Source organism: Apodemus sylvaticus, chromosome 4 (assembly GCF_947179515.1).
Source record: "Apodemus sylvaticus chromosome 4, mApoSyl1.1, whole genome shotgun sequence".
Classification (NCBI taxonomy): Eukaryota; Metazoa; Chordata; class Mammalia; order Rodentia; family Muridae; genus Apodemus; species Apodemus sylvaticus.
In genome coordinates this window covers 80,085,615-80,156,035 of record NC_067475.1, presented here as the reverse complement: position 1 = coordinate 80,156,035, position 70,421 = coordinate 80,085,615, and the positions used below count along the sequence as shown (strand labels likewise).

Below are 70,421 nucleotides of genomic sequence, written 5' to 3'. Positions count from 1 at the left end.
ACCACTCACGACAGCTTCAAAACTGCCTTACAGTAAATCTAACCAAAGAAACAAAAGACCTCTATAATGACAGCTTTAACACTCTGAAGAAAAAGATAAGCAAACACTAGACTAAGAGGAAGCTCTTCCATGCTCATGAACTGGTAGAATTGATAATATGAAAATGACCATTCTTCAAAAGCAACATACAGACTCAATATAATCCTAATCAAGATCCTAATTTCATTCCTAACAAAACTAGAAAAAAGCAAATTTAAAATTAATATAGATGCTCAAAAGATCCAGGATACATAGATAGATAGATAGATAGATAGATAGATAGATAGATAGATAGATAGATAGATAGATAGATGATAGATAAATATATATTATATACATATATAATGTGTGTATATTTAATAATGGTACCTACAATGATGCAGTGATCACCTTAAATGATTTCAAATTATATTACAAGGTCATCTTAACAAAACCTGTGTGGTGCTGGCACAAGACCAGACATGTGTATCAATGAAACAGAGACAATCCAGTTATAAACCCACACAGCTATAGCCATCTAATTCTTGACAAAAGTGTCAAAAATACACAGCAAAGAAAACATAACCTCTTTGAGAAATAGTGCTGGAAAGGGGGCTACCTACACATAGGAAAACAAAATCAGTTCCGGTATCTCAATGACTCTAAATGGATCAAAGACCTCAATGTGAGAGCAGAAAGACTGAAACTTTTGGATGTGAAAGGAAGATAGAGGTATAGACATGGCTTTCTCAGAACTCCTTATATAAGAAGCAAGAACAACATCTGACAAGTCGGCGGTGGAGGGGGAAGGGGGTAAGGGGGGCTCATGAAACTTAAAAGCTTTTCTGCAGTAAAGGAAATACTCGGACGACTAGCAATACATGTCCCAAGGGAAAAAGTCACTAAAAAATAAATCCTATTTGTGTTCCTCAACTGCTCCTTGATCTACCTAGTGTCACTCCATTGAAGAAGGCTGACTCTTCCCTCTCCCTGTAGCTGTTATTTGTGAATAACTACTTGGCCATTTATGCCCACGTGCTATCCTCTCTGCTGGGATCTCGTCTGGCTTGAGAGTGTATAGTATGCTGTTACAGTGTCTGTGGTATCTGGAAAATGCAGTTTTCTTAAAAGAGTCAACCACCTCTGGCTCTTACAGTCTTCCTTCTTTCTCTTCTTCCCAGATCCAAGCCTTATGGAAGGGAGGCAGATAAGGTCCATTTAGACCTGAGTGCTCCAAAGGTTCTCACTTTCTGCATCCTGTTTAGATATGGGTGTCTGGGTTAATCATCATCTGTAAGAAGCTTCCCTGATAAGCAGGGCATGAACCTAGGGTATAGCAATGTGTAATCTGGGTCATTTCATAGCTCCATTCATTTAGCAGAATGATAATATCAAGTTCTTGGCCTCATTAACAGTATCAGGTCTGGCTTCCATCTCAAGGAGTAGACCTTAAACCCACTCAAAAAGTTGTTGGTTACTCCCATTTGTGTCTAATAAATAAAATAATTATTATTTTATAGTATTAATATCATTATCCCCAAGACTGGATATCCTTTTTTTAAAAACCTGAAAATAAAATAAGACCCTAAATCAAAATAACCTAAACCTCAGGTTCCTTATTCTTGATGAATCTCAGATCAGAAGTGTTCAGGGTATGGATGGCACTAAAGCTGTATGAGCAATCGGGTCTCCACACACCACCAAAGAAATAGACTCACCCTCGAAGGAAATGTAGCTACATTTTTCTGTCTAGTGGCAGCAGGGCCCAGTTGGTACCAGTTGACTTGAACCTTTTTCAAGTCAGTTGTGGGATACTTTACAGCACAAGGTTAGTGTTGACAATGGGGGTTCATTGACATGGAGGCTGGTGAGAACTACTGACTTTGTGGCTTTCTTTACTAAGTTTATTCAAAGCTTCTTTGATTTCACTTCTTCTTTAAGGGAAGTGCTTTCCACATCTGGTGAGAGAGCTCCCACTTGATACTGAGCAGACAGAGCAGCAGTGTAGCCTTCTAGCTGGGCATGCTTTGGCCTCACTGACTTGTCTCTTAGCGGGACATTTTCATTGTGATCGCACATTAGTTCCAGTTAGGAAATCTATCCCATCACTGAAATGAGACTGGGGTGTATGTTTCTGAAATCGGTGCCCAAAGAAGCTAGTGAGGGTCAGTTCCTCCCAAGGTGCTCCTCCACAATTACCTGATGCTCATGCCCTTTGGACACCCACAGATTCATTAGGCACAATTTCTGTAGGACAGAGACGGGGCCTGCTTGACCATCTGAAGTGTCGCTAGTCTTCAACGTCTCTTAGTAATTCCTTATATATTTTTCAGGTGTCACCCCTCTGGTTCATTCCCTGGACATGAATGCAGGATGTGATCTGGGGTGGCTGGTGCAGGGGACATCTGAAACATCAACAGGGTGGGACTAGATCCTATCTGATGCTTTGTGGCACACAATAAATTTTATTGTTCTCAAATATTATCCGGATCACCAGTTCTTCAAAAATGAAGAGACTGTGTGTGGGGGGGGGGACGTTATGCTTCAACTGTTTCAACCATGACTGCCTGGGAATAGTGGCTCTGGCCCCTGGGCCTTTGTTGAGCGGCTCCACACCCTCAGAGATGATTGCAGTCATTCCTGAGCAATGGGTCAGGGGTGAGCTTCACTCCGTTTCTCCGCATTCATCATAATCTCCATGGACATTTAGTGGCCTTCATAATACTTCTTATTACTCATTTCTATCAATGAGTGTGGTCCTGCTTTTGTAGAGACAGCTTCTTCCATCCTTTGAGCAAAAACATCACAACTTTGTATCATCCTCTAAAATCATAAACTGTATCCCTTAAGGCTGCAAGTCCTTGGTACAAACTCAGAAGTTAAGTTTAAAAAGTTTTAAAAGCCCAATATCAACTGCTCAATCTAGAAAATGTCACACTGTGTGACTAAAACCTAAGGCTGAGAGCACATTCACTCATTTACTTGTATTTATTGTGCGTGTGAACCTATGTGGCACACGCTTGGTTCTCAGAGAATTTGCTAGATCTAGACTCCTCCCAGGTCCAGGGAAATACAGCCTGAAGATCCCAGCTTGTATCAGGAGGTAAGAGCTAAGTTGAGCCTGCTTCATTTTTTCTCTCTCTCTCCAATTTTAAAAATCAGAAAAGTCACTTTGCATATCTCAGTATGAAATGAGTTCAAGCAGAAGTGAAAGAGGGCAGGAAAGGCAGACAGGGAGCCTTGACCTTTTGCACCATAAAGACAGGTGTACTCTTCACTGTGGGAAGGAATCTGCTCAGCATACACTGTTAACAGTTTCTTCAGTCTGAGTTAACCCTGCCTCCAGATCCCACCCCAGAGTGGGCTTGAAGAATGTAAGCTCCAAAATCCTCGATAGGCATTCAAACTCAGCTAGACAGAGAGACACTAACAGGGAGGGAGACACGTGAGACAAGGGCCCCAACACCACGGCTCTCAGGTGCAAGGCACTTGACTGAGCTGGGAAAGGGTTGGCTGCCCTTACTTCCTTCCCTTCTGCTGGCCACAGATGAAATACATTTTTCATGTATTTAACAGATAAAGTACTTTTAGGGCGTAGTCCTCACCTTCTTGTATCACCAGCTCTCAAAACACAACCTAAAGATTTGATTCCTTCTCTGCCCATGGAAGTATATGGTGACAGGCGGTATACAGTCTGGTGTTTCAAATGCAGAAGAAAATCCAGTCTGGAGCACTAGCAACCATTTAACATACATCCTCCACTAATTTAGTTATGCAAATTAAAAGTGAAAATTCTCATATTTAACAAACAAATTCACCACTTCTGTTTACATTTGAATTTCAGTAACCAATGACTTTTTTTTAACATGAGTATATTTCCTGTTACTACATGGCATGTTGTTGTGGTAAGAGTTATTCATTACATAAAATCAAAACCTAACTAAACACTCACCATTCTCGTTAGAGGACTGATTTTCCACGCAAAGCCCTCTGCTGGGTGCTAGGTCTGCCTAAGCAAGGCACAGACTGTGTTTAACCAGAGCAGGAATAGATGTGATAACAAGGCACAGGTAGACAATAGATTCAGAGCTCTTGTCTTCTAAGTATCTCTTCCAACAGCCAGCGATGATCAGCGTGTTCACTGCTGACCATGGAGTGAGCTTGCATTGATTTATGTGCAGAATTAGTCTGACTTTGGCACCCTGCTCACCAAAGCTATGTGCATCGGCATCTTCCTTGTGTTGACGGCCACGCTATCTTCCAAGCAGTCAGCTGTGAACCTCCATTCTAGAAAGGTATCCTTGAACAGCCACTACTTCCTTTTCAGCATTCAGATTGCTGAGGAGTGTCTGTCTTCATCAACAAGGGTGATGCCTCTCTCAAAGAGGCAGCGTTGACTCTTGGGAAGGTAAAAATCCTATTACTCTTTTTTTTAATAAGTCAAAGATGCTTTGGGATGCATGCAAGCACGTGGCATTAAATTTGCATAGAGGACGGGGTCAGATCTTTTAGAAAATGATGTCTGAGAAGAATGACCATGTGGGACAGTGGATAGTGCCACCTGAGAACAGGTCAGAGTTTAAATTAGCTCCTGACCAGATTCCTGTCCTGGAGCATGTGACTACAACATCCCACAAAGAGGACCACGATAGCTGGTCAGTCACATAGCATAGAACTTAGAGTTCTCCATGCTAATGAGGGCTCTAAATGGGCCTGGAGTGCTTAGCCAATGAGCTTCTGTCCCTGGGTATCCCTTCCTGCAGAAGTATTTAATCTCTGGTTCACCCTGAGTAAGTTGTGTGCATCTTCCTCCACCATGAATAAAGCAGTTTTGGACAAGCGAGGAGGACTGTCTCCTTCATCAAAGACCGCCATGGGGTGAGGGAGGCCTTTGTCACACAGAGCCATGCCTAAGTCTCCTGCAGAAGGGCCTCCACATTCCTGGCACTCACACTCCCACCTCCATCTAGGCCCTCAGGCCTTGCTCTCTACAGTCCCCAGCATGGGTACACAGAAGGATGGGAACCCCATTCTCAACAACCTGGGGTTCTCAGCGGCTTCTGGGTACCCAGAAGTTTGAGAACCACGGTCTCTGTCAGAACTTCTTTTGCTTCCCCTGAGCACCCAGGAACACAAGCCTGGCACCCCAGGGCAAGAAAAAAACACAGCCTAGCACCCCTGAGTTTTGCTCCCCTGATCTGCCCAGGAACAGCATTCCAACACCGCAGTGGCAAGACCCACACGATCACTAAACAAGATTGAGAAACACTGGTCCAGAGTTTCCCAAGGCCCATTAACAGACCTCAACAAAATATAAAATTCATAAGACAGACATAAGCCCCTCCATGCTACTTGGGAGAAATGGCAAGAATATAAAAAAAATGTTACAAGTTACGGAAAGCACACAGAGGGACGCTCATAGGAGCTGGCTTCCTGAATTGCTGAATGCAAGTGTAATTTCAGAGGGGGTCGTGAAACTCAAGATCTCCTCACTGCTCTCCAGCCTTGTTTCTGTAGACTTTAGTTGGTTTGTGCTCAAGATGAGAAAGGGTCTTCTTGTGCTTCTCAATAGTTCCAAACGAATTTTATTCAGAATAAACATCTGCCTGTTTCAATTCTCTTCCCTCTGTATGTGTGCCTTAGCCTTTCAACTTTGCTTCAGTGAAATGCTCCTTCGTGTGTTTGTCTTAGCACAACACTCTGATACAACTGACTTTCCAAAGAACCCTCAAGTTTCCACTTTAGATGAATGTGTGTGTGTGTGGTGTGTGTCCTCTCTCTCTCTCTCTCTCTCTCTCTCTCTCTCTCTCTCTCTCTCTGCCTTCAAGTTTGGGAAAGGTTGGTAAAGCATTTGTCATGCAAGCACAAGACCTGAGCTCTGTCCCCAGAAGCCAGGTGTGGTAGCACATTTTTGTAACCCCAGGCTGGGGAGACAGAGGCAGGTCGATCCCTGGGTCTCATTGGCCAGCCAGTCTGACTTGCTTGCTGAGCCCAAGGCTACTGAGAGACCACATCTTAAGAAATAAGCGAGGCGGTGCCTGAAGAATGGCACTTGAAATCTTGCCCCCAAAGTCATGGACACACGTGTGTCCTGCACATGTGCCTATGCAAACATGCATGTATACATATGCAGTAAGAACATAGTTTATTGTTTGGCCTTTTATTTATTTTCTGGGGAAGTAAACTGAAATGCCCCAAGTCCCTGTGTCAATACCCCACTCCTGTTAAGTCTCTCCAGTTTACTTATGCATATCCCCATAGACATGGTTTCTCATTCAATTCTCCACAAAACATTATAATAAAATTGTTGTGAACATGAAATTATTCCAAATGTGGCCACTGAAAGCCTGTTCGGGGTAGTTTCTACATCTTTCTGTTCCTGTGGCTTCCCTGAGCTAACTCTGGAGTCAGCCATCTCTTTAGTAACAGGCAGGTTTAGAAGGAGGCTGTGAGCAAGACGAAAGTGAATTAATTAAATTAATTTAAAAAGTCTCCTTGATTACTATTTACCTTCTTGGATCTGAAGCTAGATTGTTGAGTTTCTTCTCCCTCACCCTCTCAGTTGTCAGAAGTAGAGAATATAAATGATGTGAATATATTTACATATGTTTGCATCTACAATTAGCTCGGGCTATCTAAATATTTACATATAAAATGGGGACTATTATAACACTTACTTTGAAAAATGTGTATTTGTGCCTGTTCAAGAGGGCAAAGTACAACCAAATACATGCTTACACATAATAGATTTCATTTTTAAAAAGTCTGCAAAGCTCTCAAAAAACTTTTTTTAAATCCCAGAATTATGTCTAGTATATAATAATAATATTTACATTAAAACCAGTGATGTATGTATAAATAAACACATAGGAAGTAAATTAGAGAGTGGAAAAATGCTCATTTGAAAAGGCAACTGACTCATAAACAGGAGGCTGTGGAAGAGGAACTTTTTATTTGTTCTTGGCAAGTGTTAGCACTGTTTGCATATTTGTGACAGTGTTGTATGTGTTTATATTACAAACACTAATACAGGCTAAAGAAGCTTTTTTAAAAAGAAAAAGATAGCCAGGTATGGTGGTACATGCCTTTCATCCCAGCACTCAAGATGCAGAGGCAGGTGGAGCTCTGTGAGTCCAAGACCAGCCTGGTCTAGAGTAAGTTCCAGGACAGCCAGGGCCAGAGCTACACAGAGAAACCCTGTCTCAAAACACCAAAAAGCAGGGGGCGGGGGAAGGAAGGCAGGCAGACAGACAGACAGACAGACAGACAAGCAGAGCACACACATACACACACTCCTTTAAGATCTACCAACTCTGCCAGCTTGTTTTGTATTTGTCTTGGCTGATGCTCCACCTTTGGCCTCAAGCCACCCTCTGTGATGGTTAGTTGTCATTGTCAACTTGACTGGATCACCTGGAAGACACACCTCTCGATGGCTTATCTGATAAGGTGCTTTCAGAGAACATTCATTGGTAGAAGACTCTCCCAACCCAGACAACTGTAAGCTTTCAAACCGTGAGCCAACATGAGCCCTCCCTTCCTTAAGTTGCATTTGTCAGGTGTTTTGTGATATCAGTTTCAAATAAGTCCAAAGTTGTGATCCTCCTGATGCTTTCGTTATAGACACAACTTTAGGTTCTTTGCTAGGTAAAGACCCACATTTGCCAATCCTTGAATCTGTTGTCTATAATCTGTACTGCCATGTTCCCTGTCTCAGATCCATCTGTGTGCCCCTGATAAAATATTTAAGTTTTGTGTTCCAATTTTGGTTTTCAATAAACTCGTGATTGTCTTGTGTGACTTTCTATGGCATAATACCATTTACTGAGGCATATGTCACAACAAAACTGACACTATTCAAATCCCAAAGTCATACAATATTTCAAGTCTATCACCAAAGAACTTTATTGTCATCTTTTCTAGAGTGGATCCCATTTCTTCACTATGAATCCTACTGATCTGATCATGATGATTCAAGCTGTTTTATGTAGCAGGTCTCTCATCACTAATATTGCCCCATTCTCTGTGAAGATAAATCCTTACCACCCACACTGAGGCTTGCCCTGTGTGAATGCCATTCACCCTTTTGCAGGATTTGGCTCCCACAGCACCAGGCTGAAGCCTACCTATATCCTGCCATGCCCAACTTGTTGGCTATGTAAATGAGTGTCTTATTAAAAGAAGAAATGGAAAGGGGCAAGAAGGCAAAACAATTACATTTTGGGACGGAAGAATAAAAGATACTGACATTCTTGGGGGGTACTTTCTCTTGTATTTACATTATAAAATACGTTATTGTATATTTGTTCCTTTCAAGGCAAACAGGAAATTTTCCATCTTGAATAGAGTAGCTGTGACCACCTGCAGGTAACCCTCAGGAAAGTGGGTCTAGGAGCACCCCCTGCTGGACAGAGGGGGTATTTCATGAAGTTCACCAGTCTTCAGGAGCTCCTCCCAAAGCCCCTCCCCCTCATAAAGTTACATAAGAGGTAAATAATAATCGACTGGGGTAAAACTCTGCCTCTGTACCGCTCACAGAAGCTAAATGACCCCTGCAGATCACAAACATGTTAGCGTACCTGACACCTGAGGGCTACAGTTTTAGGAGAATACATAGATGGAGCCTGTCCAAAAGAATCGCTCAGAATAGTCTTAGGCTTTACACATATATTTAATAAAAATGACAAATTTATGTGAAAAGTATTAGAAAAAACTATACATATGATTTACTTAAAACAAAATTAAAAATAATCAAACTGGAAAAGAATTGTGCTTGTTAACTTTTGTCAATGTGACACAAGCCTAGACATATTTTGAAAAGGGGTATCTTAATTAAGATTAAATGGATTAAATTGGTCCAAACTAGATGAAACCAGTCTAAACTGGATTAAACAGGCAGGGCCTTAAACAGGATGGAGCTAGTCCAAACTTGTCTAAGCCTGCCTAAACCTGTCCAAGCTGTAATAAACTACTAGTCCAAGCAGGTCCAAACCGGGTTGAATTGCTCCCAAAGGCAAGGGCACAGATTAGGATGTGACAATGGACAAGTGGGGAAAGTATGAAGTTAAGTTAGGGCTAAGAGTGAAATTGGAGGTTTGGGTGAAGAACTGACGGAGATGGGAGTGGAGAATGACTCCTCCGTTTCTGATCCAGCAACTGCACAGAAAACACTTAGGGATCCTGCAGCTTCTCTGGATGACTAAACAAAGCACAGCAGGTGCTCATTGATTCCTAGTTTCCTGGTCTCCGGACTCAAATGGCCTCGACTAAAAAGGGGCCCAGAGCCAAGTCCCTCCCTCCCACCCAGCAGTGTCGCAGGTGCACAGCCTGGGGAGGGCAGGCGCCACTCAAGCCTCAAGGCCAGAGCAACCTTCCTCCCTGACTGCGCCAGGATGCAGTGTTGGCAGCGAACTGCGGGACTTGGGTGGAAAGGGAGAGCTGAGCCTGAGAATCCCTTTTTAAAAACCTGCTTTTACATTTACTTATGTACTGGGGAAAGGAGGCATAGTAATGCCCTTGTGGAGGTCAGAGGTCAACTTGTAGGACCCTTGGTTTTTCTCCTTCTCCCTGTGCGTTTCCTCTGGAAACTGAAAAAGTGTGTTTATCTTCTATCCCGGGGACCCCTCTCCTGCTTTAAAAAACTGAGTCGTATACATGAGTGTATTACTCATATAGATGTGTGTGTGTGTGTGTGTGTGTGTGTGTGTGTGTGTGTGAGTGCGCTCGCGCACTCCCAGGTATACTCGCCTGAGCCTGTGTAGAAGCGGTAAGAGACAGGGTTGCTTCCTGACCCAAGGCTGAGTTTTCTATCAGTCAGCAAGCCTCAGCCATCCTCGGGTCGCTGTCCCTCACAGAGCAGTTTGTTACTTGAGCACAGGAGTCTGAATTCTACTCCCATGATCATCTTACCCTCTGAGGCGTATTGTCATCCCAGGACACACTTGAAGAAGGGTGCAGTGCCAGAGCTCCCCAACTTTCGACTGCTTTACAGGGGCGGGGGAGAGGGTATCAGAGGGGAGGCCACTCGACTGAGCAGATTCCTCCTCACACAGGCTCCGGGAGCTGCAGGAGAGATGGGAAGGGGAGGCAGGAAGTGAGAGAGAGAGACCCACAACGTAGAAAAGAAAGCTTGCTGGCCAAGGGGTGCTAGGGTCCCCTCTAAGTCTCACAGAGTCCCAGTCCAGGCGAGTCTCTCTCGCGGCCGCCAGGGGGCGCCCAACTCACCTTGGAGCACAGGGATCAGGACCGGGCTGCAGAGGTGCTGGGAGGCTGCTCCAGGGTGCAATCTGCGGACCAAGGTTAACTGAGCAGGGCTCTTGTCAGAATCCCGCCCTGCTGTTGCCCGGACTCCAGGTTTGAGCAAGGGAATCCGAGGAGCAGGCGAGTCCGATGGGGCGGGCACACTGTAGAGCCTCTGCTGGAAGTTAAGTTACCCAGAGCGGGAACAGGAGTGTCTGGCTCTCCTGGCAGCTGTGCAGACTCCGGGGAGACGGGAGGGGGGGGGGGCAGCAACAAAGGGAAAGTGGGGTCACGGTGTGGCCTCCTCCTCTTTTCCTCTGTCTTCCTCCCCTCTCTTGCTCTCCCCCTTCATTCCTCTTTTTTTCCTCCCCCTTCCATCTCCTCTTCATCCTCCATCCTCCTCTCCTCCCTCCTCTCTCATAAAGGAGCTCCATCTCCCTCAGACCTCTACCAGGCCAGCGAGCGGTTCCAGCTTCCACCCGTCAGTCGCCAGGTACAGAGGTGCAGAAGTTTTGCTGGCAAGGTGGCTCTGGTGGATGGGGTTCTCCAGGCCAGGGAGAGGGAACCAAGGAGAGAGGGGTGGCCAAGTCACCAAGAGAGACCAGAGCTCAAGATCCTTGCCTCTCCCCTGCTGCCCCTGCCTCCCCCCGCCCCAGCTCACGGAGTGGGGGTGGGGTGAAAGGAGGCAGCGGCTCTGGGCGCTGGGTGAACAGGGCTTCCCTAGCCTGTAGCCAAAGAGCAGGTGGGACCTGGTATGACAGCTCTGAGTGGGACATCACAGGGGCCGGTCTGCAGACAGAGAGGTAGGAGAGTGAGGGAGAGGGTCACTCTCCACTCAGGCCTGCACTCAAGGCCTGGGGGTGCTGGATGGGCTCTATCAATGCTTCATAGCCTGGTTCAGGGCAAAGGCCTCTTTATGGAGCATGGGGCTACAGATCATCTGAGAAATGGGGGCAGGAAGACTTGTTTGGCGAACTCTTATATGTTCTTCAAAACCTGGCTCACAAAACCCAATCCTCCTCAGGGACTGATTCCTCCAGCAACCAGGACAAGACCAGTTTCCCCACAGGTGGCTCTCCCTCCTGGCCCTTTATCACTACTCTCTGAATTTCAGCCTCAAACTCTACATTGGAAGTGTGTTTGGGGTCAGAGGGATTTGAAGAGGGAACAGGGCAGTCCTCTTGCTAAACTGAGAGGCAGGAGCAAGGCCAGGCCTCTGTCACCTCCCGGAGTCCTCAGCACCTTCTCTCCCCAACGCTCTGGCCCCTCACCTGCCTCTACCTCAGGACCACCCAGACTTATGCCCCTCCTCTTCAGTGTCTGCGGGGACAGCAGATGACAGGGTGGACCACAAGAAGATATGCAGAGATTAAGGTTGGCCTTCTGACCAACCTTAAGAGAACTGGATTTTAAATTAGTCTTTTGTACCTCAAATGAGCTAATTACCTAAACACACACCAGAGAGAGGGGGGAGGGGGAGAGGGAGAGGGAGAGAGAGAGAGAGAAAGACTTGTGCCAAGTGACTTGGGTTTTTAGTTAATTCCAGATATAGTCAAGTTGACAATCAAGTACAGCCATCACAGTTAGGTTATCTCTGTGTAAGATTTGTTATTCTTCCCCTGAAGAGCCATCTGCACCATCTGGTGTAATTGCGGATGTCTGCACAGACATTGAACAGTTCCCACACACCTGTCTGCACAGTTCACATGGTCACAGTTCCATCACAGAGAATAGAATCCACCTCAATTGGTTTTCAGAGTAACTTTTTTTAAAGATTTATATTTTTATTATTTTTAATTATGTGGGGGAGGGGTGCCTACTTGTGAGTGACCCCAGAAAGAGCAACAGCTCCCCTAGAACTAAAGTTACAGGTGGTTGTGAGTCTCTCAATAGGCTTACTTGGAACCAAATGTGGATCCTTTGCAAGAGGATACATGTTCTTAACTGCCAAGCCATCTCTCCTGCCCAAGAACAAAATCTTTTTAAAATATTTAGCATTTCCCCAAATTACCAGCTAGAGATACAGGCCATGGCCTGAGCTCCCTAAAGTAAAATGTAAATATAGTAAATATAAACTTTTAACAATGAAGAGAGGAGATTAAAACAAAATTAAAAGTAATTCTTCAAATCTAACTTTTCATTATAAAAAACAATATAATGTCATGGTAAGTAGTTTTAAATCTTTAAAAATAGATGTTTTCTGAATCTTTCTCAGAAAGGGAAATAAAATAGATATCAGACATGGAGGGAGGGAGGGAACTGGGTGAGAGAGGGGAAGGGGAGGCAGTAGGGCAGGGGTGGAGTTCATGGGAGAGAGAGAGGAGAAATTGGCAGGGGAGCAATATCTAGGCCATGCTAGAGACCTGGGATGGGGGAGGCCCCAGGCGGCTTGTGGGGACAGCGCTGAGATTCCTAGCAGTAGAGGACGTGGATCCTGAAGTGGCCACTTCCTGTAGCCAGTCAGAACTCCCAGTGGGAGGATAGGGACAACAGCCTGCCCACAAAACCTTCACCTCAAAATGTGTCCTGCCAGAGACTGAGGGACTGGCCAGCCAATGACGGCACTAAATTCAGATCCACCCGTCTTCTGAGAGACTCCACCCAGCAGCCAATGGGAACAAATGCAGAGACTCACAGCCAAACATTAGATGGAGCTCAGGGAGTCTCATGGAAGAGTTGAGGAAAAAATTGAGGCACCCAAAGAGGACAGGGACTCCACAGGAAGACCAACAGAGTCAACTACCCTGGACCCTTGGGGGCTCCCAGAGACTGAACCACCAATCAAAGGGTGAACATGGGCTGGACCTAGGCCTCTGGCACTTGTAGCAGATGAGCAGCATGGTCTTCAAGCAGGTCAATAAGACCCCCTGAATCCACTGCCTGCCTGCCTGCCTGCCTACGGACCCCCAGTCCCCTAAATGGACCACCTTGTCTGACCTCAGTGAGAGAGGACGCACCTAGTCCTCCATCAACCTGAGGTGCCGGAGGGGTGTGATACCTAGAAGGGGCTTCCCCTTCTCAATGGAGAAGGTGATGGTGGAATGAGGGAGGATCTGTATGAGGGGGTACTAGGTGGAAACAGACAAGGAGGGCTAATATTGCTGTAAGGTGAATAAATTTAATAAAAATTAAAAATTAAGTAAAATAAATGTTTTCCTAGGCTTGTCCTCTGAAAAGGCCTGGAAATAATTACCAACAGCCAGTCATGAACAAGCACCCTGTGCCTAGATATGGTCTCTAAATACTATAAGGGTACAGGCAGCAAACTGCAGAAATACTATAGAACAAATGACTCTGTATCTTCAACAAATACATGGGGAGAACAGGAAGGAGACAGCAGGGCAGGGTTCAGTTGGGTTTGGTTGGGTTTTTAGAAGAGCAAATCCTGGGCTGGAAAGTATAGGCATACAATTTTTGCAGCCTACTTTTAATAAGGGTTCAACATCTCCTCTAGTCCACCACCCAGCAGAGCTAGTGGAAGAGAAAAGTTATTAGGCTATGGGGGGAACTGTTCAGCAATAGTTCTTTCGGGGCGAGCTGGATCTTCTTTGGCAGTAGTCCAGTCCCGTAGCAAACACCAAATATGACTCAGCAGCTGCAGACCGGTCCTCTAGGCAGGCAGACACCAGGCACGAACCAGCAGCTACAGTCCAGTCCTTTCAGCAAGCAGACACCAGGCATAAATCAGCAACTGTAGTTCTTCATGAAGTAACCACAAGGCACACCAGCCGGCCTGAGGCAGGCTGCCACAGGAACTTCAAGAGCAGTTGTTGGTTGAGTTTCTCCTCTCAATGACAGCATTACCACCAGTTGAGCCCAACAACACTGTGTAAGGTGAACCAACACATTAGTGTCTTTAGTGAAGAATAGCGAAGCAGAGCAAACCAAAGCTCAGTGCTCATCTCCCACTGTCCTTTCACATGTCTGCTGTATCCAAACATCCCTTCACCTGTGTCTGCTTCAGGAAAACAGTCTTTCACTTGTTTGCTTTTTAGTAAGACATCCCTTCACCTGTGTGCCCCAGGAAAATGTCATTTGATCTAACTAACATTCCAAAGAACTAGAAGTTTCTACTTCAGGAAAGATGTCCCAGTGGTTAGAGCACTGGCTGCTCTTGCAGAGGACCTGAGTTCAGTTCCCAGTGGCCACATGGCCTATTAGAACTGTCTGTAACTTCACTTCCAGAAGAGCCAATGTCCTCTTCTGACCTTATCAAGCAGCAGGCATGCATGTGGTGCACATATATCCAGGCAAAACACACACACACACACACACACACACACACACACACACTCTAAAATCAAATCTTTAATTTAAAAAAAAAACTGAAGAAAAAAGCAAAGAAATCACAGGAAGCAGGATATCATCAGACATTATTTTAGTCCTTTCTCTACAGCCCTGCTGGCTTTAAAACACATGAAAATGTGTGTGCTTATAGTGCTCATTGTGTCTCTAGAAAGTTTACAACCTTAGTCTTTGGTTTACTAAGACATTTCAAGTGTCTGGAACTAAATGGTAGATAGTCTATATTTAATATGTACTTGAAGAGTGGTCTATATCAGTGAGAATCATTGCTGTCCTGTGTTTTATAGAACCCAGTGTGAACGATCCATGTGAAAACTGCGCTGTAGGGATCCAGCACAGTATGAACGACAGCTTTAGCCCATCTGTCAGGTGAGGGAACTTAGCAATGCTGGAGAGACCGTGGGAGCAGATGTCTGTATAAATGAGCCCAGACATAGCCTTCCACCAACCCACTGTTGGCTCAACCCCTTGGAGTAATTTTCTTGCAGTAACAAAGGGAAGAAGCATGGGGCAGGCTGCCATGTTCCTCCAGACCCTGAGGTCCTTCCCCCACCCAGGAAAGTCATAGGTAAGTGTTCATCTAAGACACGAGTGTTTTCATCCTCTGACGGGGTCCATTCAGAGAAATCCACCAATAGAACTTGCCCTTAATCTCCCAACTTCTTCCCTTTCCATGTGGCTGTATTCACTAGCCCCTGTTCCTAAACTGGGGTAGCTCTGCAGCCTGTGCCACCAGGAGAAGTGGAACTGTTCCCACTTTACAGTCCTCAGCATTACATGGCCGTCTCCAGAAGATGCTGCCAAGCTAAACCAGGATTTTCCTTTCCTTCCTCTTCCAGCTGGTGATGGCAGACGCTTCCACCTAGCCATACTTATTTGGGAAAGGGATGAAAAAAAGCATCAGAATGTGATGCAATCATTGTTTATTCAATTCACTGTTGCCTTCGGGTCATTCCGGAGCAGGCTCTCATAACCCCACATTCACATAACAGTGGTGATGACCTAGAAAACACGTGGCTTTATGGTTGACGGCTCAGGTCTCTGGTACACTGTGCTCAAGTATTCAGTGATTGTCATGACTCAGTTCTAGCCAAGGACTTTCACACACACACACACATACACATACACCCCCCCCACACACACAGAGAGAGAGAGAGAGAGAGAGAGAGAGAGAGAGAGAGAGAGAGAGAGAGACTATCTTATACATCTTAACATGCACACACAGATGGCTATTTGAAGAGAATGGTGGCTTTGCTTCATGACTCTCAACTTAAAGCTTGCTACAGATTTCATACAACATTTTGTTTAACCATGGCATTCTTAGGCCTTTTTTACACAAAAGTGGGGGAAAGGGTATTCTAGCAGCCAAGAACAAATTTAACTGAACTGTAGCTTGCTCAAGGATGCATGTGCACATGCCCACACACAGAAGACACGGATTTTCTAACACCTGTAAGCTCCCACACATGGAGCTCTGCTCTTAGTAGAACAGGAGCATTGACTTAACATTCTTAAAGTTAGCATCCCAGTGTGCTGCAGAGTGACAGTATGCTAGCCAGTCTTGATTGTTGATTGGGTTAATTAACAGCTAGGTTAGTAAAGCATGCCCCTGGCCATGTCTGTGACTGTGTCTAGAGAAGATTAGATCATGGGAGTTCTGGTAATAACAAATGATGTAATTGGTTTATAAATTCAAACTTTTAAGATTACTGGAGGTTTAGGATCTCTCTGCCTGCTGTTAGCAGTTGGTCACCTATCCCTGAGAGCTATATCTTGCCCTGGCCCCTTTCTATTGCTTCCTTGCTTTATGTTTCCTGTCTCTCACAAGATAATTACTCTTCCACCTGTCCCTGCCTCTACTATCTTGCAACCAAGTGAGCGAGTGGGGGCTTAGCTCTCTGAAACTGAGCCAAAACATCTCTTTTCTTCTGTAAGTTATTTCTGTCAGATATGTGGTCACAACTCCACAGAAGTAACTGAGGGAAAACTCGGGGAAAGGGGATTGCATGTTAATAGCAATAAAAATAAGTTACTAATTATAGCAAAAAATAATTTGTTGAGGATAGAAGAACAATGAATTAGTATAATTTTAGTCTAAATGAATTAATAACAGTACACTCTAGGTCAAGGTACGTATGATTTTGGGAGATCCCACCAAGATCACAGAGGCCAAGCCTTGAGAAATTAGGGGTCTTAGAGTCCCTTAGAGTCCAGTGGTCAGGGGACACCTAGAGAGTACACAATCTCAGATGTTCCAGGGCTCCCTTTGATCAATCACTGACTAACACTTTAGAGTAGAGGAGTTTAACACCTTCACACCAAGGGAACAACTTAGAAAGTTGCCTGGTCTTTCACCTCCAGGGGTAAGACTGGTTAAGGCATCTTCTGGACACATAGGAGAGGTGAGACAGCAGCTGCTGACCCAGTGTCTGGGATCCATGTGAGGTTCCACTGGTTCTCTCCTAACTCTGTTTGTTCAGGAGTATGAACGTGTGGCGGCCGCCCCTGCTTTCTTTACTGTGTGTAGTCTCTCTGTGTGTCTTTCTATGTGTTTCTCTTGGTTCTGTTTCCCTGATGACTTTCTCTGGAATGACATCCCCCAGTTTTAAGACCTGTGTGCTCTTGTTAGGGACTTGACAGGATACTTTGGCTCTGCCAGGTCACCCAGAGAAAGCCCTAAACCCCTGCCTGCCCCACTCCTGGGGTACACGCTTGTTTCACCACTTGGCTCCTGCTCATTTTCCCAGGGTTGTCCCCATCCTGGAAGAGAGCAGAAGCAGGGAGAGCCTAGGCCTCTCATCCAGGGACCCCCTGCCATCTAAGCAGAATGCGCACACCCAGAGTTCTCTCTTCCTGGTGCCGTGGACCTGGATGTAGGACTCTTGGCTACTTCTCCAGCACCATGTCTACCTGCATGCCACCATGCTCCCCACTAGGATGAAAACGGACTAAACTCTGAAACTGTAAGCAAGCCCCGAGTAAATGTTTTCTTTAGTTGCTACAGAAAACCCTATTTTATGAGACACTAAGTGTTAATCTCTTGCCCTTCTACCAGAGTTTTCCCAGACCATACTCTTACAATATGTAGATGACCTCCTCCTAGCCTCTAAAACTAAAAGTATAAAAGGATTGCTACAGACATTGGGCTACAGAATGTTGGCTAAAAATGCCCAACTTTGTACATCAGAGGCTTCCTATCCTGGCTACCAGCTGAGGGGAGGCAAAAGGAGCCTGTCTCAGAGCAGGATTGCTGCCCTCCTTCAGATCCCAGCTCCAAAGACTAAGAGACAGATTCAAGAGTTCCTAGGTGTGCTAGGTAATGCCCTGCTGATTCTGGATACCAGAGCTTACAAAAATAGCAAGACCTCTAAATACCAGCACAAGGAAGTGCCCTGATCTGGACTGAGACTGAACAAAAGGCACTGGAGATTTTAAAACAGCTCTGAATTCAACTCCAGCCATGTAACTTCCAGATATATCAAAACCTTTCCATCTGTTTGTCCATGAAACAAAAGATACTTCAAAGGGGTTCTAATGCAAACATTGGAGCTATGGAAATGCCCTTTGACATCCCTGCTGTTTGAACCCCATGGCTCATCTTTCTAAGAGCCATAATGGCTATTGCTAGGATAATAATAAATAAATAAATAAATAAATAATATGCTAACTCTGGGTCAGGATCTTATACTCATAGTATTTCACTGCTGAGGCCCTCCTCTGAGGAACGCCAGAAGATTGGCTGTCTAATGACTGTGTCACCCAATACTAGGCCCTACTCGTGGACCACCCTCCAGTCCTGTTTGAGAAACCCACTGCCATCAATCCTGATACCCTCTTGTCTGATAATGCCCTGCAGGTGCTCATCTATGGCTGTCACTAGATAAAATATAAAACCTGGGGGTATATGGAAGCTGCAGTAGTTGCTTCCTTTGCTTTGTTTCAGGTCCTCTACATTCTACACAGGGATCATGAGATTATATTTGGAAGAACCCATGGCACACATGCTGCTTCCCCAGCTCAGAGACCATTACTAGGCAAAACTCTCTAGCCATCCCTTGCTAAAATCACCACAGATCCCCCAGTCCTCTATAAAGGCTATTCACTGAACTATCTGAGAGATCCAGCTGAGCCCTGAGTCTACCACCAATTTCCCCTTGTTCGAGACCAGTGATACCATCTGGGTCAAGCAGGTAGCCAAAGGGGCACTGGAAACAACATGGCTTTCCACTCCCACAGCTGTAAAGGCTGCTGGCATTACACCCTGGATCCACCATACCCAGGTCAAGATAACTAAAACTCTCTCGATGCCAAGAGGACTGTCTCAACACATATACCCATTAAAATTAGGGCTTTAGCAAGTCCCAGACCCTTCACTCCAGCCTCTACCTCTACCTCTTCCTGAGTCTGGTGTTTGAGTAATAGTATAGGATCATGGACCAATCCACATCCCTCTCAGGCCTGGATCTAGGAACTGAGAAAGACAGTTACAGGGGAGATGATAGCTAACATGAACCAGCAACCCATATTCCGTCCTGACCTTTGCTCACATATGCCCACTTTAAGCGTTTGGTATTAAAAGTTTTCTGAATTAGACAACAGTTAGATTCCCCTGCAGAAATGGTCCTACAAAATCGGAGAGGCTTAGACTTACTTCTTGTGAGAAAAGGGAGTCTATGTATGGCTTTGGGGAAAACCTACTACTTCTATGCTGACCTGTTAGAGTAATTTTAAGTCTCGCCATGGTTGGGAAGAACCTCAAAAAGAAAGACATAAATCAGATAACTGGTGCCAGTCTTTATTCTCTTAGCTTCCCTGGCTAACTACTTTGCTATCAGCACTGGCTGAGCCTTTAATTCTCCTTCCCATTGAATTAATGGTAGGGCCCAAAATCTTAAACTATATGGCCAGTTAGCAGTGAGTCCATGATTTCACTCAATCACTAAGACCAGTGAGGAATGTAACATAGACCTTAATAGGCTCCCAGATCTTAGCACAACAGACTACAGGATGGCAGTATCATTCAAGCTATAAAAATCAGCACATAGACAGCACCACCTGCCTAAACAAAAACAAAAACCTGATCCATTAAGGTCTGTACTTCTAGGAAAGTCTCTAAATATATTAACCTTGCTTTTTGGCTTCTGTAGTTCTTCTGGCTAACTATTCTCATTAACTGAAGTATGTTGCCCAGGGTATTGTTTTGTGCTTAAAACCTCACCCTGAGAAGGGTTTGAGACTACACTGGGATCCCAAACACCCAGTGTAATCTCCAGCTAGCTAATAAAAACTTTCTATTGCCTTAAACTAGTAGTGTCTGAGTAGTTTTCTCTGGTGAGTACCCCATAACACTGTCCATCAGGGTTCAGAGTAGACAACAGAATCTACTCTAGCTCATTTATGAGGAGACACATTTATTGCAGGATATCAAGGAGGAGGTTAGAGAGGTTGGCACCAAACCAGGCCTCCAGGTACAACTCTGAGGAGCAAACAGAGCTAGCAAGCTGGCTCCGGAACCAGCTTACAACACCTGCTGCCGTTGGGAATGACCTCAGATCAAAAGGCTGATCAGCCTGCAGAAACTCAGAAGAACAAACCCACCCATCTCCGCCATCCAGCTTCCTGGAAAACCACAAGGCCACAACATATTACATCAAGCCCTCACCCAAGCCTTTAGTGGAATAGGGGCTAAGTGTGCAGAGGCCTTGGCTTACTGAGCAAGAGGTCACTCCAAAAGGAAGTTGAGTTATTTTTAAAATAGACACTTTTCAGTATTTGCTACAGAATTCATTTTAAATTGTGTATTTGTGAATACATGTGTGTCTCTACACACACTTCTGGTATAACTAGTAAAAATGGAAGTCAGGAGTGTGTCAAAGCGGTGTCTGGATTTTGTGTTTGTTCTTCTGTCTTCTGTAACTCTCGCCCCTGACACCTATCGATTGCTTGCCCATTTCTACTTCCTGTCTATTCCACTGCTGCTTTTCCGTGAGGTTTTCTGCTCCCATTTGGGTTAGTGGCATGTCCCAGTCCCTACCAAGCCTGCTCATCTGTTGCCATATTTCTCTGAGCACTTCTCACCCTCTGATATTATTTTATGTTGATTGTTCTACCTAAAATTAATCCCTCTGAGGACAGGGGCTTTTACCTGCCAGGTTCTCTAACACGTTCCCAGAGAATCTTTCAGAGGCCAATGTGTGGCAGGCACTGAAGCAACAGCAGTGACACATGAGGCTTGTGTAAGGAGCTGAAAACTCTATCCTATAAAATCTAGTACTATTACCCCGGTCATATTTTATAAAACAACAAATGTTTATTGACATCTGTACTGGCTGGTTTTGTGTGTCAACTTGACACAGGCTGGAGTTATCACAGAGAAAAGAGCTTCAGTTGGGGAAGTGCCTCCATGAGATCCAACTGTGGGGCATTCTCTCAATTAGTGATCAAGGGGGAAGGCCCCTTGTGGGTGGTGCCATCTTTGGGCTGGTATTCTTGGGTTCTGTAAGAGAGCAGGCTGAGCAAGCCAGGGGAAGCAAGCCAGTAAGTAACATCCTTCCATGGCCTCTGCATCAGCTCCTGCTTCCTGGCCTGCTTGAGTTCCAGTTCTGACTTCCTTGACTGATGAACAGCAATGTGGAAGTGTAAGCTCAATAAACCCTTTCCTCCCAAACTTGTTTCTTGGTCATGATGTTTATACAGGAATAGAAACCCTTACTAAGACAATGTCTAACAGGTCTAACAGATGACCCCAGAGATCCTGGGGCTTCCCAAAACACTATCTGTTCCTTCCAAGCTAAAGGCAAACCAGGCTCCTCCTGTCCTTCAATGCTGCTGTCATCAGGCTCCCAAATTCTCTGCAAAAGCAGAGGCAGGATGGAAAGTGATCAGGAGGCTGTGAGGCCAGCACTGAACAAGGCATGCATGCATTCCTCGTAAAGTCCTCCTGCCAGAGCCCCACCACAGTTCCCTGCCTAACTCAGGGGAGGGAGATGATCTAGTTACAGCCCATGAAGCAAAGGCTGCCAGTCTGGACAGCACTACTACAGTCTAGCCAAGGGAAAATTTCAAGGACATTTTCCAAGAGCATATCACTCCCAGAGAAAGTGTTGACATGTGGAACCAGGAAAATCTGAATTTAAATTTAGGCCACACACTGAACTATGTGACCTTAGTGGTTATTCGAGTGCTCTGACCTACATTCCAACTCTGACAAACTGAAATTGCTAAAGAATTGATTAACTTGAATTCAGAAACTTGTATTGAATGTGTTCAATCTTAAGTGCAGTAAGTGGAACATAGAAATATTTAACAAATACTAATCATTAGGAGGAAAAGGAAGGAGGAGACAAACAGGAACAGAAGCAATGAAAGAATGAAGCTATGAACATAGACACAATAAAGGTGGGCTATCAAATATACCTAAAGGCTCTGAATAGAGATAGATACTGTGTAGACGCATGAGAGAGCGGGTGTGTCCCAGAAATTACAAGAATTCTAGTAGTACATTTACATAATAAAATTTGTTTCCTGGAAACCACTCAGTCCAGAAAGATTAGAAATAAAGAAACTCTAATGTATTCAGGAGCTGTGTCCTGAAAATACAAGAAGCCACTGGAATCGTAAAACTGTCCACACAGCTGGCTACACATTCAGCTCGCTTTGCAGAAGGCCTTTCTGGGGGTTGTGGAGCAAGGGGTCTAGATCGCTGGTGATAGGGAGGGTTGGCTAGGGTCACTGCCATCAAGTTTCGGGGAGCAAGGTCAGAGCCACAGGTATGCTGGAAGAAAGATGTGATATTCAGTTCAAAGACAGCTGGGGAAACTGTTGGTGATTGGACGTTATCAAGGAAGTCTAGGATGATAATCCCAGATGCTTGTTTTGGGCACTCAGGCAACAACGATACCTCCGATGCCGGGAGCAAAGCAGACCTAATTCCGTCAGCCTCTTTGCGGTCTCCACAATTGCTTTTCATGTTGCTCTTTATCCTCCAAAATCTAAATATGCTCTCAAGACGATTAATTCCCTGTAGGCCATCACTTTGTGATCTAATCTTTTCTTTTCTTGTTCAAAGAATTGTGTACATTTTTGCAACTCCCCACTGCCGGCACTTCCGAATCAAGCCAGTTTTCTATCTCCACGGCTTTGCAGGCTGTGTACCTCACAGCCTTCAGTCATGTGTCATCTTCAGCTCACTGCTGTCCATCCCAGACAACAAAGCGCACGCTGAGATGAGACACATAAACATCCCCACCCAAACGCTGGTTTAAAAGCCAAAAAAGAGGAACCCCGAGATAAATATAGCATCCATGTTTATGCAAAGGTAGGTTAGGTTATCATATTTTCCAGATGTATGGAAAAATAACACCCCAAATATTTACATGAGTATTGGGGAAGAAGAAAGCCTCAGACCACCGATTTTCCCCCCTGGCTTAAATATTAGGATTTCCACTAGAAAAAGAGGTCAGTTGATTTGCATAGGGTCCCAGGAGCTTCAAAGGAGAGAATGAGATGACTATGAGAACTGACTGATGTGCGACGAAAAGACAAAATCCCTATTTGAAACTCAAGGCAAAAAAGCAGGCAGCAGTGCCAAGATAAAAACTTCTGTCTTTCTTTTGTGGATTCTCCTTTGACATTTTTTATTTGCTAATTAGTGTCATCTAAGAAAAAACACAATTTTTAAGAAATGAAAACTCCTGCTCTCACTTATATTTTCCAGTGCTGACTTTACCTCTCAGTGTTAAGAGTGTCTAGTTCATATACAGAATTGGAAAAATGAGACAGTCCCTAGACTGGAACTTGTAAACACAAATGCATTTTTCTTATTAGAACAATGGAAGCACAACTCTTTTAAAATGTACATGTCATCTGTTAATAATGTATACATTCCACCAAGAGTTATTAAAGAATGACAAAGGCGACTCCAAATGCCTTCCTCTCCCTTCCTCCTGATTTACCAGACGGACTGTTTAGCTAACATAAGGAATAGACGTGACAAGAGAAAGAATATTCTTCATGGAGGCGCTTCTCGGAATTGTACTGTCTTCCAGTTTATGCAAGAAGTGCATGTTCCATTTCAAGTGGAAAGCACAGCTTCTCCAGGGCTGTTGGTCATCCACGTTACACCAACTTTAAACTTGCTTTGAATCCGCTGACCCCTCTATGGAGGACGGGTGTTTCCGGACTCTGGATTCAGAGGACATCGGTGCTAGCACTTTTCTCACTGGTGTGGTGAACTTCCAGAAAGGAACAACTTAGAGGATTTTAGCTCACAATTTCAGAAGAGACCAGTCACTGAGGCAGGGAAGGCATGAGAGTGGACAAGCTCCCAGGGTAGCAGTGGGATAGAGACCACCTGCTCACATGTGGACAGATTGGAAGGGAGAAAGGGGGGATGCCGGCACTGTGACAGCTTTCTTCCTTTGTCTTTTTGTTCAGTTGTGCTTCCCTTAAGAAAAGTGTGAAACCTTCCAGTAGATTTTTGTTTGTTTGGCTGGCTGGTTTTGTTGTTCTGTTTTTTGTTTTTAATGTTGTTGTTGTTGTTGATGATGATGATAATGATGATGATGTTTTTCAAGACTATATAGACCCTGTCCTAAAACTCACTATGTACACCAGGCTGGTCTGGAACTCACAGGGATCTGCCTGTCTTTGCTTCCTGAGTATGTGTGGCACTACACCCAGGTAGGTATTCAGTAGGGTTTTTTTTTTTTAAATAAATCTTGTATTGCTCAAAATCAATTCAAGCGAATTCTCACCCCAGCCCAGCAGCCTCCAGCTTGCAGGTGCCCCCTTCCCACCCCACCTTCATCCCCTGGGAACTCTGCCAAGCCCTGGTTCAGACCTAGCTTTTCCCCTTTGAACCCTCTATGTCTTCGCTTCTGGCCTATTCCCATTCCTTTGTGTCTACCTGCAGTATGAGGAAATGCTTTCTGCTGGGGCTCCCAGTGACTACACTGGGATGGGGCTAAGGTAGATGCCTCAGTTTCCTACCTGTCCTCCATTATGACCCCTCCCATTTCCACCTTCAACCCTGAAATAGCAGTTGTCTCTCCTCCCTCAGCTCCACGCACTGGACACTCCAGCTCTGATACAGACCTAGGGTTCCCCTGACCCTTTCAGCTCTGCTTCTCCAGATTATCCTGTCTTATTGCAACCGTGCTCCTTGCAACCTACTCTAAGGAACCCCTTCTATACCACACCCACACTCCGGAGGGACCCTGCCTCTAGATGTAAGCAGGATCCCCTTAGAGTCTTCCTCAACCCCATCTCAGCATTTCCTCCTGGCCTATTGCTAGCTATCCCTTTCTGCCATCCACTGACCTGCAGAAACACCCTATACCATGAAGTCCACATCCACCACACACTTCTAAGAGCCAGAGAGGACAAGAGAAACAAAAGATTGAAAATCCTATGAACTTGGCAGAGTGGTATCCTAGCATTTGGAAGGCAAAAGCAAGCAGATCTCTGTGAGTTCAAGGCCAGGCTGGTATACAGAATGAGTTCCAGGATGTTCAGAGCTACATAATGAGACCCTGTCTCAAAAAACAAGCACTTCCCCTAAAAAAACAAAACAAAACAAAACAAAACAAAGAGAATAGTCACACAGCAAAGACAAGGCCAGATATTAACATCTAGAATCACCATAATCATCCAACCTCCAGATGCTTAGACTCCAGTGCAAAGACACAAGTGTTAACTCCCTAGACACCATGTTCCCACCAGAGTGCAGAGCACTCACTACGAGAATAGACCCTGAGAAATGTAACATAACTATAACTATGTAATCTAAGGACTTCTAAACACAGCTATGAATATGTTCAAGGGCCTTATAGAGGATACAATACCTTAATGAAGTATGAAAACATAGACAGTGGAATGACATGATAGCAGTCCACATCATGAAAGCAGAATTTGACAAAGAAACAGGATCAATAAAAAAAAAACATAAGCTGAAACAAAACTAGAAATGAAAAACTTAGGAAGTCTAATGAAAACCTCAAAGATGAACGTCACCATGTACAAGACGTGGAAGACAGAATCTCAGGCAAAGAAGACAGGGCTGGAGAGATGGAATGCTCAGCCAAGAAAATGTTAAACTAAAAGAACCCAGGCACAAAATACAAAGAAAATATGGGACACTATAAAAAATATGAATAATAGTAATAGAGAAAGGAGAAAACCCGAGATCAAAGGAACAGAAAATATTTCCAACAAAATCATAAAAGAAAATCTCCCTAACCTAAAGAAGGAGGTTCCCATCAAGGTACAAGAAGCTTACAGAACACCAAGTAGATACGACCAGAAGAAAAATTCCCCATGACACATAATAGTCAAAGCACTAGATATACACAACAAAGAATATTAAAAGCATCGTGAAAACTCATCAGAATAATAGTTGATTTCTCAGAGGAAATTTTGAAAGACAATAGAGCTAAAAGTCTATATGACAGCCAACCTAAATAATATACCCAGCAAAACTCTCTGTCATGATTGAAGGAAAAAGGAAATTTCTCCACAACATAAATAGCCTGTAAAAGAATAGATCCTACAAACCAAACCTAAAAAAACAATAAATTCAAGCTGAAGAGATGAATGTGCATAGTAGAAAGACAGAGGAATGAAATACAGACATAATTATTGAAACATAAAATACCACTGAGAATAAAAGCATCAATACCAAAAAACTTTAATAACATGATGCACAAAACTAATATGCACATTTCAGTAATAATTTCAAATATCAGTGACTTCAATTCTCTAACCAGAAGACACACACTGACAGAATGGATTAAGAAACAAAATCTATCTGCTGTCTACATGAAACATGTTAGTTTTAAAGAGAGGTACCCACTTAGAGAAAAGGATAAAAGTTTCCAATCAGGATGTATCAGAGGGTGGAAGAGACCCAAAGGCCCAACCGCCACTATGAGGCCTGCCCACAGCTGAAGCCACTACAGTGTACAAATATGGAGTGAAGGGATCGGAAAGAAAGAGGAAAGGTTTGAGCACTATAAAGAGAGGCAGAACTGGAGGGTGAAGGTAGAGAGGAATATCCTGATGTGAGTAGCCTGCCCTGCCACCTGGGAACAAGGTGAAGTCTTGGCTCACGTTGCTGATGTCTGTGGCCAAGCAGAGCAGAGGTTATGTCCATGGCTCATATTACCACCAAAGGCCATGCAGACATCCCTGGTCTGGGCCGCCTCCTGAGACCCTGTTAATGTTCAAGAGCTGTGCAGAAGAGCTGACCCCACCATTCACTGGATGAGAGGAAAGGCAGCAGACAATGGGAAGACATCCCATACTCACGGAGTGATAGAATTAACATTGTGAAAATGACCTTTTTATCAAAAGCTATTTACAGATTCGAGGCAATCCAAATCCAAATCCCATCTCATTCTTCACATAAAATAATAAATAAATAAATAAATAAATAAATAAATAAATAAATAAATAAATGTCCTAAAATTTATATGGAACAACAGAAGACTTCAGACAGAGATAGAAGTTAAGTTCCTATTGCTGAAGATATGATTTTCTTCGGATACAGGGCTTAGAGGCCCTTGACCTGTAACCAGCCTGAATGCCCCATCTCTGAGGACTAGCATACCTGGTATCAGAAGGCACCATGCAAACTTCCAAAGATGGGAGGCAAGCAACTGTCCTATTCAGCTATGACCAGCATGGCACAATATCCTATGGGTGTGGCACTGACACACATATGCTGGCGGTAATCAAAGGTTCTGTCATTGGACTTGAGATATATTCAACACGAGAGATACCATGCTTAGTACTGAAAATCTCACTAACTACTTAATGCAAGTGAAATCATGGTTCTTGGATGAGAATCCAACCACTAATTTACTAACCAGTATAACCCCTCCACTAATCTTTAACTATTTGTCTTTTATACCCACCGATAAGTGCAGTCTTTACTCCCCCCATCAAGGAAACTCCTTCTTGCAACAGATGGAGATCTCTACAGAAAACCACGACCAATCAAAGTGCAGCATTGTGGAGCCCAGTCCCAGTGAATGCATCTGCAAAACACTCCCACACCTAAGGCTCAAAGAACATGGCAGAAACTGGGGCAGAAGATCACAGGAGCCAGAGGGTGAGGGGCTTTGCTGTTGATTGTGTCTCCCACTAATATCAGAAGCTGCCCCCATAAAGTCTCACCAGCTTGACTACCCAAGCATGATCTGAACAAAGATGACATCACTAGACATGCCAAACTAAATGAAGAAAAGCTCAGAAGGCCTCCACCCTACCCAAAGAACTGCAGGCAACTGAGGAAAACTTGGAGCAGAGATGTTCCTCCCCAGGAGAGAGCATACTAATTGGTTGTCCAATGTTAAATGATCAGCCCTGAAACCACACATACAAGTAACATTATAAGGACTTGACAGGCTATATGTAGGAATATATATGTATGTGCATATGCATATGCAATAACAATTAGTAAAGAAAGAGCATGAATTTAAAGGAGAGTAGGGAGGATATATGGGTGGGTTTTGAGAGAGGAAAGGGAAGAGAGAAATGTTTAAATTAAATCATAATCTCAAAAATAAACGACAACAAAAAGGACATGTCAAACCTCAAGGAAAGATAACTGTTTTAAGTGTTGGCACATTTCACAAAATAACTCCAATTTTTAAAACAAAAGAAGAGGTATAAACAAAAGGAAAACAGAAAAATTCACAATTATGGTGAGAAAATTTACCATAAATTTTCTCATAATTGATTAAAAATTAAAAACCCAAAAACAGGATATTTGAACTGCCATACACAATAGAGGATAATATGATTGACAATGAAATTTAGCATCAATATTTAATCCATTTTTTCTCTAAAGAAAATACAGAATATTTAGGAAATCTTGCTCGTGTTAATCTACAAAGCAAACTTCGATAAATTTATAAACTGAAATTGTAAAATGTGTTCTCAGACCACAGTAGAATTGAACTAGAGATCATTAATAAAGGAAAAAATTCTAAGAGTTACAAAATATAACAATATGCTTCAAATTATACCATTGACCAGAGAGGAAACCTGGATGAAATATTTTGAAGAAAATGACCATAGAACTATGACATGCTGCTGCATGTAGTTGTTTTTTTTTAACTCTTATAAGGGACAACATTTAATTTGGGCTATCTTACAGGTTCAGTGGTTCAATCCAGTATGATCAAGGCAGGAAGCATGATGGTGTCCAGGCAGACATGTTAAAGAAGGAGGAGAGATGTTCTGGTTTTACATCTTAACCAGAAGGCAGCCAGAAGGAGACTGTTTTCAGGCAGCTAGGAGGAGGGTCTCAAAGTCCACCCCAACAATGACACACTTCCTCCAATAAGGCTACACCTCCTAATAGTGCCAGTCCCTGGGCCAAGTATATACAAACCATCACATTCCACTCCCTGGCCTCCATAGGCTTATTCAAATACATGAGTCTATGGGGGGAGGCATACCTAGCCGCAGCGAAATGTAAAATTCATTTAGTCCAACTTCAAAAGTCTAGTCTCATAGTATATAGCAGTCTCAACAATGTTAGAAGTCCAAAGTTTAAAGTCCCTTCTGAGAATCATCCAATCAGTTAACTATAAACCCCTATAAAATAAAAAACAAACAAGCAAAACAAAAAAACCAGATCACATACCTCCAGTATCACAGGATATATACATTACCATTCCAAAACTTCATAGCATGGAAATTCTGTATCGAAGCAAGACCAAAAGCCGGTTGGGAAAATTACAAATTCAACATAGCCATGTCGGACGTCAAAGCCCCCTTCAGATCTCCATCCCCTTTCATCTTTATTGTCTGCTGTTGGCAGATCTGGCATTTAGCCACAACAAACTAGGTTCTCTTCGGCTGGTTCTACTCCCTGCTAGCAAGTTTTCTCAGCAGGTATCCCACAGCTCTGACATCTCCTAACATCTCAGGGTATGCAAGACAACTTTAACTTTACAACTTCTTGTTTCAGTGTCTTGGATCCACATGTGGTGATCTTCTGGGCTCCTCCAAAAGCACTTGGGTCACTTCCCCGGCTTTTCTTTCTGGAGCTTTTTGGCTCTGGTTGACTCCACTCTACTGATGCTTCTGTTCTAATGTTGTCACATTACACTGACATCTCCAATACACTGGGGGTCTTCCCTTGCAACTAGAATTCACCAATAGGCTCTCTTCGTGGTGCCAAGCCTCAACTTGGGCCATCAACGGCAACTGAGGCTTCACCTTCACCAGTGGCCTCCCCTGGCCTCTCACAGTGCCAAGGCTCAGCTGCCCTCCATGACTCCTCCATTGCCTTCAAAACTGATACTACCTGGGTGACTCTTACACATTATCCAGTCAGGGGCCAGCAAGAGGTCTATCTTTAGAACACCGCTCTCAGAAGATTTCACCTCAGTAATACTGGTCTCTTCTTAATCATCACTAATTTCTTATTATTATTATTATTATTATTATTATTGTTTGAGAGGGTTTTTTGTTTTGGTTTGGTTTTAGTCGATACATTTTTTATTTACATTTCAAATGATTTCCCCTTTTCTGGCTCCCAACTCCCCGAAAGTCCCAGAAACCCTCTTCCCTCCCCGTTACCCCTTCCCACTTCCTTGTTCTGGTATTGCCCTATACTGCTGCACTGAGCCTTTCCAGAACCAGGAGCTACTCCTCAGTTCTTCTTGGACATCATTTGATATGTGGATTATATCTTGGGTATTCCAAGTTTCTAGGCTAATATCCACTTATCAGTGAGTGCATACCATGAATGATCTTTTGTAGTTTTAAAAAGTAGGCTATCAGTCGGGCAGTGGTGGCGCATGCCTGTAATCCCAGCACTCTGGGAGGCAGAGGCAGGCGGATTTCTGAGTTTGAGGCCAGCCTGGTCTACAGAGTGAGTTCCAGGACAGCCAGGGCTATACAGAGAAAGCCTGTCTCGAAAAAAACAAAAAACAAAAAACAAAAACAAAACAAAACAAAACAAAAAAAAAGTAGGCTATCACCTTTGCCCAAGACCGCAACCCTGCTACCAGCCCCTCCCAACCACCTTTTGTTCTACCCAGTTTAGCTCCAGGATCGGCTGCAGCCAGCCCTAACCCAAGACCATTGAATCTGCAGACAAAAGGCACACACACAGCTAGTCACATTACAGTTTGCCTTTCGGAGTACAATTGCTAGGAACAAATAACTCCTGCCTGGGAAGGTGTGCCCTTACCAATTTATTATCTGTTTCTCCTCCTGCCTTAAACCAGCCCCTGCCAAACATCTTTGGCCACTGCCTGTAGCAGAAGACGCAGGCCCCAGCTGCCCCCAAGGCCTTACATAGTAGCTGTGTCCTTCTTCCTCCAAAGTATGGCAGAAAAAGTCCCACTCCTTCTTTGCATCTTTCTTTTCCTCCTGGGACCCAGAAGTCACACCAGTACCATGTGCCCAGCAATTGGCCCCTGGCCTTCTTTATTGACAAATCAAGAGCCAATTGGAGAAATGATGTTAGCAACAGAGCCTCCCCTTACAACATGTCAAAACAGCTGTTGAAGTTTCAAGTCACACTTAGACAAAATGTATAGCATAAACATTTTGACATAATGTTGACATAAATGTCTCTATATGAAGTTCTTTAAACACAAATAAATTTTAAAATGAAGAATTAAGAAAGCAACAAAGATCGGATATTAATGAAACAGAATATAGAAACACAGTATCAAAAACCTACAAAGCCGAAGGTTCTTCAGGGGAGCTAATTCAATTCATGAGTCCTTACAGAGACAGATAAGAGGCAAAAGGGGATTTTTTTTTTCTTAGCAGACATGATTATCAACTAGGAAAGGAAAGAGGAACCTTTGCTGTGTCCTGTGAGATGCTGCAGACATCACAGACACTGGGGTCCCTACAGGACAGTGTAAACACTTGTGATTTGGAAACACAATCAAGCAAATTCCAGGAAGTGCACAATTTACCAAACCTACACCAAAAGAAAGAAAGTAACTTAATAAACCCATATTAATTTCAAGACTCAAACTGTAATAAATGATCTTCCTAGCTCCACACCAAGAAAATAGTTTGCTTAAATAGTGAAACCATCCAAATATTTAAGGGACAAGCAACACTCATTTTACAAAAGCTCTTCAAAAGAATTTTAGAAAATCTAATTTATGAGACCACTGTAATTTTGACACAAAAAATTAAAAAAGAAAGAATTGCAGGTTTATCTTTCTTGTGAACGCAAGTGCCAAAACCCAAAACAAAACTTATAAACCAAGGTCAATAGACATACCACAGACAGGCTGGATGCAGAGTTGACCTCACATTTGTAATTATCAATGTAATTTGCCATATTGACAAAAAGAAAGAGGGAGAGAGAAAAGAATCATGTAGTCATAAATGCAAAAATAATGCTAACAAAACTTAATATCCATTATTTATGACAAACTCTTTTTTCAATATATTAATTCTTTTTTTTATTTGATATATTCTTTATTTACATTTCAAGTGATTTCCCCTTTCCTGGACCCCCCCTCCCCAAAAGTCCCATAAGCCCTCTTCCCTCCCCCTGTCCCCCAATGCACCCCTTCCCACTTACCTGTCCTGGTATTCCCCTACACTGCTGTACTGACCCTTTCCAGGACCAGGGGCCACTCCTTCCTTCTTCTTGGGCATCATTTGATATGTAAATTGTCTTGGGTATTCCAAGTTTCTAGGCTAATATCGGCTTATAAGTGAGTGCTTACCATGAGTGTTCTTTTGTAACTGGGTTACCTCACTTAGGATGATATTCTCCAGTTCCATCCATTTGTCTAAGAATTTCATGAATTCATTGTTTTTAATGGCTGAATAGTACTCCATTGTGTATATATACCACATTTTCTGTATCCATTCCTCCATTGAGGGACATCTGGTTTCTTTCCAGCTTCTAGCCGTTATAAATAGACTGCTATGAACATAGTGGAGCGTGTATCTTTATTACATGCTGGGGAATCCTCTGGGTATATGCCCAGGAGTGGTATAGTGGGGTCCTCCGGAAGTATTATGCCCAGTTTTCTGAGGAACCACCAGACTGATTTCCAGAATGATTGTACCAGCTTGCAACCCCACCAGCAGAAGAGGAATGTTCCTCTTTCTACACATCCTCGCCAGCACCTGCTGTCTCCTAAGTTTGTGATCTTAGCCATTCTGACTGGTGTGAGGTGAAATCTCAGAGTTGTTTTGATTTGCATTTCTCTGATGACTAAGGATGCTGAACATTTTTTTTTCCGGTGCTTCTCCGCCATTTGATATTCCTCGGGTGAAAATTCTTTGTTTAGCTCTGTACCCCATTTTTAATGGGGTCTCTGGAGTCTGCCTTCTTGGTCTACAGAGTGAATTCCAGGACAGCCAGGACTACACAGAGAAACCCTGTCTGGGGGCAGGGGGAAGATCTTTCCAATTTGCTAGTTGCCGTTTTGTCCTTTTGACAATGTCCTTTGCCTTACAGAAACTTAGTAATTTTATGAGGTCCCATTTATCAATTCTTGATCTTAGAGCATAAGCTATTGGTGTTCTGAGCTTCAGGGGGAGCTTGTTGGTGCTGGGTGGAGTGGTGGCAGACACATTGTTAAACACACAGGATGCATGTTCAGTACCAAGGCCACAGGGAAGTCCCCCGTCATGCAGCAGGAGCAACCACTGCCAGAAATGCTATTTATCATGTTTGTTTTGACTTGATTTGGAGTCAGTATACATTCAAAAGCATTTTGCTGTTTCCAAAGTTCTCACAATCCCCACAACCAGTTTTGTGATCCTGTATGAAGCTGTGGTGCAAACTCTATGCACTAAATAAAAATAAACATGTTCATTTATGATACACACAAAAAATTAACTATAATGATATTATAGATATCTAGAGACAAGCTGAGAATATCCTCTCGACCTTTGGAGTATACCAAGTTTATGAATGGGATTATAAAAATCTCTAGCCATAAATGGAAGGACTGTGTTTATATATGGTTCAGCCCAGGGAGTGGCACTATTAGAAGGTGTGGCCCTGTTGGAGTGGGTGTGTCACTGTGGGCATGATCTTGAGACCCTCATCCTAGCTGCCTGGAAGCCAATATTCTGCTAGCAGCCTTCAGATGAAGATTTAGAACTCTCGGCTCCTCCTGAACCATGCCGGCCTGGATGCTGCCATGTTCCTGCCTTGATGATAATGGATTGAACCTCTGAACCTGTAAGCCAGCCCCAATTAAATGTTGTCCTTCTATGAGTTGCCTTGGTTGTCCTGTCTGCTCACAGCAGCAAAACCCTAACTAAGACAGACTGATAAATTCTTCTACACAAAAACTGAAATAATAATTCATAAGAAGTTAATAGCAATGTTCATGAAGCGAAGCCAGAGTAAGAAAAGATGTTTCACAAATGTGTCCAAAAAACTTAGCTCCAGAATTGAAAGAAGCACAAAACAGGATGAGAAAGGTGAGGGATTTGAACAAACATTTTACATTTTAAGAAAAATTATCTAAGATACCATTTAAAACATAGAAATGTCCGCTAGGCATAGCCATATGCACCTTTAGTCCCAGCGCTTAGGAAACAAAGACAGGCAAGTCTCTGTGAGTTCAAGGTCAGCCCAGTTTACATCATGAACTCCAAGCCATCCGGAGATATATAGTAACACCTTCTCTTTTAAAAATTAACAAACAATATAATGTGAACAAGTAAGAATTTCATAATTCATTGAAATGAATAAAATGTACAAGGCGAGCTCCTATCTGCTGAGGGGAGGCCATGAGCTCCCCTGTGCTGCCTGGTGGTTCCCACTGACTCAGTCATATCAGAAAGTCACTCAGCAGCACCGCCTGAACTGGGCACAGTATTGCATGCTCGATAACCAGGAATCCCACTCCCAAGTGTATGCCCAGTAGAAATGTGTGCACATATGTACAGGAGACTCGTACAGAATAGTCACAGCCATGCCTTCTGTCTCAGCTCCAAAAACATATTACATTCTTCATTTTGAGATTCTCCTCCTGAGCTGTGACAGATTAATCTCCTTATCCCTGTATGTTTTCCTCAGGGCACAGTGATATTGATGTGACATAAATAGCCGAGGCATTGATAAATATGAAATTACATATTTCTTTGGGAAGATCCAGGTCTGAGTACAGAAAGAAACTATGGAAAAAGTTGTCAGGATAGAAACTCTACTTTTAAAAAATTAGATTTAAATTTAAAAGCAATCTACTCGCATGGTAATCTAAAGGGGGAGAAACAGCAGAGAAAGACAAAATGAAATACTATTTTACCCTTAATTTCTCAAATATAATTGTTGATTCTCTAGAATTGTGCATTCTCTAGAAGAAAATGGTAGGTACCCTTAGAGTTTTTCACATACACATACATTCCGTTTCTTACCTCTGCTCCATAAAGGACACTCTACAAATTCCAATCCACACTTCCCTTTCCCTCTTCCAGCAGCTGAGATGGTGTTGCTCTTTTATGTATGTGTAGCTTCGCCTCACCATTAATGGTGCTATCATAACAATCCCACAGCCATGATCATGTATGATGCTTACGTGCTCAGACAGCGATGAGTGACAGCCATTTCCTTAAGGTAATTTCCCCAGCTGCCAAAACGTGGGGTTGAGAACATGTGACTTTTAAAACCCCAGAGTTTTCACTTTGGCTATAGGGCAGGAAGCTAACGAACAGTTAAATATGGGTACTCCTACTTCCTTTTTCTGATTCAGGATACACTCAACTGGTTTAAAAGAGCAGTTTCCCAGATTTCTCCTTGGAGCTGTTACTGACTACGGTGCAGCAAGCAAGAGCAAGAAGAAAGCGCTACCTGTGAGCCAATGCCTGGTTCCTTCCCACCCTGTGTGGCCTTCACACGGCTGTGGCTGACTCTACTGGTTGTGAGTGAGTAGATACCCCTGGGGTAGAGTGGGTCGGGCAGCACCTCTCCACCATGGACCTGGTACTCTCTCAAGTTTCAGCTCCTCAGTTTCCCCAAGTGAGGCTGTTGTTCCCCAACTTTACTGTACAGCTCAGAATTTCCTCTCCTGAGCCCAAAGAAAGTAGTCACAGGTTGAAAAAGAAAAATCCTTCAATGGACAGAGGAAGAAACTGTAACAATGGCAATAAAGCCTCCCTTGTTTTTTTTTTCTTTAACAAATACTTTATGAAGCACAGAAAGTGAATCAGACTTGATTGGTCAAACTCTTTTATTCAAATGAGAACTATATTTTAATCCCTTGTTGACAGGCTAGACCCTGGTCTTGTGCCTAAGATGACAAGGGATCTTCAAAGAGGATAGCTCCTTCTGCACTTTAGTGAGAGCCAGGAGCAGGACTGGGCACCTTAAGAACAAGTGGGGAAATCAGGAAGGAGAGGTACCCACAGCAGTGACTATGTTCACTGCCTGTGAATATGTATGCATTTCTGTCAGGTCATGCCTACAAAGGGTTTGCTTTTTTACTAAGTTTTAAATATTAGAATTAAATGTAGGTTCATCTACTTAAAAAATCATAGTACTTGGGAGGCAGAGGCAGACGGATTTCTGAGTTCCAGGCCAGCCTGGTCTACAGAGTGAGTTCCAGTACAGCCAGGCCTATACAGAGAAACCATGTCTCACACACACACACACACACACACACACACACACATCAATGAGAACTTGCTGCCATCTTGTGAAGAGAAAATTATAGTCTTGTCAACAGTCTGGGTTGTTTGAAGGTTCCCACGAGTCCACTTTGGCTAACAACTCCATTAGATGTTACCCGGTTCCAGTACTGGAATCATTGCCTGGTGACAAGAGATGGCCCATAGGACTCTGTCTCCTCATTATTTGGTGCTTTCATTTAGACCTCCTCCATATATGTATATATTTTAGGAGGTTTCTACTGTATTAATGTTCCATACTACTCCTCAAATACCGCTTGATTTTAGCTGTCTCTCCCCGTGTTCCCTTACTCAACTCCCTCCCCTCCCTCCCCATGTGATCCTCCCATTCCAGCCTCTCTCCATCCATCCATAATTATATATTCTATTTGCCTTTCATAATGAGATCTATCTGTTCCCTCTAGTCTCTTAGCCTCTATACCTACCCTCCGTGGTTCTAGGTATTATAGCTTGGTTATCATTGACTTAACAGCTAATATCCACATATTAGTGACTGCATACCATATCTGTCTTTCTGGGTCTGGGTTACCTCACTCAGAATGATCTTTTCTAGTTCCATCCATTTGCCTGAAAATCTATAATGTGGGTTGTTTTGTTTTGTTTTGTTTTGTTTGTTTTTAATGGCTGAGTAATACTCCATTGTGTAAATGTACCATATATTCTTAATTAATTCTTCTGTTGAGAAATGTCTAGATCGTTTTCTGGCTATTATAAATACAGCAACAGTGAACACAGTTGAGCAAGTGTCTTTGTGGTACACTGAAGTGTCCTTTGGAAATGCCCAAGAGGAGTACAACTGGGTCTTACGGCAGATCAAATCCCATCTTCCTGTGGAACTACCACACTGATTTCCATAGTGTCTGTATGAGTTTTCACTCCCACCAGCAATGGAGGAGGAGTCTTCTGCTAATTCAATAACCTAGATAGCATGAACTGCCACTTTACTCATTGATGTTAGTCATTCTGACAGGTATAAGATGAAATTTCAAAGTAGTTTGATTTTCCTTTCCTCATTGGCTGGGGATGTTCCACATTTCTTTAATCAGCTTTCTTGTCTATGATATGGAACTTAAGCTAGAGTGTTTCTGACAAGATTGCATGGAATGACATGAAAATGCATACCAAGTAGAAACCCTCAAATACAAACGCCATGAGAACCGTGATATGTAGGCAACAGTGACTAAGTATTTGGTCTCAATTTAAAAAACCTTGGATTTAGACTGCTCCTCTGTCATTTCCAGTAGACCTTAGATTTAAACTGCTCCTCTGTCATTATTTCCAGTAAACAGGGGTGACGTGTCCCTCATTCACAGCTGAATTTTTTACTGCATTTCCCAGCAAATGACTGGCATTCCAGAAATTTCTTTTAAGTGAAAGGATCAAAATCATCCTTTCTCTGTATAGTTTATAAATTAATAACCCCGCCGAGCTCTGCGGACTTCCTCTCCTCATTGCCCATTTCTCCAACCCGACCTATTTCTACTATTATAACACTAGGGTTTTTGAGGTGGGTTTTTTTAAACTGATTCATTATTCAAGAAAACTTACAGCTCTCCCACTGCAGAGAAGGCCTTACAGTCTAGAACAGGCTTCTCACACAATTCAGATAACCCTGGATAAACTCATTGAAGAAAGTTAACTTTTGCCACCACCCTGCTTCTCCATGGAAGACTCCTCTGTGCCAGAACACTCCATCAAAGCCTTAAGTTCTGACTTCACCGCACTCCTTGGACTCTTCCTATAGGTTTCCCATGATTTCTATAAGAAAAGAATGGCCCCTCACTGTTCTCCAACCATGTCTGTCCCAGTACTCCTCACCCTGCACAGCTTCTCAGAACACTTCAGGACACCAATGTCATTCCTCTCCTGTGACCTCCTCACCTTGGTCACCTGCTGTCTGTGTTCTCACGCCAGGCACAGCGTCAGCCTTCACTTGGATGATTCTTGTGTTCTTGGTCATAATTTCCTTCAAGTATCATCCATGGTATACCCACCTCCTCAGCATGCACACACACACACACACACACACACACTGAGCTGGCTAGCCTATGTGTCTTACTATTGTTACTTACCTCCCTCCAGGATTATACTTTTTTGTCAGAAAATAACATTTTAAAATTTATCTTTAAAGTTCATGGGCAATGTCTCCACAAATATAAAACATTTGACAAATAATTGTCAACAGTTTTATAAATGAATTTTTAATGAGAAGTAATCTCTAAAATGGGTATGAAAACATTATCTTTTTGAATAGGAAAAAAAAAAGTTCTTACTCTGTGCCCTCATCTCTAACTCTTGGTGTTTGTTTTCCAGTCCCTGTCAATGGACAACATGGTGAGTTCCTTCTACTGCTTTGGGAGTTCTTGGTAAGAGTTTCTCCCTAATATCAACATGTTTCAACTCAGCCCAACAGGGACTTGAAAGTGATGGCCAGCCCCCTGGTATGGCTCCAATCCAGAGCAACTTCATGCTGCCCTCCAGGGCCTCCTGGGCTATGAATGCACAGGCTGGCTGGGTTTTTCTGGGGCCCTGAATTGAATCCTATTGACAATGGACCCCACTTAGCACAGACAAATCATCTTTGTCTCTGCGGTAAATAAAAAGGGCTCAGGATGGAATCCTTTCTAATCCATCGACTGGGCAAACTGTAAAACATTAGAGATGCCAACAGTAACATTGTTTCCTTTGCTGTTTTAAGAGTAAAATTCCCCAGGAAGTGCAGGAGGAATAAGAGAGTGTCCGACCATTGGAGCCTGGAAAAGTGTAGAGGAATGGAACAATGTAAATGAATATGTGTGTACACACATGCATGTGCACCCCCCCCCACACACACACATACATTTGTATACCACAGAACTTATTAAGTGGGTTTTAAAATAGTAACAGAAGCTAAATCACATCCAAGAAGCTGTGAGTCACACAGTCAGAGTAGGTCCTAGAATAACTGTCTCTCACTAGAGTCGGGTGACTAGTAATTTATTCAATCCACAAGGCAGGGTGCCTCAGTGGGCCCCAATCTGGCATTCAAAGTCTAGATGATTCCTGGAGCCTCTGGTCCCCAGTCCATGATGAAAGATCAAAATGTTGGTTCTGCTGTTAGTGATAGAAGCAGCAGCAGCAGCCACAGGGCCGATCAACTCAGAGGGAGAGCCAGGAGAGCAAGGACTGAATAGTCTTCCTTCTGAAAAACCAGTTCTGTCTGGGCTGCTACCCAAGAATGCTGCCCACAATCAAAATGGATCTTCTTGCGTCAGTTGAGACAGTCCATACAGCTCTCCAGGTAAAGTTCCCTTCTTGTGGCAGGTTAACATGAAAGCAAAGAGAATTATCACACTTTTGTCTCAGTTCTGCCTCATTGGGTATTTGAGGATTCAAAGTAATATAGAGAAGCCTCCCCCCTTCTCCCCATAGCTAGCCACCCTGTCATGAGAGTGTCTAGTTCCCCTGGGGATCAGCGGGTGACTGTCCATTTCTTATTCTGACACAACTAATGACTGTGAGTCATTAGTTGTTTATATCACCTTCTGCGAAGCACAGCAGTTAAGTGCATGGTCTCTTAAGCTTTTCTAGTGTAAAGACTGATAATAAAATTATTCATTGTCTTAGGGAAAAACACAAAGTTGTGATTTTAATGATTCTGAAATTCTTTGAGGGTTTATGAATGACAAGATAGCAAAGGAAGAAGAAATGACTTTATCTAGGACTCACTCTCAGAGCAGGCTTACTAACCACACAGTGTTACAGTGAATCCTGTAGAACTGACTCCAGAATTGTCTTGCTCCTTGCCATCCCTGGGCAATCACTCTTCCCTGTGGGTGGTGAGTGCTCCTGGATGACCTTACAGTCTTCAGCCTTCAGTGAGCCTCTGGAAGGGTAGGGATTGGGGTAGGAGCCAGGCATGCAGTCAGGGACATGTGTGACACAGGAGGACATGGAGGGAGGATGGACACGGACATGAAACAGGGGGAGGGAGAAGGAACTCTGTGCTGTTGGGAACCAAAGCCAGGTCGTCTCTCTCTCTCTCTCTCTCTCTCTCTCTCTCTCATACACACACACGGCTCTTCTGGATCAGAAACTGTGGGGACCTCTGTTACAGACTCATTTCCTCTCTTCCTCAGAAGCTGCACTGCAGTCTGTGATTTCACTTGAGCCTCCATGGACCACTTTCTTTCAAGGAGAGGCCGTCACACTGACTTGTCGTAGATATGGCTTCTCCTTACCCCAGAAGACAAAATGGTACCAGAAAAGAAAAACACTGAAGCCAACCCAAGAAACTTCTGCCTTACAGATCCGTGATTCCGGAGAGTATTGGTGCCAAGCCGACAGCTTGCTCCCAAGCATGCACGTGAACTTGGTCTTTCTCAAAGGTGAGAGGGAAGTAAAAGAACTGAAGCTTCAGACACTATTCCTGTCCAATCTTCTCTGTAGATTTAATTACTACTTACCACAAACAACTCATGAGCAAACCATTCTATTTCATGCTATAGTTACAGAGAGATTAAAAATATCTATGGAGAACTAGATATGGCACAGAATTAGTGTAAATTTAAATATAAGAATTAATAAAATGTAGTCTGAATAAAGTCTGTTCAGCCTAGTAGGCGGTGACTTCAACTAATGCATGCAGAAGGTCATAATTGTCACTAACAGCTAATTGAGTTCTAGTTCTAAATCCTCTCACTTCTATCCCTGTGGACTTAAAGTCTAGCATGATTCAGAAAACTTGTGCAGCTTTGTGACCACAGAGGCTTGGGAGCAGCCCTGTATTTACACTCAAATCTTGAGATTATTGAGCCCCAAGAATATGTAGTGTTTATGAGCTGCTCATGTAAATAAAATTTGAGAAGCAATTTATTTGAATGCTTCCTGAATCCATTTTGTTTATTAGAAATAATAAGTACCATAAGGACTTGTGTGTGTGTGTGTGTATGTGTGTGTAAATGCTAATAACTAGAAATAAATGGATTGATTTTTATAGGTGCACAAAGAGAGGAAGTGGGGAAAAAAAGGTAGGGAGGCAAAAAGGAGAGGGAGAAAGGGAAGGAGGCATTTTCCCTTTTGGTTTTGAAGCCTTCTGTTTTAAAGCTGAAGTAGTGTCAGTCTTGTGAAAACAGCCTTTGATTTTGTGAGCAAGAAAACACACTATTAGCAAGGAAAGGAAAAAAAGTAATGCTCTTTGGCCTCAAGATTCCCTTGAACCTACCAAAGCACACAAATCTCCACACCCCAAAATAAAAGGCACTCGATTGAACATTAGACCTCATTAAAAGATCTTGAGAGTATTGAGAGAAAACTGTGACTTCTGAAAATTTAGCTGCAGTGATGGTTCAACTTGAGGGGGCGCTACTCAAAACAAAAGGCAAGCTGGCAAGTAGACACGGGTCATTAAAAGCATGACCCCTAGGAGCAAAAAGACATACAGAAACTCTGGTATACCAACAAGGGAGAAGGAACTGGATGACTGCATTCACGATGATGCGCGGAACTTTTTAACTTACCTTCTGCTGTCCAGCTTCTCTCAAAGCGCAGGCGTTTATTTTAAGCTCAGAAAAGGAATTAATGCTCTCTCCACTCCCACTTCCTGTAAAGCCCACTTAGAATGGCAAAGATAAGGAGAACCGGGAGAATGAAACAAGTGGTGGGCCTGGTGTGTTTCACAGCTTCCCTGGTGCTGCAAGCTCCACCTGCTGTGTTCGAAGGAGACTCTGTGGTTCTGAGGTGCCACACAGAAGAAAGCGTAAAACCAGAGACCCTGACATTTTACAAGAATGGTCTGCCATTACCTCATCAAAGTTCTGAGCTCCATATTACCCGTGCAAATCTGAAGGACAACGGTCAATACGAATGCACTAAGAAGAATTGGTTTCGGACACTCACCTATTCCAATAAGGTCCGCATTCAAGTTCAAGGTACGGCTTTAATTATTCTGAACGGGTCAGTCAGAGGCAGGCTTCCTATGGTTGTGGAGGTAGAATAGGAAGAAACGGTGAGCTGCCAGTCCATTGAGCAAAAGCACAAACAGTCTTTGGGAGGAAGGATGTCTGTAATCAAAAGCAGCCCCTCCCTCTAGCCAGCACTGGGGGAGTGGTTCCACTCCACACTTCGGTGCTGAGGAGGAAATGGAGTTTGTTTTTCTGCAGAGAACTTAACTGCTCAGTGGATGATTGTGATCCTTTATAGAGTTGTTCCCACGTCCTGTGATGATGGCCAGACCCTCCCAGCCCATAGATGGAAGTCCAGTGACCCTGGCCTGTCAGACCCAGCTCGCTGCACAGAGGTCAAATGCCCAGCTCCAGTTCTGTTTCTTCAGAAACCTCCAGGCTCTGGGGTCAGGCTGCAGCAAGTCCTCAGAGTTTCATGTTTCTGCCATATGGGCTGAAGAGTCAAAGTGGTATCAGTGCAAGGCAGAAAGAATGAATTCCCAAGTTGGAAAGGGAAGCAGAGCGTTCACAGTTCCAGTGCAGGGTGAGTATCATTCTGAGATTTTTCCAGGCATTTAGAAGCATACACCAGTTTGGGTCACTAATCTTTATAGAACGTGTTTTCTCATGCCTTTGGAAGTTGTATGAGAGAAAATATTCAACTGTTGCAGATATCTGAGCTAATGAACTTAGAACCAAGAAAGAAAAACAAAACAACAACAAAAAACATGTTTGTTTTTTCTCTCGATGCCTTTAGATAAAGGCATTTCTGGTCTCCGCCTGACATAAGTTTTCCTTCCAATGCTATAATTCTAAACTGTGGACTATGGGGTGTTGTGTGTAGCTTTTGCAATGCCCACCCAGCTTCCCTTAAATCCACAGATAAAACACATACACCCCCCCACACACACACACACAGTTGTTTGTTTCCAACTTGCCTTCTTGGCACAATTGTTGGGCAGTATTAAACTCCTGCTACTCGCGTGCCTTTATCAATATTCTTAGCCCCACACCTCCCACCTGCCCTAAACTTTAGTTGCGCTGTTAAATCTAGCCCTGCTAAATATCTCTGACCACCTGCCTGTAGGAGCGGCCTGTGTGGCCATTCCCTTTCGAGATCGCACATGGCTGGTCAACTTTTCTCCATCAGAAACTTGGCCAACTCTGTCTCTCTTCCCTTGCATCTGTCTCTTTCCCCTAGGGACTCAGAATGTCCCGCCTATTCCAGCCCAGAAATTGGCCCATGGCTTCTTTACTGACAGATCAAGAACCAACTGGGGAAGAGGATAGCATCAGAAACATCCCTACAATGGAGTCAGCCCTCAGAGCCAAATAGACAGGTTTCTAGGACATGAAGTGCCTGATGAAGACTGCTTAAAAACATGAAAGCCAACAGATGAAGTCTGCCCTTAGAGATGATGCTTCACAGACTACCACTTTTTCCTAAGATTCAGAGAGAGAGGGAGAGAGAGAGAGAGAGAGAGAGAGAGAGAGAGAGAGAGAGAGAGAAAGAGAAAGAGAGAGAGATTGTATGTTTGTTAGCCAGTGGCTTTGCCCAACTGAATTTGCTCCATCTCACAAGAAATCTAGTTGACCATAGTAGGAAACACACAGTCTAGAACACCCAGATCCTGGGTGTGGAGGGACAGGAAGTGAGAGCATTACCTATGAATTTGCTTCCATTGCTAAGAAACCAATCTGACTGACTAAACTTTCTGAGTCTACTCTTCAGTTGTAAGAAATAGGTGCTCCTGTGGCTACTGATTTAAAGATGAACAGTTCAGAGAGGAAAGAGCGGGCATTATCCAACAGTCACATCAGTTATTCCTAGCACAGTCTGTCCTTCAACCTAACTTCTGAACCATACACATTCCCATCCTCTAGTCAACTATCATAGTTTGTTCTCCAAGACTGGAGAATAATCCAAAAGCCACTATCCTAAGACAGTATGCCCAAAGCTGTTCCCAGGATGGACAAAGCTTCCTTGTGAGTTGACCCTGGACACTAGAGAAGTTCAGAAGTGCCGACTCGAGGCCAGCTCATGACAATGCTTCGTTTCCAGGCAAATGCTACTGGCCCTGTACTCAGGACGATCATGTTTGAAGCCAAGTCTCCTGCTTCCTCCTCCACTTTTTCTAAGTGTTGAGCCCCGGGTAACGGCTCTGGAATTATCAGGGTAAGGTAGACATGAGGCCAGGTTGGGCAGAATAACCTATAGTCCTGCTCCAAATCCTTGACAAGGCCCTCAAGGAATGTGGGGCCTTAGCTGGCACAAAACACAACCTCCACTGTCTTCTCACTTTCCAGAGACAAGCCACATGGCAAAACAGGTTTTGTCATTCCACCCCTCGCCCATGAGTATGCTCATGAGTATACATGGACAAGTAAAAACATGTTGTTTTTATTTATTTAGGAGCTCTTGCGGACTTCCAAACACACATCGTCCCAGCCTCAAAGGTGGTGTTTGAAGGGCAGTTGCTGTTACTCAACTGCTCAGTAAAAGGAGTCCCAGGGCCTCTCAAATTCTCCTGGTACAAAAGGGACATGCTGAATAAAGAAACCAAGATTCCTAAGTCCTCGGAAGCAGAATTCAAGATCTCTGAGGTGAACAGCAGTGATGCAGGGGAGTATTTCTGTGAGGTTAACAACAGCCGCCGAAGCTTTGTCAGCAGGGCAGTTCCCATCACCATAAAAGGTGCGTGTTGCCAGGTACCATCTGAGGAATGGATCCCATGGATCCCATTCACTGGGATCCCCCAAACTGCACATGGAGATCCTTTTTAAAAAAAAAAGATTTAATTTACGTCTATGAGTCTATTGCTGTCTTCAGACACACCAGAAGAGGGCATCAGATCCTATTACAGATGGTTACAAGACACCATGTGGTTGCTGGGAATTGAACTCAGGACCTCTGGAAGAGCAGTCGGCGCTCTTAAGCACTGAGCCATCTCTCCAGCCCTTACATGGAAATCCTTAGGGAGGACTTGAGACAGTCAAGTGGAAGTAGATGTTGTCAGTTACCAGTAATTCAATGTTCTAAAAAACCTGCCAAGCATTAGGAAAGACTTAGAGACAGCTGGAACCGGCTGAGGGTGGTGGAAGCTCTCAGAACATCAGGTGGAGGAAAAAGCTCAGTGATTAGGAACACGCCCTTTGTAAATCACAAGTCCTCTTCTGTTAAAATGAAATGGCTGTTTATAAACGAGGAGCCGATGGGAGGCTCGAAGCAGTGTATCTTGGGAGATGCCTTCTGGCATCTTACTGTAACCAGAAGGATTCTCAGGGCCCCACCCTGACCACACTGCTATGTGTTTAAACCCCAGTAGCTTCATCATTCCCACCCTTGGTCTCCTACAGTGAGATGCTATGGAGAATGTAGTAGAGTTTCACCAAGAGGCTGAGGGCCTCTCCCTCAGCCCAACATCTGCCTGTTGGTTTTAACATAAGGCTGAAATCCTAAGGCTCTCGAACCTCAGTGAACACACCTCTCTGTTCACTGAGCACTTGCAAAAACTATTCCCATGTTCAGGCAATGGAGCAAGGAGAAGCTATTGTCCATCAGAAGTAAGCAACCTCCAGAAGTCATATAAGGGTCAGGTTGCATGCTTCTAACAGACTACAGTTACCATCCACAGAGTCTCCTTACTTACCCTCCTCCCGCTCAGCTTCTAACACTCTGATAGAATGGATGGTTCTGTCGACCTGGAAGAAGGTAGCACCTGAGGAGAGCATCCTGCAAGAGTATGTGAATTTAGAAGGTTAAAGATCCTGGAGCAAAGCACTGAAGCTACCCTAAGTAGAGAAATGGAGAATAGAGACTGACACAGAGGCTTACAATTCAGGAAAGGAAATGGGTCCCAAAGGAGCAAAGAGCGATTGAGGAAAGGGTGCCGGTCCTGTGGCAGCAAAATACAAACTTCTCCCTGGAGGTACCATCTCTGTAAAATTGAGGAGAGTTGGCTAACAAGGGGGTGCAAGGGGGTACAAGGGGGTACAAGGCTGATTGGAAAGGAACAGATGAAAGACCAGCATGGAAGTCAAGAGATTGCTGATGTCCAGCCTGGGAGGTTGAGCTATCTCAAGATCTGGTAAAATGGAGACCAGGCATTTGCATTAGAACAAAACAAAAGTAACCATCAACCCACTTTCTCTCCTCCAGTCCCAGTATCTCAGCCAGTTCTCACCCTAAGCGCTGGCAAGACCCAGGCCTTGGAGGGAGAGTGGATGACACTTCATTGTCAATCCCAGAGGGGTTCTCCATGTATCCTGTATGAGTTCTACTATGAGAATGTCTCCCTGGGGAATAGCTCTATACTCTCCGGAGGAGGAGCATCCTTCAATTTCTCTATGAGCACAGAGCGATCTGGAAACTACTCCTGCACAGCAGATAATGGCCTGGGAGCCCAGCGCAGTGAGGCTTTATGGATCTCTGTCTTTGGTAAGTCCTGAATTCATGCTAATACCCATTGCTATATAGATTTCCCTTTCACCAAGCCCTTTTGAAAATTTGCCCCCCACCCACACACACACACCTTTATTTCCTACAACAATTACCCCAGCCCTGTTCTAGGCTCCCTTTTCAGCCAAACTCATTGTCTGTGCTTACCTATCCCTACCTAGGTCTGACTTTTGCCTAGTTCAGAAGCCTCCACAGCTTTTAATAAATGTGTGTGGTCATCTCATGCTGTCTCCTTGTGCCCTGTGATGTTTAGTTCCCAAGCTAACGGTGAACCCAGTTCTCTACAAACACTTATCAACTTCCCTACTGAACAGTGGAGTGAACAAATACTATGCAAGACCTTAGTTTTTCCAGAGTTCCAAACAATTACAACTCTCAGCATAGGTTGGGAGAAGACTGGATTTGAAAGAAAAGAAGAAAATAGCTTCCTTGGGAAATATGTTCCTTAATACCCTAGGGTTTTCATGAGCCTCTTTCTAGAAGCCCATTTAGCAAATGTAAGTTTATGGCATGATGTAGTTTTCTAGACCTTTGTTAGAAGGTGACAGGATGTGTGTCAGATCCAAAAGGATGACTAACTGTGGGGCCTATTAGCATACCAGAGTGCATGCCGGCCTCTGGGCTCCACAGCAAGTGCCTGTTCGTCCTGTGCTGGCACCTGGCTTCTCTCAGTTCTCACCCCACCCCCTCCCCTAACCTTTGCAGCCCATGTGCTTCCCTTACCCCAGCTTCTCATTTCTATATATAACCCTGCCATTCAGCCGGCCGCACACTCTCTTGGGTCTCTTTGCCCTTTTGGCTCAGGGCTGGATCTCTCTTGGTCTGCTTGCCCCTCTCTCCTTAGCCCTCCTTGTCTTCTCATTCCTCCTGCCTCGCTCCTCCTGCCCTCCTCTCAAGGCCCAGGTCACTCTGACGGCCATATGCAGCCCACTACTTTCTCTCCCTACTCTGAACTCTTCCAGGTGTCTTTGGCTATACTCTCCCTCATAGCTACAATCAGTCAATCGATTGATCAATCAATTTTCCTCAGCCACACCTTAGATCATTTATATCCTCGTTTTGTTCAATATGCAGATCATAGTTGGTCACTGTTGAGACCACTAGTTAACATCACAATGGAGCCACTGCAGGAACAGATTTGCTTATATTTGCTCTTGGATCTTTAGGGGAAAGTAAAAATCCTGCTGGTTTTTTGTTTTGTTTTGTTTTTCACAGCACATATCCTTTGTATCACGAGGAAAAAGAGACCCAGGAGTCCTGGGTAGGTGAGAAATTTTCATAAGGCTATCTTGATAGTAAAGAAAATAAGAAAGACGGCATAGGCAATTCACGGAAGAACTGGAAGATTTCTCACCATAGAATATATTTCTCAAAACAGGATTGTAGGGTTTTGTGGGGTTTTTGTAAAGTCTGAGGATATGAAAGCTTACAGCATGAAGATCCAAGAAAGTGTTTTAGAGTTGAAGTTAGATGTGTAAATGCAAGTTATGAACGTTAGAGGATGTGAAAGCTCAAAGAGTGATAAGAAAGTGTTAAGGTGCACAAAAGGAATGCAAAGACGTCTTCCCCTCCATAGGCTGCCGCTGTATTAAGACTTCAAAATTTCAAAGTTTTGACATTGATCAATGGAGTTCTGGTAATATCATAGATACAAGCTCAGGATTTTAAGTTTCTTTTGGTTGTCTTCTAAGTATAGATTTAAAAGTGCTTTCATTGTGCTAAATTATATATATATATGTATATATCCTGTTCCAGAGGGTGGGGGTGGGGGTCTCTCATCCTTTCCCTGGTTTTGGGATTCCCTTCCCTCAACTACCAGGACCATGGACCTAAAGGTCTCAAATGTACACAAGAAAAAATTCCCCCCAAACTCCTTAACTTCACCTTCTGTCCTAATGTATATGTGTTCTAGCAGATTTCCAGTCATTTTAAGACAAGCTGCTCCAACCACTGCCTGCACACACACCCCTACCCCCAGATGGGCTTGCAGAGCCTAGTCACAACCTGCTCTTCCCAGACTTGACCAACATTCCAGTTTTTTAGGTCCCAATAACGATGCCTCAATATCAGTAGTGAAGTGCCACTTAGTGACCCACATGCTCCACTCTTGGCCCACTCCAGTCCAGTCCAGCTTCATGCCTTCCCATTGTTTGATGAAGATCAAATCTTTAGTAGGGCCAGTCTGACTGAATCTCTGGCCTTCTATTTCATCACAGTTACTGGGCGCGTCAGACTGCTGCCCTACCCTCTGCAACAATTCCAATGGACCAACCTACTTACCTGGCTTCAGTCACTGCACACGCTGCCTGCCTCATAACCTCTACATAGCCCTTCCATATTGGATCTGGCCCCCTTACCACTGCAGGCTTTGACAGGTTCTCTCAAGCCCACTTCTTTCTCTTTGTAGCAATCCTCATCTCTCAGATGGCCAGCTTTTAGCTGTATCTTCATTTTCAGATTCCTCAAACATGTTTGTGTTTGTGTGTCAGGTACTTCAGAGTATACACAGCACTACGCAAACATTCTCATGTCCCACAATTGGGATAAATTATAGATGAGCGCTGAAGAACCTGAGAAGGCCACTAAAACTAATAATGGCATTATTATTATTATTGCAGTCAGAAATGCCTTTAGTGTGAGGGCTGCGTTGAAATAGAGGAAACCGATGGCTGGTTCATCTCCCTCGGTTCCAGGGTCCCACCCTGCCCTAATCTCGGACCTTCCCTTGGGCCTAAGTTGTAGTGGGGGACATGGTGAAGCTAAACTGCGAAACCCTGGAAGGCTCCCTTTCCTGGTCTTGTACCATTTTGATTCTGAAGATGTCACCCTGAGGAGCAGGTTAGCCCTCTCTAAAATAGGAGAGTCCTTCACCTTCTGACAGACTATGGAATGCTCAGGAAATGGAGTAGTTGTACTCCAGTGAGGCTGGCAATGTCCCAGGGCCCCAGCACGGTGAGGCAGTGATGGTCAGGGTCACAGGAGAGTTGTCACAAGCAAGCACTGATGGCACCTGCTCCTTCCTGCCACCGAAAAGCCATTTCCTGTTGGTGTCTCCACAGAGCCCCTTTCACCCTCATCCCCTCTAATCTTTTGACTCTCTTCCTTTTATATTCCCTCTTTCTTTTTCTCAGTGTCACCTCCTACTTTCTTGTTTTTGTTTTATTTATTTATTTAATATTTACTTTGCCCTGCTGCCTTTAATTAGGGTTGCATGCATAAACAAGAGTTAGAGTCATTTACTTTAACTTATCAGATGCTATATTGCTGAGAAATAAAGCATGAAGTATTTTAATAACAGAATCATCCTGTGTATTTAACTATAAAACCTTTATTTTTAAGTTTAAAATAAATTCTATGTATCTACCCAGCCTATTAGGTTGTCTATAGGTTCCATTGTGTTACAGAAACATTAGAACATAGAATTCTTACATGAAATATATGTGTGTGTGTGTGTGTGTGTGTGTGTGTCTGTACTTACATAATATTACACATGGTTATATAATATATTATCATACAATATATAATATATATTTGAAAATAATTCTTTCATACTCTATGACTTTCCCTTCCCAGATCCTCCCACATCCCCTTCATCTATCCACATACCCTTTCTTTCTCTCTCTCTTTAGAAAACAATCGAGTAAACATAAAAAAGAATAATAAATAAATAAATAAGAAAAGGCACAGGAAACATAAATATAACACAAATCACATACACACACACACACACACACATACACACACACACACACATACCATAAAAACCACAAAATTAGAAACCATAATACACAAACAAAGATCCACTAAGATAAAAAGTGCCCAAATAAAGCAATTTGAGGCAAAAATCTATAAAAGCATCACTGAGTTCTTTCTGTGTTGGTCATCTGACGCTGGTCATGGGGCCTACCCTTGACTGTGGTTGTCTTGGGCACTGCTCTATTGCTGTGAAGGGACACCATGACCAAGGCAACTCTTATGAAAGAAAGCATTTAATTGGGGAGACCGTTTACACTTTCAGAGGTTTAGTCCATTATCATCATGGTGGGAAACATGGCGGCAGGCTAGAAGACACTGTTTGCTTGGCGTCACCCATCTCTTCGATTCTCACAGTCTCTGCTCTTCCTCTTCCCCATTGCTCCTGGAGCCTTGAGTGGCAGAATGAAGACATCCCACTTAGGAATGAGTGTTCCAGAATCTCTCATTCTCTGCACTTTGGCCGGTTGCAGGCCTCTGTTTTCACTGTCATCTACTTCAAGAGGAAGCTTTTCTGGTGGTGACTGAGTGAAGCACTATTCTGTAGATCTAGCAGAATGTTGTTAGGAGTCATTTTATTGCTGTATTAGTTTAGCAGAACAGTAGTATTTCTTTCCTCCTAGCCTCGTGGCCTATTTGCTTTCCCCTTAGTCTCAGGTTCTTGGCAACTAAAGCAGTGTCAGTTATGGGTTTCAGCTCATAGAGTGAGCCTTAAATCCACTCAAATACTGGTTGGTTACTCGCACAGCTTTTGTGCCATTCTTGTACCGTGAAGGCAGGTCAACATTGTAGATGACGAGGTTTGTGGCTAGGTTGGTGGTCACCTTTTTCCTCTGAAAGCATTGAGTAAACATTTTTACTCAGTCCTCCAAGTAGAATGTGGGCTCCAAGTTTACGTATTTCCTTAATTTTCTAGATATTGTCAAACTACCTTTCAGTGTCCTCAGTTTCCTTTGCCACAATTTCACCAGTATTATCAATCCAAGTAGACATGAAAAGAGTAATAGTTTATGGCTGAATTTAATTGTACATTTAATCAATAATGAAAATGAGTTTTTTATATATTTGTTGGCAGGTGTTTTCAGTGATTCGTATAACACTTTTCCCTTTTCTATCGAATATTTTTGTATATGAAAAACTAGTTTGGATCAAAGTCATCAGCTTTCTGAATCAGATGTTTTTTATTTGCTTTAATTTGCTTATAATACCACTTTCCCCTTGTAAATGTAACAAATATGTTAGAAGCAGAAGCTTCTACTGAAGTTTCATTTCCATTCAGTTCCAGTGTCTCTTCCCTGTCCTCACACTCAGGAGGTCTGGAGCTCAGGCTGTGGTAGGTAATATGGTAAAGTTTCACCATCAGGCTCTGAGAGGCTCTTCCCCAAATCCTATACCAGTTTTATCACAAAAGACCCTGGGGAACATCTCAGCTTCCTCTGGAGAAGAAGTCTCTGTCAACATCTCTCTGGCTACAGAACATTCTGGAAACTTCTGTGAGGCTGACAATGGTCTTAGGGTACACACTTTTTATTACTGGTAAATCTGCTTTAACACAAAGTACTCATCGTGACTGACCAGGAAAGCGCTTCTCAAAGACTAGTACCTTGAGTGCTTGGCTTTCTAATTCATTGTGTTCTGAAGTGATTCCTAATTGTTGCAGGAGAGAGAAGCTTTAAAGAGCATCTCAGAACTTAGAATCATCAGCCGGCTACTCCTTCTCTCTGGCCACAATGTATCTTGACCCTTGGCCTTTCCTTAGGCACAGAGATAAGCTTTCTCACAAAAACAAAGAGAGAGAGACATCTTCTGTGCCACATCTGTCACTACTAAGCCTTAGTACTCCTGGTCACAAAGGTTCTTCTCCCCTACACCAAAACATCAGCTTCAAGACTCAGCCACTCAAAACTGTCCACCCTTTCCTGGTTTTATGCTTAAGCTCCTCCAGACACGGCCAAGAACAGAAGAAGTGTTCCTGTGGTGGCCGGAATCACTGTGGGACTGCTCATCATGGCTGTTGGAGTGTTTCTGTTTTATTGCTGGTTCTCTAGAAAAGCAGGTTGGTGGCTCCCCAATCATACCCTCCCTGTCTTTATTCCTGCATGCTCACAATGACTCTGTGTCCATCCCTAGGCTCTCCAGAGCTCCTACTCTTCCACCACATGATTCCTTGCCTTTCCCTCTGGGTCCACAAGAAGTCCTGTTTACCAAATACAAAGTCATTCCAGTAGCTACATGAGTGCATCATACCTCGATGAGATGCTATTTATCTAACCTCAAAAGGGGAAAAGGCTCTTCTCTGTATGTTCATAAGATTCCCCAAGTAAGGAGAAGAGAAAGACACTAAGAAATGGAAGTCAAAACAGAAACCAAATTGAATTTGGTAAATTACTGATCTTTAAAATGTAGAGTATTTTTATAGATGGTCAAGTCTATTTTTTCTGTCTAAGACTATTGAACTATCTGTAATCATTAAAGACCATTGTCTGAAAAATCCAGGTTAAAGGAGGATGGACTGAGGTTAAGGGAGGATGGACTGAGGTTAAGGAAGTATGGATTAAGGTTAAGGGAGGATGTTAAGGAAGGATGGACTGAGGTTGAGGAAGGATGGACTGGGGTTAAGGGAGGATAGATTGAGGTTAAGGGAAGATGGACTGAGGTTGAGGGAAGATGGACTGAGGTTAAGAAAGGATGGATTGAGGCTAAGGGAGGATGGATGGATTGAGGCTAAGGGAGGATGGACTGAAGTTGAGGGAGGATGGACTGAGGTTAAGGGAGGATGGATGGATTGAGGCTAAGGGAGGATGGACTGAGGTTGAGGGAGGATGGACTGAAGTTAAAGGAGGATGGACTGAGGTTGAGGGAGGATGGACTGAAGTTAAAGGAGGATGGACTGAGGTTAAGGGAGGATGGACTGAGGTTGAGGGAGGATGACTGAGGTTGAGAGAGGATGGATTGAGGTTGAGAGATGATGGACTGCGGTTGAGGGAGGATGGACTGAGGTTAAGGGAGGATGGACTGAGGTTGAGGGAGGATGAACTGAGGTTGAGGGAGAATGGACTGAGGTTGAGGGAGGATGAACTGAAGTTGAGGGAGAATGGATTGAGGTTAAGGGAGGATGGACTGAGGTTAAGGGAGGATGGACTAAGGTTAAGGGAGGATGAACTGAGGTTAAGGGAGGATGGACTGAGGTTAAGGGAGGATGGATTGAGGTTGAAGGAGGATGACTGAGGTTGAGAGAGGATGACTGAGGTTGAGGGAGGATGGATTGAGGTTGAAGGAGGATGGACTGAGGTTAAGGGAGGATGGATGGATTGAGGCTAAGGGAGGATGGACTGAGGTTGAGGGAGGATGGACTGAAGTTAAAGGAGGATGGACTGAGGTTGAGGGAGGATGGACTGAAGTTAAAGGAGGATGGACTGAGGTTAAGGGAGGATGGACTGAGGTTGAGGGAGAATGGACTGAAGTTAAAGGAGGATGGACTGAGGTTGAGGGAGGATGGACTGAGGTTAAGGGAGGATGGACTGAGGTTGAGGGAGGATGAACTGAGGTTGAGGGAGAATGGACTGAGGTTGAGGGAGGATGAACTGAAGTTGAGGGAGAATGGACTGAGGTTAAGGGAGGATGGACTGAGGAGGCTCCCTTCCCTTGGGACCAATAGGAAATTTTCAGTTGTTTTTATCCCTCCCTCCCCTCTCATTGGCATACCAAACAGAAGATCTGTTACTCAGATCTCAGTAACAGAAGCTCCTGGCAGTCTCCATGTGAGCCCTATCTAAGCTGCCTCCTAGTCCCCATGAAAGACCCCTCTTCCTGAAATCCAATGTGTTCCTTTACAGGGGGAAAGCCTGCCTCTGATGACTCCAGGTAAGAACTTGGCCATATTTCTAGAAGTAATGTAAATACCCATAGGACAGAAAATTTAAATCAAATCTCAAACCTTATTACTCTATTATCATCAAGATCACAATTTCTATGTGTGTCGCTGAAGTGAGTTGCACCCAATTGATGCTGCCCCTCTCTTGGGATGCCTCAAGCCAATTCCCTGAACCTCCACCTTAGCTACAGGGAGCTAAGCCTCCTTCTCATGTCATGGGTAATTGATTTTCATTTATTAAGTCACTTCCTTGCACCATTGTGAGCTTGGTTGTCTAAATGACCACTTTGGCAGTTACCAGGGAAACTGGTTCCCTTTGGAGATTCTTATTCTCATTAATAAAAGAATTTAGAAATGAGCTAAGAAAGCTCAATACAAATTTTGCTAGAATTTAATTAAAAAGAGACAAGTTAGATGAAAATCCTGGTGATATTAATGAGGAAGGATGAAGAAAAAGTCATTCCTTTACAGTCATGTGGCACAGGATAGAAATAGTTCATTTAGAAAGGAAGCATCACTCTCAAGAATGGAACTGAACTAGCCAGCCGAGAAAAGAGTCCCAAAATCAGCCATCTGTGTGGTTCGTGATCTTTATAGCACCCCTCCCTCCCATTTGTAAGACCTGGGCTTCGTTTCACACATGTTCTCTTTGTTAGATGATGCCAAGGGGAGGAAAGGCTTCTGGTCTTTCTCTGCAAACTGGCTTCCTTCGGGTTAATCATGAATGTGCTTTTTAGTTCCTTTTCTCATCTCACATAGACATTGAATCTAGCCATATCTTGAGATGGCATAGCTTAATTCGCCTAGAACTTTCCAGGCATCAAAATCTGTTGCAATGACAGCCAAGAACATGGAGCACATACCTCACACACCTAGAGGAGACACTCTGCCAGGAAGTAGGACCTGTGAGGAGACTGCCACCATGCCACCCACCACCTCACATCCGGAAGACTCACTTTAAGAGTCATTCCAGAGCTCACACAGACTGCCATTGAGCCTCCCACAGTGGCTGCATCCAAACCACAGGAGTTCTTAGGGTCTTTGTTTCTATGAGATTGATGTCTCTGAAACGGTCCTCGGCCTGTTTTAAATCTTGGCCCTTCCCGTTTTCTAGTTTAGTGGTGATGGTGAGCCACTTCAGTTTACAGAACACTCATTGCTTACACGTATAAAATGGGAACAAAACAGAACTAAATATTTCTAAGAATTAGCACAGTGCCTCTTACATACCATGGGGGCATAACATAGACACAGAAACAAATTTGGTTGAGAACTCCTTAGGAGGGGGTCACTGTTCCCTTTGTCTCACTCTGGGGAAACATCAGTGCTTCTATATCTTCCAGGAGTCCTTCAGATTCAGAATCCCAGGAGCCTACCTACTACAACATACCTGCCTATATAGAACTGCAGCCAGTGTACAGCAATGGTGAGGACAAGAGCCCTCTGGTCTCCGGTTTAGCAGAAATCACAGGATACATGTTGGAGCAGGGCGGGGAAGATGGTAAAGGCTGGAGGGCTGTAATCGTGCTAGAGAACAAACTGGCCAGGGGAGGAGTAGTTGAGAAGAGAGGGAAGCACCTTATCCTTGTCTGAAATGCCACCTTCTTCCTAAGTAGACCCAAAAGAAGACGTGATTTACACAGAAGTACGGAGAACTCAACGAAGACAGAAACATGCAGGTAAAAGCTGGGGCCTCTCGTTCCCTGCTATCGCTCAACCTCACTTCTCAGCAGCTCTGGGCCAGCCAGGCACAGAGCCTCCCTTCACTGGGACTCTGGGATTCCTTAACTTGCACCTACATTGTTTGGAGCTAATTTAGAGCTGCCGTGTAGTGCTGCTGGCTTCTTCATTGTCTATGGATGAACTCAGGATAACCTGAGTTACAAAACCATGGCAGCGTCCCCTCTGAGCACCTGTGTCAGCACCAACAAGGTGGGATAGGGCTGTCATCCCTGCTTTCCTAGTTTGGGGGCAGCTAAAACAGAACCCTGTAGACCGGGAGGCTGAAATAACAAATGTTTGTTCCAGTTCAGGAGTCTGAAAGCCCAAGATCAAGGAACCAGACTGCTGAGAAAAAGTAGGACATGTCTCCTCCAAGGTATGGTTGTGGAGAGGGTTTATTGTAGAGATGAGGGATTGAACAGCCAGAGGGATCTGGAAGAGTCCAGACTGAATATGGCCAACAGACTGAACTGGGCCATGAGATGGCAGGGCAAGTGAACCAAGAGAGATCCAGGAACAGAGCCAGCCAGGAGGACTGGAGGCCAGTCTGCTTTGATAGGTTAAATGGGTGTCTTAGTCAGCCATTTGTCCTGAGTTTGAGACTTAACATTCCAGCCTTTTTGCTAATGATAAAGAGTGATGTAATCTCTTCCATAACCACTTTCTGCTGAAATTGGGGTGTCATCGGGGCCCAAGAAGACTGGAATATTGGTCAAAGCCAGGAAGAGAGGAGAGCAGGCTGGGGAACATCTGTTTCACTTGCTGTCTGGGTTCCAAGGGACCACCTGGGGCTAGGAAAGTGCAGGCTGCTTTGGAGCAGTCTGGCATGTAGGTTTCCAGGAACACCTGGGGCTGGCACATTGCAGGCAGTATTGCAGCTGTCTGCAGCTGTTTGGAACCTGTTGGGACAGATATAGACAGGGACAGAAGGTAAAGTTAAGGAGTTTAGGAGACACTTTTTATTTTGGGTGTATACTTCAAACTTCCAGGCCCATGGTCCTGGTAGTGGAGTAGGGAGCAGCCTTAAAACCAGGGGTAAGCAATAGTTGGGAAAACTTAGGGTGCTGATTGACAGGAGTAAATGTCTGGAGTCCATCTGACCTGTGACAGGTGGATACAAGTCATGACTTCCTGAAACTGGCAGGAATTTTTTAAGTTACAAAAAGATAAGTGTTTTAGACATATTGGCATTACCACTATTTGCAATCTGTACCAAAATCCACATTGTAGAAAAAGCAGTGGCCTCATGCCTTTGAGTCAGAGAAAAAGCTTGGGAACCTCAAGGCATGATTCTGAGTTAAAAGCACTAACACTGTTCCTATAAATCCCGAGGCCTGGGTATATAGATGGACAGAGATGTTTTTAGCCTGATTGAGAAGGTTGTTAAGCCTACGCTTAGAAGACAGTTTTGAGCTTGTGACCATGAGAGCAGTCATGTTTAACCAGGGTTAGATTAATAGCCTGTCAGAACTCCATTGATTAATGCTAAAACTGTGAACCTCAGAAGTCTTTATATAACAATAGCATAGAGAAAGAAATCAGAGACGCTTGTCATTACTTTAGATCACTGTCTTATTATACCTTTACAACTTGTGCTTATACACCTTAAATATCACTTTCTTAGACCTTCACAACTCAAGACTTCATGTGACCACACCTTGCATTTGCAAACTCCTACAAATTACTTTCTTAGACCCCCACAATGTTTATATATAAACATTGGACTTTTTCTCTTCAGCTAATCATTTACCATGAGACACAAATGGTTGACTATTGCGAGCAGTCATTGCAAAGCAAGTTCCTTTAAATTAAGGAACTGTAAAGTTAATTAAAACCTGTTGTGAGGATTTCTCTATCAGTGTGGTCAACTGTGATTTTGTCTCTGAGCCAGAGATCTAGTAGCTCTAGAAAAGTGAGTCCTGATGCCTGCTTCTACATAGAAATGGCAGCTGCGGCCTTGGGGAGAGGAGCTGGGTGCCTGCCGCTGTTAGCATAAAGCTACAGTTAGCTATCAGTATCACGGAGATCTGAAAAGGGTAAATTATAGCAGGAAGTACAATTGTAACGTATGATCAAGTAAAATGACAGAGAATGACTGTCACCTGGACTGTTGTCCTAGGCTCCTGTGCTCTCCGTGGTTTCACTGAGGGCAGAGGTAGCCAGTCTTTGGTTGTCACACAGGACAGACAGACAGCATTATATTTTTCACTGTTACACAGGACAGCATTGGCCTTAGGCTGCCAGACCCAGAAAATCTGAGAGATTTTTCTGTGGAGGAACTTGGGAAAACTGATCCACTTTGGCAAGGCAGAGTAGAGCAGTCAACTCAACAGTCTCCCTAATTTGTGCAGAGCCCTGGTGGTAGGTAAGGCATGGGCAGTTTCAACCAGTGATTAGTGGTACAGCAATCCAGGTGACGTGATCTGTATCCCGTCATCTTTTTTTGAGATCTTAGGGTTGCCTCTAGGAGCTTGCAGTTCTGTCTGTCATGGAAATATTTCTTAATTAAACATTTTAAATGCTGTATTCAGCAGACCTCTGTAGAAGTTAAGTGCTGGTTCTTCCTCCTAGCCCCATGCTCTCAAAAATAAGACTCAGATTCAAAATATATTTACAAATACCTTGGACACACAGTTAGGTCTGTGGTTAGATCTACTCTGACTAAATCATAACTAAAATAACCCAATTGTTTTAACCTACGTTCCATCATGTGCCTGGTTACCTATGCTCAGATACCATGAGTCCATCTCATGTCTTCCTGAGCAGATCTCCCTGAACTGGCTTTATCCCAGAATTCTCTCTCCTCCTGGATGTCTCACCTCCTATTTCCTGCCTAACTTATAGGCCATCAGATTTATTATTGATAGGTGCCACATCCATACAGACTAAGAAATTTTTTCTACAGATCTCTGAATATATGTAAAGATATCTACAGATCTCTGAAGAGTTGAGGACCATTATCTGTTGTGTATTCATGAGTTAAACAAAATTTACTTGTTTCTTGTTTTTAGTTACCAGTCTTAGGCTTAACCTTGAAAACATATATTGACTACTAAATAAGCTTGCCCCGTAAATGAATTACACTACACGGCTTATGTGTGTAGCTTTGAGTACACTAAAGCATTTGATCTTTTATAAAGTGGCTTAGCACTAACTTGCATGTTTTAGTTATCTCTTAACGGTTTACAAGTTAGTAGCTTTATAGCATCAGCATTTTACAACTTTATCTCTGCTAAGTTTGAGCCTTAAAACTTTGGGTTGAAGATTTGACTGAAGATTCTTTAGCATCAAAATAGAACTTTAAACCATAAGTGTAACCCATAGAGGGACTGGAAACTTTACAAAACCACAAATACCATTTATATAGAGACCAGAAACCTTTTGGTTGTTTGTTACTTGTTTATTTTCTCCTTTCATGATGCACCATTGCAGAATATCAGTTTCAAGACTCTGTTTATTCAAGTAACTCAACTTTAAAAAGTCAGTAAAGACAAAGAAGCTAGACATACGTCTAGTAGGTTACATTTAACCTGTGTAGACCTTAGGAATGTATAATCCTCATTTATCAAGCATGTTGTTTATTATTTAAATGTTCTAGAAGCCTGATGTTGAGCAGTTATCAAAGACATTAGTGGTTAGATATACATCTCTAAAACAGTTTCCGTTCACTTGAGTAGACTTTAAAACCTTAGGAACTTACTATCACATAAAAATTCATCCTAATATGAATTTCTAGAAGCCCTGCTGTTGCCTCTTGTGTTTGAAAGAGAGATACACTGATAAACAGAGGTCTCAGCAGGACTGAGAAGTTGTATAATTGTTGCTTTATTCCACGTGGTCACCTTAAACAAGATGGCGATAAAATTACATTGCATGTACATTTTTTTAACCTTGGTAAAGTTGGTCTGCCAGACATGTGGTTGCTATTTAAAACTATCTATTTTCGAGGTCTTGCAAGAGGCCAGAGGGGCACCCGGGAGGCCGGCTGGGAAGAGTCAGTGTGCTCTGGTGAGTCCAGCAAGCCCCGGCGGGAGCCTTCAGGTGTCTGCTTAGGGATCTGAACAGCCTGGGCCACAGCACTCGGTCTCCAGGAAGTGCAAGAGGCCTGGTGTGCACCCGGAGGCAGACTGGGAGCTCACAGCTTGCTCCAGCAGCACAGAGCTTAGGTTCCAGTCCTGAGGCCTTTGGTGGGAGCCTTCAGATCTCCACTTCGGGATCCAGAACAGCCTGGGCTGCAACACCACAACTCCAGGTCCTGCAAGAGACCAGAGGGGCACCCGGAAGGCCAGTTGGGAGGAGTCAGTGTGCTCTGGTGAGTCCAGCAGGCCCCAGCCTTCGGGTGTCTGCTTCGAGATCTGAACAACCTGGGCCACAGCACCCTGTCTCTAGGCAGTGCAGGAGGTCAGCTGTGCACCAGAGGCCACCTGGGAAGAGGCAGCTTGCACTGGTGAGTCCAGCATTAACAAGACCAACTAACACCAGTGAGAAGTAGATGGCAAAAGGCAAACACAGGAACGTCACTAACAGAAATCAAGGCAATATGGCTGCATCTGAACCCAATTCTCCTTTAACAGCATGTCCTGGATACCCCACCACACCAGAAAAACAAGATTTGGATTTAAAATCACTGGTCATGATGCTGGTAGAGGAACGCATGAAGGACATACTTAAAGAAACTCAGGAGAAAATGGATCAAAAGTTAGAAGCCCTTACAAGGGAAACACAAAAATCATTGAAAGAAATTCAGGAGAATATAAAAGCCAATAAGGACGAAATGCAAAAATCACTTAAAGAAATACAGGAGAACTTTGGTCAACAGGCTGAGGTCATGAAAGAGGAAACACAAAAATCTCTTAAAGAATTACAGGAAAGCACAAACAAGCAAATGAAGGAGCTAAGCAAAACCATCCAGGATCTAAAATCAGAAGTAGAAACAACTAAGAAAACTCAAAGGGAGACAACTTTGGAGATAGAAAACCTTGGGAAGAAATCAGGGGACATAGATACAAATATCAACAACAGAATACAAGAAATAGAAGAAAGAATCTCAGATGCTGAAGATACCATAGAAACCATGGACTCAACAGTTAAAGAAAATGCAAAATGCAAAAAGCTTGTAACCCAAAACATCCAGGAAATCCAGGACACAATGAGAAGACCAAACCTAAGGATTATAGGCATAGATGAGAGTGAAGATTTACAACTTAAAGGGCCAGAAAATATCTTCAATAAAATTATGGAAGAAAACTTCCCTAACCTAAAGAGAGAGATGCCCATGAATATATAAGAAGCCTACAGAACTCCAAACAGACTGGACCAGAACAGAAATACCTCCCGTCACATAATAATCAAAACACCAAATGTACCAAACAAACAAAGAATATTAAAGGCAGTAAGAGAAAAAGGCCAAGTAACATATAAAGGAAGACCTATCAGAATCACACCAGACTTGTCACCTGAGACTATGAAAACTAGAAGATCCTGGGCAGATCTCATGCAGACTCTAAGAGAACACAAATGCCAGCCAAAACTACTATACCCAGCAAAACTCTCAATCACCATAGATGGAGAAACTAAGATATTCCATGACAAAACCAAGTTTACCCAATATCTATCCACAAACCCAGCCCTACAAAGGATAATAGGAGGAAAACAGCAATACAAGGAGGGAAACTTAACCCTGGAAAAAGCAAGATAGTAACCTTCTTTCATCAAACCCAAAAGAAGTTAACCAATCAAATTTTAAAAATAACATCAAAAAATGACAGGAAGTAATAATCACTATTCCTTAATATCTCTTAACACCAATGGACTCAATGATCCAATAAAAAGACATAGACTAACTGACTGGATACGTAAACTGGACCCTACATTTTGCTGTATACAGGAAACATACCTCAGGGTCAAAGACAAACACTGCCTTAGAGTAAAAGGCTGGAAGACAATTTTACAAGCAAATGGTCTCAGGAAACAAGCTGGAGTAGCCATTCTAATATCGGATAAAATTGACTTTCAACCCAAAGTTATCAAAAGAGACTCTGAGGGACACTTCTTTCTGGTCAAAGGAAAAATACAACAAGAAGAACTCTCAATCCTGAACATCTATGCTCCAAATACAAGGGCACCCTCATACATAAAAGAAACTTTATTAAAGCTCAAAGCAGACATTGCACCTAACACAATAATTGTGGGTGACTTCAACACTGTACTTTCCTCAATGGACCGATCAGGAAAACAAACTGAACAGGGACACAGTGAAACTAATTGAAGCTTTGGACCAATTAGATTTAACAGATATATATAGAGAGAACATTCTATCTTAAAGCAAAAGAATATACCTTTTTCTCAGCACCTCATGGTACCTTCTCCAAAATTTACCATATAACTGGTCACAAGACGGACCTCAACAAATATAAGAAGATCAAACTAATCCCATGCCTCCTATCAGATCACTATGAAGTAAAAGTAGTCTTCAATAGCAACAAAAACAACAGAAAACCCACATACATGTGGAAGCTGAACAATATTCTACTCAATGATACCTTTGTCAAGGAAGAAATAAAGAAAGAAATTAAAGACTTTTTAGAACTTAATGAAAATGAAGACACAACATACCCAAATCTATAGGACACAATGAAAGCAGTGCTAAGAGGAAAACTCATAGCCCTGAGTGCCTCCAAAAAGAAAATGGAGAGAGCATACACTAACAGCTTAATGACACACCTGAAAGCCCTGGAACAAAAAGAAGTTATTTCACCCAGGAGGAGTGGAAGGCAGGAAATCATCAAACTCAGGTCCAAAATCATTCAAGTAGAAACAAAGAGAACCATACAAAGAATCAACAAAACCAGGAGCTGGTTCTTTGAGAAAATCAACAAGATAGATAAACCCTTAGCCTGACTAACCAAAGGGCACAGAGACAGTATCCAGATTAACAAACTTAGAAATGAAAAGGGAGATATAACAACAGAAACTGAGGAAATTCAAAAAATCATTAGATCCTACTACAAAAGCCTATACTCAACACAACTGGAGAATCTGGAGGAAATGGACAGTTTCCTAGACAGATATCTGACACCAAAACTAAATCAGGATCAAATAGATCATCTAAACAGTCCCATAACACCTGAAGAAATAAAAAGGGTCATAGAAAGTCTCCCAACCAAAAAAAGCACGGGACCAGATGGCTTCAGTGCAGAATTCTATCAGAGCTTCATAGAAGACCTAACACCAATACTCTTCAAACTATTCCACAAAATAGAAACAGAAGGAACTCTACCCAACTCGTTCTATGAAGCCACAATTACACTGATACCAAAACCACACAAAGATCCAACAAAGAAAGAGAACTTCAGGCCAATTTCTCTTATGAATATTGATGCAAAAATACTTAATAAAATTCTTGCCAACCGAATGCAAGAACAAATCAAAACGATCATCCACCATGATCAAGTAGGCTTCACCCCAGAGATGCAGGGATGGTTCAATATAAGGAAATCCATCAATGCTATCCACTACATAAACAAACTCAAAGAAAAAAACCATATGATCATCTCATTAGATGCAGAAAAAGCATTTGACAAAATTCATCATCCTTTCATGCTAAAAGTCTTGGAAAGAACAGGAATTCAAGGCCCATACCTAAACATCGTTAAAGCAATATACAGCAAACCGGTAGCCAACATCAAACTAAACAGAGAGAAACTTGAAGCAATCCCACTAAAATCAGGGACTAGACAAGGCTGTCCTCTCTCTCCATATCTTTTCAATATAGTACTTGAAGTTCTAGCTAGAGCAATTAGACAACATAAGGAGGTCAAGGGGATACAAATTGGAAAGGAAGAAGTCAAATTATCACTATTTGCAGATGACATGATAGTCTACTTAAGTGACCCGAAAACCTCCACCAGAGAATTCCTACAGCTGATAAACAACTTCAGCAAAGTGGCTGGTTATAAAATCAACTCAAGCAAATCAGTTGCCTTCCTATACTCAAAGGTAAGCAGGCTGAGAAAGAAGTTAGGGAAATGACACCCTTCACAATAGCCACAAACAATATAAAGTATCTTGGTGTGACTCTAACCAAACAAGTGAAAGATCTGTATGACAAGAACTTCAGGTCTCTAAAGAAAGAAATCGAAGAAGACCTCAGAAAATGGAAAAATCTGCCATGCTCGTTGATCGACAGGATTAATATAGTTAAAATGGCCATCTTGCCAAAAGTGATCTACAGATTCAACGCAATCCCCATCAAAATCCCAACTCAGTTCTTCACAGAGTTAGAAAAAGTGATTCTCAAATTCATCTGGAATAACAAAAAACCCAGGATAGCTAAAACTATTCTCAACAACAAAAGAAATTCTGGGGGAATCAGTATCCCTGACTTCAAGCAATACTACAGAGCAATAGTGTTAAAAACTGCATGGTATTGGCACAGTGACAGACAAGTGGACCAATGGAATAGAATTGAAGATCCAGAAATGAATCCACACATCTATGGTCACTTGATCGACAAAGGAGCTGAAAACATCTAGTGGAAAAAAGATAGCCTTTTCAACAAATGGTGCTGGTTCAATTGGAAGTCAGCATGCAGAAGAATGCGAATTGACCCATTCTTATCTCCCTGTACTAAACTTCACTCCAAGTGGATCAAGGACCTCCATGTAAAACCAGACACACTGAAACTAATAGAAAAGAAATTGGGGAAGACCCTTGAGGACATGGGCACAGGGGAAAAGTTCCTGAACAGATCACCAATAGCTTATGCTCTAAGATCAAGAATTGACAAATGGGACCTCATAAAATTACAAAGTTTCTGTAAGGCAAAGGACACTGTTAAAAGGACAAAACGGCAACCATCACATTGGGAAAGGATATTCACCAACCCTACATCTGATAGAGGGCTAATATCCAATATATATACAAAGAACTCAAGAAGTTAGACCCCAGGGAAACAAATAACCCTATTAAAAAATGGGGTACAGATCTAAACAAAGAATTTTCACCTGAAGAAATTCGGATGGCCAAGAGGCACCTTAAGAAGTGCTCAACATCATTAGTCATTAGGGAAATGCAAATCAAAACAACCCTGAGATTTCACCTTATACCAGTCAGAATGGCTAAGGTCAAAAACTCAGGAGACAGCAGGTGTTGGCAAGGATGTGGAGAAAGAGGAACACTCCTCTGCTGCTGGTGGGGCTGTAAGATGGTACAACCACTTTGGAAATCAGTCTGGCAGATTTCCAAACTCCTCAGAAAACTGGACATGACACTTCCGGAGGACCCTGCTATACCTCCCCTGGGCATATACCCAAAGGATTCCCTGGCATGCAATAAAGACACATGCTCCATTATGTTCTTAGCAGCCTTATTTATAATAGCCAGAAGCTGGAAAGAACCCAGATGCCCCTCAAAGGAGGAATGGATACAGAAAATGTGGTATATTTACACAATGGAATACTACTCAGCAATTAGAAACAATGAATTCACAAAATTTTTAGGCAAATGGTTTGATCTGGAAAATAGCATCCTAAGTGAGGTAACCAAATCACAAAAGAATACACATGGAAGGCAATCTCTGATAAGTGGATATTAATTAGCCCAGAAGCCCTGAATACCCAAGGCACAAATCGCATGACTCCCATGAAGAAGTATGGAGAGAGTCCTGATCCTGGAAAGGATTGATCTAGCATTGGAGGGGAATATAAGGACAGAGAAAAAGGAGGGAGGTGATTGGAGAATGGATGGAGAGAAGAAGGTTTATGGGACATATGGGGAGGGGCATCCGGGAAAGGGGAAATCATTTGGAATGTAAACAAAGAATATAGAAAATTAAAAACAAAAAAACAAAAAAAAAACTATTTTCTAGTAAGATCTATTTTTTTAAACAAGAGTTGAATCTAAGTTACAGAATATTCTAAACCAGAGTTGAGTCACAAATATAGAATGTTGTATTAAGATTAACCAGGTATAGTCATTTTGTTTTGTTTTTTTAACTATAAACCCTTCTGTTACAAGTGTTAAGCTAAATTTTGTTATGGATTGTTAACCATACCCAATAACCTTACAAACCCTGAGATAGTTTGCAGTAAGATTTTTTTTTTTTTTTGAGATGAGAGAAACTGTATGGATAACGGTTGTTTGTGAGTGGAAAGTAGAAAAACCTTAGAGATAAGAGACGTTTCAACGTATAGAGCAAAGAAAGTTTAGATATAAGATATTTGAGGACTTTTAGGTTTGTTTGTGTGTGTGTGTGTGTGTGTGTGTGTGTGTGTGTGTGTGTGTGTGTATCTGTTTTAGTGTTTTTCCCACATGTGTGGCTCTGTGAGGGTCTCAGATCTTGGAGTTACAGTTGTAAGCTGCCATGTGGGTGCTGGAAATCCAACCCCAGTCCTCTGTAAGAATAGTCAGTGTTAGCATTTCTTCTAGGCTCTGCACACACACACACACACACACACACACACACACATTTATCTCTGGCCTTTCTCTTTGTCCTCTCCCTCCTTCCCTCTCTGTCTCTTGACCAGCCTCTTTTCTCTCTCTCTCTCTCTCTCTCTCTCTCTCTCTCTCTCTCTCTCTCTCTCTCTCTCTCTCTCTCTGTGTGTGTGTGTGTGTGTGTGTGGTTTTCTCTGTCCCCCCTCTTTCTCTGCCTCAACTCTCTTCCCAACCTCCCTTCTCGTGTCCAAAAATGCTTCATTTTATACTGGACCTATTGTATCACTGGTACCTCAGGGAAGGGTGCGCCAGCATGGGCCCACTAAGTCACCCTCTCCTGCCACATCATACCGAGTTTTACAAAACATATCAATGATGCCATGACTCAGAATCTTAAACTTGAAGGTTCATTATCTCTCTGCCACATGGACCTTCCAGCCATGGGATAACTAGATCTACCCACCCAAACATCAGCAGTTTGGTAAGCTACCCCACTGGTTAACAGCACCTGGTCCCAAGGGAGGGCTGTTGAGCTCCCAGCCACCCTCTAGTGTCCTTGGGGACCGAGGTATTCAGAGTCTTCGTGCTTAGCTCTTCTCACTGACCTTTCTGACTTAGGACCTCTTCCCTTGAGTGAAATCACTCTCTTCTGGAGACACAATTTCTCTCTTTTTGCTGGAAAATCCCAGTGGTGGCTGATCTGGACTCTCTAGGGCACCAATTCCCCCCAGCCCCCGACAACCTGGTAATGTAGCCTGTGATGCATGTTTGATTATTGAGTCTATATTTGGGACACTTAGAGATAGAAATAATAACATTTTTTCTCACTAAATGAGTATATCAACTTCATCATTCCTTCCAGGCTCCCCACTGGGATGCCTCCTGGACTTAAAGGCTGCCAAACAACTCACACACTAAATTTGGCCCCAATACCCACTAGATAATAACTCTAAATGGCCACTTAATGACAGTTTTGAAGGAACTTTTATAACCTTTGCCAGAGATCCGGAAATGGAAGGTTTCCTGTGTGGAGGCTTTTCCATACCTTTACTCTAAACCTCTGTATTCCTCCTGTTCCCCAACTTGTTCCCATCCTTAATCAACTAGCTTGCTCTCTCATTCTCACTCCCTGCTCCTTTGACTCTCCAGATTTTGTTTCAGACTTACCTCCCTCTTGCTCCCCCTCCCTTCCTGGGGCCCTCCTCTGCCTCACCACTGCTGACAGTAGCTTGCTCCAGCAGGCAGTCTTAAACTTCTTAAACTCTACTTCCTAAAAGAGTGTATCTCTGATTTCTTTCCATTGTGGTCTGCACTAGCTCTAAGCCAGCTGTGGCTGAAGAAGGACCTGGTCATTTCTAGATCCCTCCACACACAAGCAGACAAGCCTCATGCACTCCACACACTGCTCAGACTTGCTGTGCCACTCAGACCAGCACAGTGGCAGAGGCTGCCTAAGGTGGCAGGGAGAGATGTCTTCACAAGCACACAATGCCCTGCCCACAAGAAAACATATTTATTTGTTTCTTTGCCTGTCTAACTATTTGTCTCTTTGCTGATACACAGCCCCTACCCCGCCCGCTTCTGTAAATAAATGCTGTTCGATTAGGATATAACTGATTTTCCACCACCTTTGATACAGTGGTGAGAGAGGCAAAGCTATAGTTTTGGCACTATTTTAGCTAAAGTCAGTCACATGGCTGATTTCAATGCCACCTTGGTTGAAGGCAGTCACAGTGACTGTCTTTGTCCTGGGCAGTCCCCACCTCACCATCTTCTTACTTGAGGAGAACAATCTGACTTTTAAAATAGTCTCCAAAGACACTTTTCAATTAAGATTTTCATATGATTTCTATCCTGCTTTAGTAAATAGTGATGTAATTTAATATTACTGTCTTAGTCAGGGTTTCTATTCCTGCACAAACATCATGACAAAGAAGCAAGTTGGCAAGGAAAGGGTTTATTCAGCTTACACTTCCACACTGCTGTTCATCACTAAAGGAAGTTAGGACTGGAACTCAAGCAGATCAGGATGCAGGAGCTGATGCAGAGGCCGTGGAGGGATGTTACTTACTGGCTTGCTTCCCCTGGCTTGCTCAGCTTGCTTTCTTATAGACTCCAAGACTACCAGCCCAGGGATGGCACCACCCACAAGGGGCCCTCCCCCTTGATCACTAATTGAGAAAATGCCTAGCAGCTGGATCTCACGGAGGCATTTCCTAAAGAAAGGCTCCTTTCCCTGTGATAACTCTAACTTGTGTCAAGTTGACACACAAAACCAGCCAGTACAATTACTTTAAAGATTTACAACAGTAAAAAGGGCCCCCCCCTCCCCCCCCACCCCCCCCACCCACCCCCTCCCACCCCCCCACCCCCCCCACCCCCCACCCCCCCCCCGCCTTAAAGATAAGTTTAGCTTTGTTTTGCTACTGTGATTAAGTTACAATGTAACCTCTTTGTTTGCTAGATGTGATCTAGAACAAATAATTAAAAGCAGACACAAATTGTCTAACTCAGATATGCTTAATAGATACTAGCTCTCAATCTTGTCAAAGATCTACTAAATATTAAATGTTCAAGCTTGCTATGACAGACAGAGACTCCCAAATCCTAGCAGTGACCCCCACCCTAAGGTCTCCAAGAAGATACAGGCACAGCAACAAAGGACTCTACCTGGATTGTGGTCTGATAACCACTGAGAAAGACTGTTCCATTGCCTTGCCCACTGCCCGGGCTTAGTCTAAACTGTGAACAAGCAGAGGACACCTGGAGAATTAAATGTCTCATATTGCCTAAGACTAGGTGAGTCATTTTTCCCATGCTCCTCCTCCACAGGAAAAAAAGGCTCTCATCTTCTGGGCCTGATGGCCAGACTATCTCTGGCCAGGTTTCTATGGAGACCACAAGGACCTGGGAGAACTGTTTAGGTAGTGGTCTATAGACTAACCTCTGTCATTTTAATTAATATATGACATCTAGACTATAATTAGTTCTTCCCAGATTTCTGATTACATTGACAGCTAAACTAATTGCAGCTTGACAGGTAGAAAACAGACAGCTAGCTCCTTACCCCCAGGTGATCCACTAGCATATTAGTTCATTAGTCAGTTTGTTAACTTGTTAAGACTACCAGGTCTCTTATCAAAAAGGCAGACAGGTTCGCCTTGCTCACAGGTTTCGTGATAAAAGATACACAAGTTTCCCATGTAACCTTTTCTCATATATAACCTTCTGCTATTTATCTAAAGAGACTAAAGTTTACAGTGACTACTCCCCAGTGATTAGATTTATGTCTCATAATCTAATTATGTCATAATAATTAAATAAAAGGCTTAAATTATAAAGATCTAAATGAGAGTATAGAAAGGTGTTTTGAGGTTGGTAATAATAAGATATAAAGATTAGAGGACAGACAAACGTGGACGGTGATAAAAATTGATTTAAGATACAAAGTGCTTCAGATTCCTTCCCCTTGCTATGCCACTGTTATATTGAGACTTCAAAGGTTCAAAATGGAGTTCTGATAAATTAGCCTAATTCTAAGAAAACATTCCACTATGCAATCTAACTTTTAAAATCACAGGTTCAAATTTCAAGTTTCTTTTTATTGTCTTTTAACTATAGACTTGCAGTATTTCTCATGCTAAATCTATACTATCAGCTACCATAGTTACAAATATGTTTCCTTTGGTTGTCTTTTAACTATAGACTTAAGGTGTTTCTCATGTTAAATCTCTATGATCAATTATCATATTCACAAGTCAAAATTTTGAATTTCCTTTGATTGTCTTTTAAATGTAAACTTAAATGTTTCTCACTGTGTTAAATTAATATACATATAGACAGAGGAAAACGCTGCCTTTCCCCTTCTTCATCACAAAAAGATTTTGTCTTCCCTAAGCTCACCTTAAAGACTGTACTGTTAACAAATTATTGTAAACTTATAATCCCCAGGAAAACCACTCAGATCTAGCTCTCATGGACCAAGCAGACTCTGTCTAGATAAGTACACCTGCCAATCAATAACCTAAGTCCCTCCCTTACCTAT

At 43.2% G+C, this 70,421-nt stretch overlaps 1 protein-coding gene across 8 annotated transcripts; it reads left to right on the top strand.

Moving 5' to 3' along the window:
• Nucleotides 1-35,268: 35,268 nt before the first annotated feature.
• Nucleotides 35,269-56,318, top strand: LOC127683179 (Fc receptor-like protein 5). Of its 8 annotated transcripts, none has more exons than XM_052180218.1 (12): nt 35,269-35,447; nt 38,527-38,547; nt 40,502-40,580; nt 41,874-42,122; nt 42,394-42,678; nt 44,548-44,829; nt 46,294-46,572; nt 52,283-52,402; nt 54,183-54,210; nt 55,564-55,646; nt 55,834-55,899; nt 56,249-56,318. In XM_052180218.1, the coding sequence occupies exons 1-12, from the start codon at nt 35,388-35,390 to the stop codon at nt 56,299-56,301; spliced, it is 1,605 nt and encodes a 534-aa protein (XP_052036178.1). In that variant the 5' UTR covers nt 35,269-35,387; the 3' UTR covers nt 56,302-56,318. The 8 variants fall into 8 exon arrangements, with proteins under 8 accessions (XP_052036178.1, XP_052036175.1, XP_052036177.1 ...); XM_052180215.1 differs by having other exon boundaries at nt 35,269-35,451; nt 40,332-40,580; nt 56,254-56,318; XM_052180217.1 differs by having other exon boundaries at nt 35,269-35,451; nt 38,527-38,579.
• Nucleotides 56,319-70,421: the final 14,103 nt, after the last annotated feature.

Excerpts from the sequence above, each read along its gene's own strand:
- LOC127683179 (XM_052180213.1), top strand. The coding sequence starts at position 35,388 with ATGCCTGGTTCCTTCCCACCCTGTGTGGCCTTCACACGGCTGTGGCTG. Across the intron at positions 40,581-41,873 it reads GAACTTGGTCTTTCTCAAAG|CTTCCCTGGTGCTGCAAGCT; the intron begins GTGAGAGGGAAG and ends TGTGTTTCACAG. Across the intron at positions 52,403-54,182 it reads CTGGTTCTCTAGAAAAGCAG|GGGGAAAGCCTGCCTCTGAT; the intron begins GTTGGTGGCTCC and ends GTTCCTTTACAG.